The 72,089-nt window shown below is 32.6% G+C and overlaps 1 long non-coding RNA gene and 1 pseudogene across 2 annotated transcripts; both read right to left on the bottom strand.

Annotated features, from left to right (window-relative positions):
- Window positions 1-11,562: 11,562 nt before the first annotated feature.
- LOC139901907 (disease resistance protein RPV1-like) lies at window positions 11,563-40,264 on the bottom strand (annotated as a pseudogene).
- A 1,438-nt stretch (window positions 40,265-41,702) lies between these two features.
- Window positions 41,703-45,264, bottom strand: LOC139898355 (uncharacterized). Of its 2 annotated transcripts, none has more exons than XR_011776984.1 (4): window positions 45,014-45,264; window positions 43,930-44,291; window positions 43,370-43,462; window positions 41,703-43,284 (listed from the first exon to the last, which is right to left on the bottom strand). It is a non-coding gene; the product is annotated as an uncharacterized lncRNA (long non-coding RNA). The 2 variants fall into 2 exon arrangements; XR_011776985.1 differs by having other exon boundaries at window positions 43,930-44,298.
- Window positions 45,265-72,089: the final 26,825 nt, after the last annotated feature.

Consider the following 72,089-nt stretch of genomic DNA (forward strand, 5'->3'; position numbering starts at 1 on the left):
TATTTTGATGTTTTAAGTTTATTAAGTCAGCTGTCCTCGTTAGTAACCTACAACTAGTTGTCCACAGTTAGATATACAGAAATAAATCGATAAATATTATCTTGAATCAATCCACGACCCAGTGTATACGTATCTCAGTATTGATCACAACTCAAACTATACATATTTTGGAATCAACCTCAACCCTGTATAGCTAACTCCAACATTCACATATAGAGTGTCTATGGTTGTTCCGAAATATATATAGATGTGTCGACATGATAGGTCGAATTTGGAAGTGAAATGGAGTGAATGATGAGTGGTAATTGGTGAGTGGTGAGTGGGGTTAAAAGGAGTTCTAGTTAGTTGACTAGCTCATGGTAGAAGTTAAATTTGATTAGTCATACATGACATAATCAAGAGTGGAATCCCATGCTAGTTCCTATTGGTATATACCCATAGTAAGTACGTTTTGAAGGTGTGTATAATACGGGTAAGAATACGACTAGAATTCTTGATGAAAGAAAAGAATGGGAAAGTAACTGTAACCATTTTCGTTAAGTATGAGTGTTTTGATATATGTCTTGAAGTCTTCCAAAAGTATTTTAATACATCTAAATACACTACATGTATATACATTTTAACTGAGTCGTTAAGTCATCGTTAGTCGTTACATGTAAGTGTTGTTTCGAAACCTTTAAGTTAACGATCTCAATTAATGTTGTTAACCCATTGTTTATTATATCTAATGAGATGTTAAATTATTATATTATCATGATATTATGATATATTAATATATCTTAATATGATATATATACATTTAAATGTCGTTACAACGATAATCGTTACATATATGTCTCGTTTCAAAATCCTTAAGTTAGTAGTCTTGTTTATATGTATATAACTTATTGTTAATATACTTATGGAGATACTTACTTATCATAATCTCATGTTAACCATATGTATATCCATATATATATCGTCATGTCGTTTTTACAAGTTTTAACGTTCGTGAATCGCCGGTCAACTTGGGTGGTCAATTGTCTATATGAAACATATTTCAATTAATCAAGTCTTAACAAGTTTGATTGCTTAACATGTTGGAAACATTTAATCATGTAAATATCAATCTCAATTAATATATATAAACATGGAAAAGTTCGGGTCACTACAGTACCTACCCGTTAAATAAATTTCGTCCCGAAATTTTAAGCTGTTGAAGGTGTTGACGAATCTTCTGGAAATAGATGCGGGTATTTCTTCTTCATCTGATCTTCACGCTCCCAGGTGAACTCGGGTCCTCTACGAGCATTCCATCGAACCTTAACAATTGGTATCTTGTTTTGCTTAAGTCTTTTAACCTCACGATCCATTATTTCGACGGGTTCTTCGATGAATTGAATTTTTTCGTTGATTTGGATTTCATCTAAAGGAATAGTGAGATCTTCTTTAGCAAAACATTTCTTCAAATTCGAGACGTGGAAAGTGTTATGTACAGCTGCAAGTTGTTGAGGTAACTCAAGTCGGTAAGCTACTGATCCGACACGATCAATAATCTTGAATGGTCCAATATACCTTGGATTTAATTTCCCTCGTTTGCCAAATCGAACAACGCCTTTCCAAGGTGCAACTTTAAGCATGACCATCTCTCCAATTTCAAATTCTATATCTTTTCTTTTAATGTCAGCGTAGCTCTTTTGTCGACTTTGGGCGGTTTTCAACCGTTGTTGAATTTGGATGATCTTCTCGGTAGTTTCTTGTATAATCTCCGGACCCGTAATCTGTCTATCCCCCACTTCACTCCAACAAATCGGAGACCTGCACTTTCTACCATAAAGTGCTTCAAACGGCGCCATCTCAATGCTTGAATGGTAGCTGTTGCTGTAGGAAAATTCTGCTAAATGTAGATGTCGATCCCAACTGTTTCCGAAATCAATAACACATGCTCGTAGCATGTCTTCAAGCGTTTGTATCGTACTTTCGCTCTGCCCATCAGTTTGTGGATGATAGGCAGTACTCATGTCTAGACGAGTTCCTAATGCTTGCTGTAATGTCTGCCAGAATCTTGAAATAAATCTGCCATCCCTATCAGAGATAATAGAGATTGGTATTCCATGTCTGGAGATGACTTCCTTCAAATACAGTCGTGCTAACTTCTCCATCTTGTCATCTTCTCTTATTGGCAGGAAGTGTGCTGATTTGGTGAGAAGATCAACTATTACCCAAATAGTATCAAAACCACTTGCAGTCCTTGGCAATTTAGTGATGAAATCTATGGTAATGTTTTCCCATTTCCATTCCGGGATTTCGGGTTGTTGAAGTAGACCTGATGGTTTCTGATGCTCAGCTTTGACCTTAGAACATGTCAAACATTCTCCTACGTATTTAGCAACATCGGCTTTCATACCCGGCCACCAAAAATGTTTCTTGAGATCCTTGTACATCTTCCCCGTTCCAGGATGTATTGAGTATCTGGTTTTATGAGCTTCTCTAAGTACCATTTCTCTCATATCTCTAAATTTTGGTACCCAAATCCTTTCAGCCCTATACCGGGTTCCGTCTTCCCGAATATTAAGATGCTTTTCCGATCCTTTGGGTATTTCATCCTTTAAATTTCCCTTTTTTAAAACTCCTTGTTGCGCCTCCTTTATTTGAGTAGTAAGGTTATTATGAATCATTATATTCATAGATTTTACTCAAATGGGTTCTCTGTCCTTCCTGCTCAAGGCATCGGCTACCACATTTGCCTTTCCCGGGTGGTAACGAATCTCAAGGTCGTAATCATTCAATAATTCAATCCACCTACGCTGCCTCATATTCAGTTGTTTCTGATTAAATATGTGTTGAAGACTTTTGTGGTCGGTATATATAATACTGTTGACCCCATATAAGTAGTGCCTCCAAGTCTTTAATGCAAAAACAACCGTGCCTAATTCCAAATCATGCGTCGTATAATTTTGTTCGTGAATCTTCAATTGTCTAGACGCATAAGCAATCACCTTCGTTCGTTGCATTAATACACAACCGAGACCTTGCTTTGATGCGTCACAATAAATCACAAAATCATCATTCCCTTCAGGCAATGACAATATAGGTGCCGTAGTTAGCTTTTTCTTCAATAACTGAAACGCTTTCTCTTGTTCATCATTCCATTCAAATTTCTTCCCTTTATGCATTAATGCAGTCAAGGGTTTTGCTATTCTGGAAAAGTCTTGGATGAACCTTCTGTAGTAACCAGCTAGTCCTAAAAACTGGCGTATGTGTTTCGGAGTTTTCGGGGTTTCCCACTTTTCAACAGTTTCTATCTTTGCCGGATCCACCTTAATACCTTCTTTGTTCACTATGTGACCGAGGAATTGAACTTCTTCCAACCAAAATGCACACTTTGAAAACTTAGCGTACAATTCTTCCTTCCTCAATACTTCTAACACCTTTCTCAAATGTTCACCATGTTCTTGGTCATTCTTTGAGTAAATAAGTATGTCATCAATGAAAACAATGACAAACTTGTCAAGGTATGGTCCACACACTCGGTTCATAAGGTCCATGAACACAGCTGGTGCATTAGTTAAACCAAACGGCATGACCATAAACTCGTAATGACCGTAACGTGTTCTGAAAGCAGTCTTTGGAATATCATCTTCTTTCACCCGCATTTGATGATACCCGGAACGTAAGTCAATCTTTGAATAAACAAACGAGCCTTGTAGTTGATCAAATAAGTCGTCGATTCTCAGTAGTGGGTAGCGGTTCTTGATGGTAAGTTTGTTCAACTCTCGGTAGTCGATACACAACCTGAATGTACCATCTTTCTTCTTGACAAACAAAACAGGAGCTCCCCACGGTGATGTGCTTGGTCGAATGAAACCACGCTCTAAAAGTTCTTGTAATTAGCTTTGCAGTTCTTTCATCTCGCTGGGTGCGAGTCTGTAAGGAGCACGAGCTATTGGTGCAGCTTATGGTACAAGATCTATTTGAAATTCAACGGATCGATGTGGGGGTAATCCCGGTAATTCTTTCGGAAATACATCGGAAAATTCTTTTGCGACGGGAACATCATTGATGCTCTTTTCTTCAGTTTGTACTTTCTCGACGTGTGCTAGAACAGCATAGCAACCTTTTCTTATTAGTTTTTGTGCCTTCAAATTACTAATAAGATGTAGCTTCGTGTTGCCCTTTTCTCCGTACACCATTAAGGGTTTTCCTTTTTCTCGTATAATGCGAATTGCATTTTTGTAACAAACGATCTCTGCTTTCACTTCTTTCAACCAGTCCATACTGATTATCACATCAAAACTCCCTAACTCTACTGGTATCAAGTCAATCTTAAATGTTTCGCTAACCAGTTTAATTTCTCGATTCCGACATATATTATCTGCTGAAATTAATTTACCATTTGCTAATTCGAGTACAAATTTACTATCCAAAGGCGTCAATGGACAACTTAATTTATCACAAAAATCTCTACTCATATAGCTTCTATCCGCACCCGAATCAAATAAAACGTAAGCAGATTTATTGTCAATAAGAAACGTACCAGTAACAAGCTCCGGGTCTTCCTGTGCCTCTGCCGCATTAATATTGAAAACTCTTCCGCGGCCTTGTCCATTCGTGTTCTCCTGGTTCGGGCAATTTCTAATAATGTGGCCCGGTTTTCCACATTTATAACAAACTACATTGGCATAACTTGCTCCGACACTACTTGCTCCGCCATTACTCGTTCCGACACCATTTGTTCCTTTCGTTCTATTAACCCCTGGTCCATAGACCTCACACTTCGCCGCGCTATGACCATTTCTTTTACACTTGTTGCAAAATTTGGTGCAGAACCCCGAGTGATACTTTTCACACCTTTGGCATAGCTGCTTCTGATTGTTGTTGTTGTTGCGGTTATTATTGTTGTTGGGATGATTGTTGTAGTTGCTGTTGTTGTTGTTGTTGTTGTTGGGCCGTTTGTTGTAGTTGCGATTGATGTTGCGATTGTTGGGATAATTGTTGCGATTATTGTTGTAATTGCTGTTGTTGTTGTATTGGTGATTCTTATCACCGTTTTTCTCCCATTTTCTTTTGACTTGCTTCACATTGGCCTCTTCAGCAGTCTGTTCTTTAATTCTTTCTTCAATCTGGTTCACTAGTTTGTGAGCCATTCTACATGCCTGTTGTATGGAGGCGGGCTCGTGTGAACTTATATCTTCTTGGATTCTTTCCGGTAATCCTTTCACAAACGCGTCGATCTTCTCTTCCTCATCTTCGAATGCTCCCGGACACAATAGGCACAATTCTGTGAATCGTCTTTCGTACGTGGTAATATCAAATCCTTGGGTTCGTAACCCTCTAAGTTCTGTCTTGAGCTTATTGACCTCGGTTCTGGGACGGTACTTATCGTTCATCAAGTGCTTGAATGCTGACCACGGTAGTGCGTACGCATCGTCTTGTCCCACTTGCTCTAGATAGGTATTCCACCATGTTAACGCAGAACCTGTGAAGGTATGCGTAGCGTACTTTACTTTGTCCTCTTCAGTACACTTACTTATGGCAAACACCGATTCGACCTTCTCGGTCCACCGTTTCAATCCGATCGGTCCTTCGGTTCCATCAAATTCCAAAGGTTTGCAGGCAGTGAATTCTTTGTAGGTGCATCCTACACGATTTCCTGTACTGCTAGATCCAAGGTTATTGTTGGTATGTAGCGCAGCCTGTACTGCGGCTATGTTTGAAGCTAGAAAAGTACGAAATTTCTCTTCATTCATATTCACGGTGTGTCGAGTAGTCGGTGCCATTTCCTTCAAAATAGTCAAATGGAACAAGTTAATCATACAGAATATTAAGAGTAGTTAATAGTATTTCGTAGCATAATATGAACTCATTTATAAAAGCTTTTTCTTCATATTAGCGTTTTATAAGTTTAAATTCGGGTAGTACCTACCCGTTAAGTTCATACTTAGTAGCTAATATACAATTCAACTACTACAATTCTATATGAAAAACTGATTATAATAATATTTCGCGTTCAAACTTTTATACAATATTTTACAAACTTACAATACCGCTTATTTTACATAAAGCATGAAATATAGCACATAATAACTTTGATACAAGATAGTTGTGAAGATAATTCTAGCTAGTACACAAGTCGTTCAGCAAAGGCAATAAAGACACGTAATTCATACGTCCAGAAACAAGTCATGCATTCTGGTTTTACTAGGACTACTTCCCATCCTTGGTCTTGTGGAACATAACCGTTATGGCCGTTGATAAGATAGCGTGTTGTAACGTTGTCAAAGGGACGAGGGTTACGTAATGTCCAACAATCCCGTAACAATCTAAAAACCTCATTTCTTACCCCAATTACCGACTCCGTCACTTGTGGGAACGTTTTGTTTAATAGTTGTAGCCCGATGTTCTTGTTCTCACTTTGGTGAGAAGCGAACATTACTAATCCGTAAGCATAACATGCTTCTTTATGTTGCATGTTAGCCGCTTTTTCTAAATCACGAAGTCCAATATTCGGATATATTGAGTCAAAATAATTTCTTAACCCATTGCGTAAAATAGCATTTGGGTTCCCCGCAATATATGCGTCAAAGTAAACACATCGTAACTTATGGATTTCCCAATGTGATATCCCCCATCTTTCGAACGAAAGCCTTTTATAAACCAAGGCATTCTTGGAACGTTCTTCGAATGTCTTACAAACTGATCTCGCCTTAAATAGTTGTGCCGAAGAATTCTGACTGACTCTAGACAAGATTTCATCAATCAAGTCTCCGGGTAGGTCTCTTAAAATATTGGGTTGTCTATCCATTTTATGTTTTTATACTGTAAAATAGACAAGAGTTAGATTCATAAAAAATACTTATTAATACAAACAATTTTTACATATATCATAAAGCATAAGCACACTATATTACTTATATTACACCACACGAATACAACTATCTTATTCCGACTCGCTTGTTTCTTCTTCTTCGGTTTTGGTTCGTTTTGCCAAGTTTCTAGGGATATATGATGTTCCCCTAATACGAGCCGTCGTTTTCCACATTGGTATAGAAAAACCTGGTGGTTTAGAGGTTCCCGGGTCATTGTTACAACTTAAGGACTTCGGGGGTTGACGATACATATAAAGTTCATCGGGGTTGAAATTAGATTTCTCTATTTTTATGCCCTTTCCCTTATTATTTTCTTTTGCCTTTTTAAATTCAGTTGGGGTAATTTCTATAACATCATCGGAATTCTAGTCAGAATCCGATTCATCGGAGAATTGGTAATCCTCCAAATATTTTGCTTCCTTAGCGGAAACACCATTGACCATAATTAACCTTGGTCGGTTGGTTGAGGATTTTCTTTTACTCAACCGTTTTATTATTTCCCCCACCGGTTCTATTTCTTCATCCGGTTCCGATTCTTCTTCCGGTTCCGATTCTTCTTCCGGTTCCGATTCTTCTTCTGGTTCCGACTCTTCTTCCGGTTCCTCTTCGGGAACTTGTGAATCAGTCCACGTATCATTCCAATTTACATTTGACTCTTCATTATTATTAGGTGAGTCAATGGGACTTGTTCTAGAGGTAGACATCTATCACATAATATCAAACGCGTTAAGAGATTAATATATCACATAATATTAACATGTTAAAAATATATAGTTTCCAACAAAATTTGTTAAGCAATCATTTTTCAAGTAAACACGGTCGAAGTCCAGACTCACTAATGCATCCTAACAAACTCGATAAGACACAATAATGCAAAATTCTGGTTCTCTAAGACCAACGCTCTGATACCAACTGAAATGTCCCGTTCTTATTGATTAAAAACGTTCCATATTAATTGATTTCGTTGCGAGGTTTTGACCTCTATAGGAGACGTTTTTCAAAGACTGCATTCATTTTAAAACTAACCATAACCTTTATTTCATCAATAAAGGTTTAAAAAGCTTTACGTAGATTATCAAATAATGATAATCTAAAATATCCTGTTTACACACGACCATTACATAATGGTTTACAATACAAATATGTTACAACAAAATAAGTTTCTTGAATGCAGTTTTTACACAATATCATACAAGCATGGACTCCAAATCTCGTCCTTATTTAAGTATGCGATAGCGGAAGCTCTTAATAATCACCTGAGAATAAACATGCTTAAAACGTCAACAAAAATGTTGGTGAGTTATAGGTTTAACCTATATATATCAAATCGTAACAATAGACCACAAGATTTCATATTTCAATACACATCCCATACATAGAGATAAAAATCATTCATATGGTGAATACCTGGTAACTGACATTAACAAGATGCATATATAAGAATATCCCCATCATTCCGGGACACCCTTCGGATATGATATAAATTTCGAAGTACTAAAGCATACGGTACTTTGGATGGGGCTTGTTGGGCCCGATAGATCTATCTTTAGGATTCGCGTCAATTAGGGTGTCTGTTCCCTAATTCTTAGATTACCAGACTTAATAAAAAGGGGCATATTCGATTTCGATAATTCAACCATAGAATGTAGTTTCACGTACTTGTGTCTATTTTGTAAATCATTTATAAAACCTGCATGTATTCTCATCCCAAAAATATTAGATTTTAAAAGTGGGACTATAACTCACTTTCACAGATTTTTACTTCGTTGGGAAGTAAGACTTGGCCACTGGTTGATTCACGAACCTATAACAATATATACATATATATCAAAGTATGTTCAAAATATATTTACAACACTTTTAATATATTTTGATGTTTTAAGTTTATTAAGTCAGCTGTCCTCGTTAGTAACCTACAACTAGTTGTCCACAGTTAGATATACAGAAATAAATCGATAAATATTATCTTGAATCAATCCACGACCCAGTGTATACGTATCTCAGTATTGATCACAACTCAAACTATACATATTTTGGAATCAACCTCAACCCTGTATAGCTAACTCCAACATTCACATATAGAGTGTCTATGGTTGTTCCGAAATATATATAGATGTGTCGACATGATAGGTCGAAATATTGTATACGTGTCTATGGTATCTCAAGATTACATAATATACAATACAAGTTGATTAAGTTATGGTTGGAATATATTTGTTACCAATTTTCACGTAGCTAAAATGAGAAAAATTATCCAATCTTGTTTTACCCATAACTTCTTCATTTTAAATCCGTTTTGAGTGAATCAAATTGCTATGGTTTCATATTGAACTCTATTTTATGAATCTAAACAGAAAAAGTATAGGTTTATAGTCGGAAAAATAAGTTACAAGTCGTTTTTGTAAAGGTAGTCATTTCAGTCGAAAGAACGACGTCTAGATGACCATTTTAGAAAACATACTTCCACTTTGAGTTTAACCATAATTTTTGGATATAGTTTCATGTTCATAATAAAAATCATTTTCTCAGAATAACAACTTTTAAATCAAAGTTTATCATAGTTTTTAATTAACTAACCCAAAACAGCCCGCGGTGTTACTACGACGGCGTAAATCCAGTTTTACGGTGTTTTTCGTGTTTCCAGGTTTTAAATCATTAAGTTAGCATATCATATAGATATAGAACATGTGTTTAGTTAATTTTAAAAGTCAAGTTAGAAGGATTAACTTTTGTTTGCGAACAAGTTTAGAATTAACTAAACTATGTTCTAGTGATTACGAGTTTAAACCTTCGAATAAGATAGTTTTATATATATGAATCGAATGATGTTATGAACATCATTACTACCTCAAGTTTAGTAGGTAAACCTACTGGAAGTGACAAGAAATGATCTAGCTTCAAAGGATCTTGGATGGCTTGAAAGTTCTTGAAGTAGGATCATGACACAAAAACAAGTTCAAGTAAGATTTTTACTCGAATTAAGATAGTTTATAGTTATAGAAATTGAATCAAAGTTTGAATATGAATATTACCTTGAATAAGAAAGATAACCTACTGTATATAACAAAGGTTTCTTGATCTTTGATGATTACTTGGAATGGATTAGAAAGCTTGGAAGTAAATTAGTAAACTTGAAGGGATTTTTGAAGTGTTCTTGAAGTGTTCTTCCTATGATGATTATAGCTTGATTCTTGAAGTGATTTTTGATGAAGATGATGATTAACTACTGGAAAAATACGTTCATAATAGTGTGTGTGTGTTGAGAGAGAATTAGAAAGAGAATTTGGAAGTGAAATGGAGTGAATGATGAGTGGTAATTGGTGAGTGGTGAGTGGGGTTAAAAGGAGTTCTAGTTAGTTGACTAGCTCATGGTAGAAGTTAAAATTGATTAGTCATACATGACATAATCAAGAGTGGAATCCCATGCTAGTTCCTATTGGTATATACCCATAGTAAGTACGTTTTGAAGCTGTGTATAATACGGGTAAGAATACGACTAGAATTCTTGATGAAAGAAAAGAATGGGAAAGTAACTGTAACCATTTTCGTTAAGTATGAGTGTTTTGATATATGTCTTGAAGTCTTCCAAAAGTATTTTAATACATCTAAATACACTACATGTATATACATTTTAACTGAGTCGTTAAGTCATCGTTAGTCGTTACATGTAAGTGTTGTTTCGAAACCTTTAAGTTAACGATCTCAATTAATGTTGTTAACCCATTGTTTATTATATCTAATGAGATGTTAAATTATTATATTATCATGATATTATGATATATTAATATATCTTAATATGATATATATACATTTAAATGTCGTTACAACGATAATCGTTACATATATGTCTCGTTTCGAAATCCTTAAGTTAGTAGTCTTGTTTATATGTATATAACTTAAAGTTAATATACTTATGGAGATACTTACTTATCATAATCTCATGTTAACCATATGTATATCCATATATATATCGTCATGTCATTTTTACAAGTTTTAACGTTCGTGAATCGCCGGTCAACTTGGGTGGTCAATTGTCTATATGAAACATATTTCAATTAATCAAGTCTTAACAAGTTTGATTGCTTAACATGTTGGAAACATTTAATCATGTAAATATCAATCTCAATTAATATATATAAACATGGAAAAGTTCGGGTCACTACAATCTCTCTCCTTACCTCGAAGATAGACCACTGGAAGAATTGAGGGCAATTTCTTCTCAACCCGGAGAAGTTGATGCGGGTGCATCTGAGTTTTCTTTTAATCTAAAGCAGGCTCAGTTAATGACGCATACTTACTACGGGTCAAACTTTGACAATGATGCAATATTTAGGTTTAAAACTGATGGGGGAAGGAATCTGATCTCATGGCAACCTAACAGGCTCCAAAGGCTGGCCACATCCTATCTAAGTCAACAGTCTGAGCTACAATAATGAGTCTTTATTATCTATTAATGTATTTTCTTTAATTTCATAAGCAAGTTTTAAATATTTGCTTTTGGAATTCTTCTACTTTCCAGCCTTATATAAGGACTCTCAAGTTGTAATCCATCATCAGATTTTGAATATACAACTTGTGCACTTTATTTTGAATCTATAAAGGAGTCAATTGCTCATTGTTTTTAGTGTGGTGCTAGTGCTTTATCACTAATAAACGTCATCAAGGCCAATCTAATTGACCTTGGTGGTGTTTAATTACTTTATCCTTGGTTCAATCAGGTTGTCAGGCTGTCAGGCTTGGTGGTGGCAACCTCATTCAAGTCATTTTCATTGTTCTTTATTCTACGTTCCTATTAACCAACCCTACCACGTATCATTGATGTTGTCGTATTCATCGCATTTATATATAGTGTTACATATTACCTAACTGCATATATATATATATATATATATATATATATATATATATATATATATATATATATATATATATATATATATATATATATATATATATATATATATATATATATATATATATATTAACCAACCCTACCACGTATCATTGATGTTGTCGTATTCATCGCATTTATATATAGTGTTACATATTACCTAACTGCATATATATATATATATATATATATATATATATATATATATATAATCCTTACATGAAACATACTAAAGAATATTGTCCAGTTATACAATCAGCCATTATATCCCGAAATACATCCTAACGACTATCATAAACCCTAGTCTCTTTGTAAATAAGAATTCTCTCTACTTAGCCGTGGACTAACCCAATCGAGAAAATTGGATATAACCACATTATACTCCTGTGTCGTTTACGTTTTCTTGCATTTATTATCTTCTTTTTGTGTGTTTTCTTTTGTTAAACCATTTTTTGTTAGTGGGTGATTATTAAAGTTATCAAGTCTTGTTCTTGGGCTCACTAATCCCTAACATATATGATCCAACGGCTTAAATCATGTTCTCACTAGATTAATGTAATAAATTCATTCCATAAAGAAGTGTTGCAAAATACAGCATATTTACCGGTTCAGGATGATGGATGATGCATCTGACGGTTTTCAGTTCCATAAATAATTGATATGATTGTCGTGGTCTACCAGTCATTCTCCATCCTCTTACCTCTGTAACAGTGTGTGGCATTAGGAAATTTTTTTTTTTTTTTTTTTTTGGCAGCTTAAATTTCATTTCCAACAACCAAAATTTAAAATTTTGAAAGAGGTGGTATACCTGTATCGTCAATAGTATCACCAACTACTTTGCCTAACTGTTAAAATATTATAATGTTTTTCTAGATTAATATAGATTAGTCTAGAATTAGTAAGTTTTATTAGATATTTAATAGTAGATATTTAAGTAGAAGTGACTAAAAATTGTTAGAGATTTAGTTAGTCAAAAAAATCAAGATTTGCTAGAATGATCTAGTAGACTTATTGAGCCTATAAATAGGCTAGTGGTCTTGCAAAATGTAACACAACAAAACACAAACAAATTGAAGTAATAAAACAACTTTTTAAAAACTCTCTTCCATTCTAATTTCTAAAACACCCCCTCAACATTATAAACACTATAATACTTCATACTAATCTATCACTTCTAAAAAATCTAAACCTACACTAAATCTAACAAGTGGTATCAAGAGCCGTGTTGGGCGTTGTTCGAATACACCATGACTACCGTCGGTGCGTACAATATTCCCGTCCCCATCTTTGATGGTGATAACTATGATTTTTGGAGTATCCGAATGAAGACATATTTCCAAGCACAAAGCTTGTGGGATATTGTCGAAGTCGGGTTTACAACTCCAAAAGACGTCGAAACTCTGTCCGCAGAAGAACAAGAAAAATACAACAAAAATGTTGTAAGAAATGCTGCTGCTCTAGGCTACATTCAACAAGCCTTGACACCGTCTATCTTTCCACGAATCATGGGAGCTACGACAGCCAAAGAGGCGTGGAAGATCCTTCAAGAAGAATTTCAAGGAAATGCCAAGGTGAGATCTGTAAAACTACTAACTCTAAGACGAGATTTTGAAAATTTAAATATGAAAGAGACTGAGACCGTTAAAGACTACTATTCTAGAATTAAAGAAATAGTAAACCAAATGAGAGCCTATGGAGATAATATAACTGATAAAAGGATCGTAGAAAAAATACTTATCAGTATGACTGAAAAATACGATCATGTCATTACTGCTATTGAAGAGTCAAAAGACATTGAGACTCTGTCAGTAACAGAATTAGTTGGCTCTCTCGAAGCATATGAGGCTAGACTGAGTCGGCGTACTGAAAACTCACTCGAAAGTGCCTTTCAGTCTAAACTCAAATTAAGGTCTCAAAAATCTAATAATGGGGGGAAAAGAAATCTTGAAGAAAATTCGAGAGGAGGAGCAAAACCCAGAACCGGGTTCGATCAAAAAAGAAAAAGCTACCCTCCATGTGGTATTTGCAAAAGGACAAACCACTTGGAGAAAGATTGTTTCCATAAAGGGAAGCCACAATGCAATAACTGCAAAAGATTTGGGCATCTAGAAAAAGATTGCCGTTTAAAACAAAATCATCAAGATAACTTCACGGAAGAAAGTGAAGATATACCGGAGAACAAAAATCAGCTATTCTATGCCTGTCATGTCGCAAATAAACAGAGGGACGATACTTGGTTGATCGACAGTGGGTGCAGCAACCACATGACAGGAGATGAAAAATTATTTGATAGTATCAACACGTCCGTAAAGTCTCGCGTCAAACTAGGGAATGGAGCGCTTGTTGACACTAAAGGCAAAGGTACGATAACTGTTCAAACTAATAATGTCACTCGATCTATCAATGACATTCTTCTAGTGCCAAGCCTAGCAAGTAACTTGTTAAGTGTTGGTCAAATGATGGAGCACGGATACTCTTTACTCTTCGAAAACAAATCATGCGTTATTCATGATAAGAAAAATAACTATAAATTAATAGCCGAAGTGCCAATGGAGAACCGCAACTTTTCGCTTCGTTGGCAGTATATCCAAGACACAGCCATGAAAGTTCAAGTTGAAGAATCATGGCTATGGCATCGAAGATTTGGCCACTTTAACTTTCACACACTAAAAATCCTCCAACAGAAGAATATGATGAGAGACTTGCCTAACATAGAAGAGATCACCGACACGTGTGAAAGCTGTGTGATGGGCAAGCAACATCGAAAACCTTTCCCTCGTGACAAAGCTTGGAGAGCAAAAGGTATACTGGAGCTGGTGCACACCGACGTTTGTGGACCAATGAGAACCCCGTCACTTAACCAAAACAGGTACTTTATTCTCTTCATCGATGATTATTCTAGAATGACGTGGGTTTATTTCATGCGTGAAAAATCAGAAGTATTTACAATATTCAAGAAGTTCAAGAACTTCGTCGAAAAGAGTAGTGGCCATTATATAAAAATGCTAAGGAGTGATAGAGGAAAAGAATACACCTCTACACAGTTTAACAAATTCTGTGAAGACGAAGGAGTTAAACGCCAACTTACTGTTGGTTACGCCCCTGAGCAAAATGGCGTCTCTGAACGCAAAAATAGAACTGTAATGGAAATGGCCAAAACAATGATACATGAAAAAGGCCTTCCAAACAGTTTCTGGGTGGAAGCTGTATACACGGCTGTATATATATTAAATCGATGTCCCACGAAAGCCGTAGAAAACAAGACTCCGATAGAGGCATGGAGTGGAAGGAAACCGTCGGCGAAACATCTGCGAGTATTTGGGAGTATTTGCTACATCCATGTTCCTAAGGAGAAACGTCACAAACTCCAAGAAAAATTAGAAAAAGGAATATTCTTGGGCTATAGCACACAATCAAAAGGTTACCGAGTCTACAACTTGAAGACCAATAACATCGTGATCAGCCGAGACGTGGAGTTTGATGAAGAAGCTTCTTGGAACTGGGAGAAAGACAAAGTTGAAAAGCAAACATATCTGCCGCGGATATCTATAGAAACTCCAGCTCAACATCCACTACAAACAGAGCATTCTGGTCATGAAAGCACAGGAGAAACGAGCTCTGCTACACCAAGTTCTCCTTCGGCAACATTACCTTCAGCGCAAGAAGATTCAAGTCCGGAGTCAACACCGGGAAGAGTTAAAAAGTTAGCAGAGGTGTACGAGACTTGCAACTTCACAACTATAGAACCTGAAAGCTATGAAGTTGCATCGAAAGATGAAAAGTGGGTGGCTGCTATGAATGAAGAAATAAGAATGATTGAGAAAAACAACACATGGGAGTTAGTTGATCCTCCAGAAAATAAAGAAATCATTGGAGTTAAATGGGTTTACAAAACAAAGCTCAACCCTGACGGTTCTATACAAAAACACAAAGCAAGGCTAGTAGCTAAAGGCTATTCACAACAACCTGGAGTCGACTACAATGAAACTTTCGCACCTGTAGCTCGACTGGATACTATAAGAGCTCTTGTGGCATTAGCAGCTCAACGAAGGTGGAAGATTCATCAACTAGATGTGAAATCTGCCTTTCTAAATGGGTTTCTCGAAGAAGAAATATATGTAGAGCAACCACAAGGGTTCATCCAGGAAGGAAAAGAAGATAAAGTCCTGAAGCTAAAGAAAGCCTTATATGGACTTAAACAAGCGCCACGCGCATGGTACAGTCGCATAGACAACTACTTCACAAGTTCAGGATTCAGGAGGAGTCAAAGTGAGCCTACACTCTACATTAAAACCCAAGGTAACTCTGACACTCTCATTATTTCCTTGTATGTCGATGATCTAATATATACTGGAAACAATGAGAGAATGATACAAGAATTTAAAGAAGACATGATGAAAACGTTCGAGATGAGCGACCTTGGATTGATGCGCTATTTTCTTGGCATCGAAATCAGTCAAGAAAAGGAAGGCATCTTCATATGCCAAAGGAAATACACAGAAAATCTCCTGAAAAAGTTTAAACTATACGGTTGTAAAACCGTCGCGACGCCACTAGTTGCCAATGAGAAGATGAGACAAGAAGATGGATCGGAGAAAGCAGACGCTTCAACATTCAGAAGTCTCATTGGAAGTCTACTTTATCTGACAGCAACAAGACCAGATATTATGTACGCAACGAGTCTATTATCCAGGTACATGAAAAACCCTACTCAAATACATTACGGAGCTTCTAAAAGAATTTTAAGATACTTGCAAGGTACCATGGACTATGGAATATGGTACAATCCCACTATAGACTCGAAGCTTCATGGATACACTGATAGTGATTGGGCCGGATCGGTAGATGACATGAGAAGTACTTCATGAAATGTCCCGTTCTTATTGATTAAAAACGTTCCATATTAATTGATTTCGTTGCGAGGTTTTGACCTCTATATGAGACATTTTTCAAAGACTGCATTCATTTTTAAAACAAACCATAACCTTTATTTCATAAATAAAGGTTTAAAAAGCTTTACGTAGATTATCAAATAATGATAATCTAAAATATCCTGTTTACACACGACCATTACATAATGGTTTACAATACAAATATGTTACATCGAAATCAGTTTCTTGAATGCAGTTTTTACACAATATCATACAAACATGGACTCCAAATCTTGTCCTTATTTTAGTATGCAATAGCGGAAGCTCTTAGTATTCACCTGAGAATAAACATGCTTTAAACGTCAACAAAAATGTTGGTGAGTTATAGGTTTAACCTATATATAACAAATCGTAACAATAGACCACAAGATTTCATATTTCAATACACATCCCATATATAGAGATAAAAATCATTCATATGGTGAACACCTGGTAACCGACATTAACAAGATGCATATATATAAGAATATCCCCATCATTCCGGGACACCCTTCGGATATGATATAAATTTCGAAGTACTAAAGCATCCGGTACTTTGGATGGGGTTTGTTAGGCCCAATAGATCTATCTTTAGGATTCGCGTCAATTAGGGTGTCTGTTCCCTAATTCTTAGATTACCAGACTTAATAAAAAGGGGCATATTCGATTTCGATAATTCAACCATAGAATGTAGTTTCACGTACTTGTGTCTATTTTGTAAATCATTTATAAAACCTGCATGTATTCTCATCCCAAAAATATTAGATTTTAAAAGTGGGACTATAACTCACTTTCACAGATTTTTACTTCGTCGGGAAGTAAGACTTGGCCAATGGTTGATTCACGAACCTATAACAATATATACATATATATCAAAGTATGTTCAAAATATATTTACAACACTTTTAATATATTTTGATGTTTTAAGTTTATTAAGTCAGCTGTCCTCGTTAGTAACCTACAACTAGTTGTCCACAGTTAGATGTACAGAAATAAATCGATAAATATTATCTTGAATCAATCCACGACCCAGTGTATACATATCTCAGTATTGATCACAACTCAAACTATATATATTTTGGAATCAACCTCAACCCTGTATAGCTAACTCCAACATTCACATATAGAGTGTCTATGGTTGTTCCGAAATACATATAGATGTGTCGACATGATAGGTCGAAACATTGTATACGTGTCTATGGTATCTCAAGATTACATAATATACAATACAAGTTGATTAAGTTATGGTTGGAATAGATTTGTTACCAATTTTCACGTAGCTAAAATGAGAAAAATTATCCAATCTTGTTTTACCTATAACTTCTTCATTTTAAATCCGTTTTGAGTGAATCAAATTGCTATGGTTTCATATTGAACTCTATTTTATGAATCTAAACAGAAAAAGTATAAGTTTATAGTCGGAAAAATAAGTTACAAGTCGTTTTTGTAAAGGTAGTCATTTCAGTCGAAAGAACGACGTCTAGATGACCATTTTAGAAAACATACTTCCACTTTGAGTTTAACCATAATTTTTGGATATAGTTTCATGTTCATAATAAAAATCATTTTCTCAGAATAACAACTTTTAAATCAAAGTTTATCATAGTTTTTAATTAACTAACCCAAAACAGCCCGCGGTGTTACTACGACGGCGTAAATCCGGTTTTACGGTGTTTTTCGTGTTTCCAGGTTTTAAATCATTAAGTTAGCATATAATATAGATATAGAACATGTGTTTAGTTGATTTTAAAAGTCAAGTTAGAAGGATTAACTTTTGTTTGCGAACAAGTTTAGAATTAACTAAACTATGTTCTAGTGATTACAAGTTTAAACCTTCGAATAAGATAGCTTTATATGTATGAATCGAATGATGTTATGAACATCATTACTACCTTAAGTTCCTTGGATAAACCTACTGGAAAAGAGAAAAATGGATCTAGCTTCAACGGATCCTTGGATGGCTCGAAGTTCTTGAAGCAGAATCATGACACGAAAACAAGTTCAAGTAAGATCATCACTTGAAATAAGATTGTTATAGTTATAGAAATTGAACCAAAGTTTGAATATGATTATTACCTTGTATTAGAATGATAACCTACTGTAAGAAACAAAGATTTCTTGAGGTTGGATGATCACCTTACAAGATTGGAAGTGAGCTAGCAAACTTGAAAGTATTCTTGATTTTATGTAACTAGAACTTGTAGAATTTATGAAGAACACTTAGAACTTGAAGATAGAACTTGAGAGAGATTAATTAGATGAAGAAAATTGAAGAATTAAAGTGTTTGTAGGTGTTTTTGGTCGTTGGTGTATGGATTAGATATAAAGGATATGTAATTTTGTTTTCATGTAAATAAGTCATGAATGATTACTCATATTTTTGTAATTTTATGAGATATTTCATGCTAGTTGCCAAATGATGGTTCCCACATGTGTTAGGTGACTCACATGGGCTGCTAAGAGCTGATCATTGGAGTGTATATACCAATAGTACATATATCTAAAAGCTATGTATTGTACGAGTACGAATACGGGTGCATACGAGTAGAATTGTTGATGAAACTGAACGAGGATGTAATTGTAAGCATTTTTGTTAAGTAGAAGTATTTTGATAAGTGTATTAAAGTCTTTAAAAAGTGTATAAATACATATTAAAACACTACATGTATATACATTTTAACTGAGTCGTTAAGTCATCGTTAGTCGTTACATGTAAGTGTTGTTTTGAAACCTTTAGGTTAACGATCTTGTTAAATGTTGTTAACCCAATGTTTATAATATCAAATGAGATTTTAAATTATTATATTATCATGATATTATCATGTATGAATATCTCTTAATATGATATATATACATTAAATCTCTTTACAACGATAATCGTTACATATATGTCTCGTTTAAAAATCCTTAAGTTAGTAGTCTTGTTTTTACATATGTAGTTCATTGTTAATATACTTAATGATATGTTTACTTATCATAGTATCATGTTAACTATATATATATCCATATATATGTCATCATATAGTTTTTACAAGTTTTAACGTTCGTGAATCACCGGTCAACTTGGGTGGTCAATTGTCTATATGAAACCTATTTCAATTAATCAAGTCTTAACAAGTTTGATTGCTTAACATGTTGGAAACATTTAATCATGTAAATATCAATCTCAATTAATATATATAAACATGGATTTCATCTAACGGAATAGTGAGATCTTCTTTAGCAAAACATTTCTTCAAATTTGAGACGTGGAAAGTGTTATGTACAGCCACGAGTTGTTGAGGTAACTCAAGTCGGTAAGCTACTAGTCCGACACGATCAATAATCTTGAATGGTCCAATATACCTTGGATTTAATTTCCCTCGTTTTCCAAATCGAACAACGCCTTTCCAAGGTGCAACTTTAAGCATGACCATCTCTCCAATTTCAAATTCTATATCTTTTCTTTTAATGTCAGCGTAGCTCTTTTGTCGACTTTGGGCGGTTTTCAACCGTTGTTGAATTTGGATGATCTTCTCGGTAGTTTCTTGTATAATCTCCGGACCCGTAATCTGTCTATCCCCCACTTCACTCCAACAAATCGGAGACCTGCACTTTCTACCATAAAGTGCTTCAAACGGCGCCATCTCAATGCTTGAATGGTAGCTGTTGCTGTAGGAAAATTCTGCTAAAGGTAGATGTCGATCCCAACTGTTTCCGAAATCAATAACACATGCTCGCAGCATGTCTTCAAGCGTTTGTATCGTCCTTTCGCTCTGCCCATCAGTTTGTGGATGATAGGCAGTACTCATGTCTAGACGAGTTCCTAATACTTGCTGTAATGTCTGCCAGAATCTTGAAATAAATCTGCCATCCCTATCAGAGATAATAGAGATTGGTATTCCATGTCTGGAGATGACTTCCTTCAAATACAGTCGTGCTAACTTCTCCATCTTGTCATCTTCTCTTATTGGCAGGAAGTGTGCTGATTTGGTGAGACGATCAACTATTACCCAAATAGTATCAAAACCACTTGCAGTCCTTGGCAATTTAGTGATGAAATCCATGGTAATGTTTTCCCATTTCCATTCCGGGATTTCAGGTTGTTGAAGTAGACCTGATGGTTTCTGATGCTCAGCTTTGACCTTAGAACACGTCAAACATTCTCCTACGTATTTAGCAACATCGGCTTTCATACCCGGCCACCAAAAATGTTTCTTGAGATCCTTGTACATCTTCCCCGTTCCAGGATGTATTGAGTATCTGGTTTTATGAGCTTCTCTAAGTACCATTTCTCTCATATCTCCAAATTTTGGTACCCAAATCCTTTCAGCCCTATACCGGGTTCCGTCTTCCTGAATATTAAGATGCTTCTCCGATCCTTTAGGTATTTCATCCTTTAAATTTCCCTCTTTTAAAACTCCTTGTTGCGCCTCCTTTATTTGAGTAGTAAGGTTATTATGAATCATTATATTCATAGATTTTACTCGAATGGGTTCTCTGTCCTTCCTGCTCAAGGCATCGGCTACCACATTTGCCTTCCCCGGGTGGTAACGAATCTCAAAGTCGTAATCATTCAACAATTCAATCCACCTACGCTGCCTCATATTCAGTTGTTTCTGATTAAATATGTGTTGAAGACTTTTGTGGTCGGTATATATAATACTTTTGACCCCATATAAGTAGTGCCTCCAAGTCTTTAATTCAAAAACAACCGCGCCTAATTCCAAATCATGCGTCGTATAATTTTGTTCGTGAATCTTCAATTGTCTAGACGCATAAGCAATCACCTTCGTTCGTTGCATTAATACACAACCGAGACCTTGCTTTGATGCATCACAATAAATCACAAAATCATCATTCCCTTCAGGCAATGACAATATAGGTGCCGTAGTTAGCTTTTTCTTCAATAACTGAAACGCTTTCTCTTGTCCATCATTCCATTCAAATTTCTTCCCTTTATGCGTTAATGCAGTTAAGGGTTTTGCTATTCTGGAAAAGTCTTGGATGAACCTTCTGTAGTAACCAGCTAGTCCTAAAAACTGGCGTATGTGTTTTGGAGTTTTTGGGGTTTCCCACTTTTCAACAGTTTCTATCTTTGCCGGATCCACCTTAATACCTTCTTTGTTCACTATGTGACCGAGGAATTGAACTTCTTCCAACCAAAATGCACACTTTGAAAACTTAGCGTACAATTCTTCCTTCCTCAATACTTCTAACACCTTTCTCAAATGTCCACCGTGTTCTTGGTCATTCTTTGAGTAAATAAGTATGTCATCAATGAAAACAATGACAAACTTGTCAAGGTATGGTCCACACACTCGGTTTATAAGGTCCATGAACACAGCTGGTGCATTAGTTAAACCAAACATCATGACCATAAACTCGTAATGACCATAACGTGTTCTGAAAGCAGTCTTTGGAATATCATCTTCTTTCACCCGCATTTGATGATACCCGGAACGTAAGTCAATCTTTGAATAAACAGACGAGCCTTGTAGTTGATCAAATAAATCGTCGATTCTCGGTAGTGGGTAGCGGTTCTTGATGGTAAGTTTGTTCAACTCTCGGTAGTCGATACACAACCTGAATGTACCATCTTTCTTCTTGACAAACAAAACAGGAGCTCCCCACGGTGATGTGCTTGGTCGAATGAAACCACGCTCTAAAAGTTCTTGTAATTGGCTTTGCAGTTCTTTCATCTCGCTGGGTGCGAGTCTGTAAGGAGCACGAGCTATTGGTGCAGCTCCTGGTACAAGATCTATTTGAAATTCAACGGATCGATGTGGGAGTAATCCCGGTAATTCTTTCAGAAATACATCGGGAAATTCTTTTGCAATGGGAACATCATTGATGCTCTTTTCTTCAGTTTGTACTTTCTCGACGTGTGCTAGAACAGCATAGCAACCTTTTCTTATTAGTTTTTATGCCTTCAAATTACTAATAAGATGTAGCTTCGTGTTGCCCTTTTCTCCGTACACCATTAAGGGTTTTCCTTTTTCTCGTATAATGCAAATTGCATTTTTGTAACAAACGATCTCTGCTTTCACTTCTTTCAACCAGTCCATACCGATTATCACATCAAAACTCCCTAACTCTACTGGTATCAAGTCAATCTTAAATGTTTCGCTAACCAGTTTAATTTCTCGATTCCGACATATATTATCTGCTGAAATTAATTTACCATTTGCTAATTCGAGTAAAAATTTACTATCCAAAGGCGTCAATGGACAACTTAATTTAGCACAAAAATCTCTACTCATATAGCTTCTATCCGCACCCGAATCAAATAAAACGTAAGCAGATTTATTGTCAATAAGAAACGTACCCGTAACAAGCTCCGGGTCTTCCTGTGCCTCTGCCGCATTAATATTGAAAACTCTTCCGCGGCCTTGTCCATTCGTGTTCTCCTGGTTCGGACAATTTCTAATAATGTGGCCCGGTTTTCCACATTTATAACAAACTACATTGGCATAACTTGCTCCGACACTACTTGCTCCGCCATTACTCATTCCGACACCATTTATTCCTTTCGTTCTATTAACCCCTGGTCCATAGACCTCACACTTCGCTGCGCTATGACCATTTCTTTTACACTTGTTGCAAAATTTGGTGCAGAACCCCGAGTGATACTTTTCACACCTTTGGCATAGCTGCTTCTGATTGTTGTTGTTGTTGTGGTTATTATTGTTGTTGGGATGATTGTTGTAGTTGCTGTTGTTGTTGTTGTTGTTGTTGTTGTTGTTGGGCCGTTTGTTGTAGTTGCGATTAATGTTGCGATTGTTGGGATAATTGTTGCGATTATTGTTGTAATTGTTGTTGTTGTTGTTGTTGTTGTATTGGTGATTCTTATCACCGTTTTCCTTCCACTTTCTTTTGACTTGCTTCACATTGGCCTCTTCAGCAGTCTGTTCTTTAATTCTTTCTTCAATCTGGTTCACTAGTTTGTGAGCCATTCTGCATGCCTGTTGTATGGAGGCGGGCTCGTGTGAACTTATATCTTCTTGGATTCTTTCCGGTAATCCTTTCACAAATGCGTCGATCTTCTCTTCCTCATCTTCGAATGCTCCTGGACACAATAGGCACAATTCTGTAAATCGTCTTTCGTACGTGGTAATATCAAATCCTTGAGTTCGTAACCCTCTAAGTTCTGTCTTGAGCTTATTGACCTCGGTTCTGGGACGGTACTTCTCGTTCATCAAGTGCTTGAATGCTGACCACGGTAGTGCGTACGCATCGTCTTGTCCCACTTGCTCTAGATAGGTATTCCACCATGTTAATGCAGAACCTGTGAAGGTATGCGTAGCGTACTTCACTTTGTCCTCTTCAGTATACTTACTTATGGCAAACACCGATTCGACCTTCTCGGTCCACCATTTCAATCCGATCGGTCCTTCGGTTCCATCAAATTCCAAAGGTTTGCAGGCAGTAAATTCTTTGTAGGTGCATCCTACACGATTTCCTGTACTGCTAGATCCAAGGTTATTGTTGGTATGTAGCGCAGCCTGTACTGCGGCTATGTTTGAAGCTAGAAAAGTACGGAATTCCTCTTCATTCATATTCACGGTGTGTCGAGTAGTCGGTGCCATTTCCTTCAAAATAGTCAAATGGAACAAGTTAATCATACAGAATATTAAGAGTAGTTAATAGTATTTCGTAGCATAATATGAACTCATTTATAAAAGCTTTTTCTTCATATTAGCGTTTTATAAGTTTAAATTCGGGTAGTACCTACCCGTTAAGTTCATACTTAGTAGCTAATATACAATTCAACTACTACAATTCTATATGAAAAACTGATTATAATAATATTTCGCGTTCAAACTTTTACACAATATTTTACAAACTTACAATACCGCTTATTTTACATATAGCATAAAATATAGCACACAATAAATTTGATACAAGATGGTTGTGAAGATAATTCTAGCTAGTACACAAGTCGTTCAGCAAAGGCAATAAAGACACGTAATTCATACGTCCAAAAACAAGTCATGCATTCTGGTTTTACTAGGATTACTTCCCATCCTTGGTCTTGTGGAACATAACCGTTATGGCCGTTGATAAGACAGCGTGTTTTTACGTCGTCAAAGGGGCGAGGGTTACGTAATGTCCAACAGTCCCGTAACAATCTAAAAACCTCATTTCTTACCCCAATTACCGACTCCGTCACTTGTGCGTTTTGTTTAATAGTTATAGCCCGATGTTCTTGTTCTCACTTTGGTGAGAAGCGAACATTACTAATCCGTAAGCATAACATGCTTCTTTATGTTGCATGTTAGCCGCTTTTTCTAAATCACGAAGTCCAATATTCGGATATATTGAGTCAAAATAATTTCTTAACCCATTGCGTAAAATAGCATTTGGGTTCCCCGCAATATATGCGTCAAAGTAAACACATCGTAACTTATGGATTTCCCAATGTGATATCCCCCATCTTTCGAACGAAAGCCTTTTATAAACCAAGGCATTCTTGGAACGTTCTTCGAATGTCTTACAAACTGATCTCGCCTTAAATAGTTGTGCCGAAGAATTCTGACCGACTCTAGACAAGATTTCATCAATCATGTCTCCGGGTAGGTCTCTTAAAATATTGGGTTGTCTATCCATTTTGTGTTTTTATACTATAAAATAGACAAGAGTTAGATTCATAAATAAAAAAAAAATACTTATTAATACAAGCAATTTTTACATATATCATAAAGCATAAGCACACTATATTACTTATATTACACCACACGAATACAACTATCTTATTCCGACTCGCTTGTTTCTTCTTCTTCGGTTTTGGTTCGTTTTGCCAAGTTTCTAGGGATATATGATGTTCCCCTAATACGAGCCGTCGTAATCCACATTGGTTTAGAAAAACCTGGTGGTTTAGAGGTTCCCGGGTCATTGTTACAACTTAAGGACTTCGGGGGTTGACGATACATATAAAGTTCATCGGGGTTGGAATTAGATTTCTCTATTTTTATGCCCTTTCCCTTATTATTTTCTTTTGCCCTTTTAAATTCAGTTGGGGTAATTTCTATAACATCATCGGAATTCTCGTCGGAATCCGATTCATCGGAGAATTGGTAATCCTCCCAATATTTTGCTTCCTTGGCGGAAACACCATTGACCATAATTAACCTTGGTCGGTTGGTTGAGGATTTTCTTTTACTTAACCGTTTTATTATTTCCCCCACCGGTTCTATTTCTTCACCCGGTTCCGATTCTTCTTCCGGTTCCGATTCTTCTTCCGGTTCCGACTCTTCTTCCGGTTCCTCTTCGGGAACTTGTGAATCATTCCAATTTACATTTGACTCTTCATTATTATTAGGTGAGTCCATGGGACTTGTTCTAGAGGTAGACATCTATCACATAATATCAAACGCGTTAAGAGATTAATATATCACATAATATTCACATGTTAAAAATATATAGTTTCCAACAAAATTTGTTAAGCAATCATTTTTCAAGTAAACACGGTCGAAGTCCAGACTCACTAATGCATCCTAACAAACTCGATAAGACACACTAATGCAAAATTCTGGTTCTCTAAGACCAACGCTCGGATACCAACTGAAATGTCCCGTTCTTATTGATTAAAAACGTTCCATATTAATTGATTTCGTTGCGAGGTTTTGACCTCTATATGAGACATTTTTCAAAGACTGCATTCATTTTTAAAACAAACCATAACCTTTATTTCATAAATAAAGGTTTAAAAAGCTTTACGTAGATTATCAAATAATGATAATCTAAAATATCCTGTTTACACACGACCATTACATAATGGTTTACAATACAAATATGTTACATCGAAATCAGTTTCTTGAATGCAGTTTTTACACAATATCATACAAACATGGACTCCAAATCTTGTCCTTATTTTAGTATGCAATAGCGGAAGCTCTTAGTATTCACCAGAGAATAAACATGCTTTAAACGTCAACAAAAATGTTGGTGAGTTATAGGTTTAACCTATATATAACAAATCGTAACAATAGACCACAAGATTTCATATTTCAATACACATCCCATACATAGAGATAAAAATCATTCATATGGTGAACACCTGGTAACCGACATTAACAAGATGCATATATATAAGAATATCCCCATCATTCCGGGACACCCTTCGGATATGATATAAATTTCGAAGTACTAAAGCATCCGGTACTTTGGATGGGGTTTGTTAGGCCCAATAGATCTATCTTTAGGATTCGCGTCAATTAGGGTGTCTGTTCCCTAATTCTTAGATTACCAGACTTAATAAAAAGGGGCATATTCGATTTCGATAATTCAACCATAGAATGTAGTTTCACGTACTTGTGTCTATTTTGTAAATCATTTATAAAACCTGCATGTATTCTCATCCCAAAAATATTAGATTTTAAAAGTGGGACTATAACTCATTTTCACAGATTTTTACTTCGTCGGGAAGTAAGACTTGGCCACTGGTTGATTCACGAACCTATAACAATATATACATATATATCAAAGTATGTTCAAAATATATTTACAACACTTTTAATATATTTTGATTTTTTAAGTTTATTAAGTCAGCTGTCCTCGTTAGTAACCTACAACTAGTTGTCCACAGTTAGATGTACAGAAATAAATCGATAAATATTATCTTGAATCAATCCACGACCCAGTGTATACGTATCTCAGTATTGATCACAACTCAAACTATATATATTTTGGAATCAACCTCAACCCTGTATAGCTAACTCCAACATTCACATATAGAGTGTCTATGGTTGTTCCGAAATACATATAGATGTGTCGACATGATAGGTCGAAACATTGTATACGTGTCTATGGTATCTCAAGATTACATAATATACAATACAAGTTGATTAAGTTATGGTTGGAATAGATTTGTTACCAATTTTCACGTAGCTAAAATGAGAAAAATTATCCAATCTTGTTTTACCCATAACTTCTTCATTTTAAATCCGTTTTGAGTGAATCAAATTGCTATGGTTTAATATTGAACTCTATTTTATGAATCTAAACAGAAAAAGTATAAGTTTATAGTCAGAAAAATAAGTTACAAGTCGTTTTTGTAAAGGTAGTCATTTCAGTCGAAAGAACGACGTCTAGATGACCATTTTAGAAAACATACTTCCACTTTGAGTTTAACCATAATTTTTGGATATAGTTTCATGTTCATAATAAAAATCATTTTCTCAGAATAACAACTTTTAAATCAAAGTTTATCATAGTTTTTAATTAACTAACCCAAAACAGCCCGCGGTGTTACTACGACGGCGTAAATCCGGTTTTACGGTGTTTTTCGTGTTTCCAGGTTTTAAATCATTAAGTTAGCATATCATATAGATATAGAACATGTGTTTAGTTGATTTTAAAAGTCAAGTTAGAAGGATTAACTTTTGTTTGCGAACAAGTTTAGAATTAACTAAACTATGTTCTAGTGATTACAAGTTTAAACCTTCGAATAAGATAGCTTTATATGTATGAATCGAATGATGTTATGAACATCATTACTACCTTAAGTTCCTTGGATAAACCTACTGGAAAAGAGAAAAATGGATCTAGCTTCAACGGATCCTTGGATGGCTCGAAGTTCTTGAAGCAGAATCATGACACGAAAACAAGTTCAAGTAAGATCATCACTTGAAATAAGATTGTTATAGTTATAGAAATTGAACCAAAGTTTGAATATGATTATTACCTTGTATTAGAATGATAACCTACTGTAAGAAACAAAGATTTCTTGAGGTTGGATGATCACCTTACAAGATTGGAAGTGAGCTAGCAAACTTGAAAGTATTCTTGATTTTATGTAACTAGAACTTGTAGAATTTATGAAGAACACTTAGAACTTGAAGATAGAACTTGAGAGAGATTAATTAGATGAAGAAAACTGAAGAATGAAAGTGTTTGTAGGTGTTTTTGGTCTTTGGTGTATGGATTAGATATAAAGGATATGTAATTTTGTTTTCATGTAAATAAGTCATGAATGATTACTCATATTTTTGTAATTTTATGAGATATTTCATGCTAGTTGCCAAATGATGGTTCCCACATGTGTTAGGTGACTCACATGGGCTGCTAAGAGCTGATCATTGGAGTGTATATACCAATAGTACATACATCTAAAAGCTATGTATTGTACGAGTACGAATACGGGTGCATACGAGTAGAATTGTTGATGAAACTGAACGAGGATGTAATTGTAAGCATTTTTGTTAAGTAGAAGTATTTTGATAAGTGTATTAAAGTCTTTAAAAAGTGTATAAATACATATTAAAACACTACATGTATATACATTTTAACTGAGTCGTTAAGTCATCGTTAGTCGTTACATGTAAGTGTTGTTTTGAAACCTTTAGGTTAACGATCTTGTTAAATGTTGTTAACCCAATGTTTATAATATCAAATGAGATTTTAAATTATTATATTATCATGATATTATCATGTATGAATATCTCTTAATATGATATATATACATTAAATCTCTTTACAACGATAATCGTTACATATATGTCTCGTTTAAAAATCCTTAAGTTAGTAGTCTTGTTTTTACATATGTAGTTCATTGTTAATATACTTAATGATATGTTTACTTATCATAGTATCATGTTAACTATATATATATCCATATATATGTCATCATATAGTTTTTACAAGTTTTAACGTTCGTGAATCACCGGTCAACTTGGGTGGTCAATTGTCTATATGAAACCTATTTCAATTAATCAAGTCTTAACAAGTTTGATTGCTTAACATGTTGGAAACATTTAATCATGTAAATATCAATCTCAATTAATATATATAAACATGGAAAAGTTCGGGTCACTACACTTCAGGATACACATTCACACTTGGATCTGGTGTATTCTCATGGACATCAAAGAAACAAGAAACGGTGGCACAATCGTCAGCTGAAGCTGAGTACGTCGCAGCCGCAAACTCAGCTAATCAAGCTATATGGCTAAGAAGAATACTAGAAGACATGGGCGAGAAACAAGATGAAGCTACAAAAATATTCTGCGACAACAAGTCCGCGATCGCGATGGCAAAGAATCCAGTGTTCCATGGCAGAACAAAACATATTGACATCAAGTATCACTTTCTGCGAGAAAGCTCAGCCAAGAAATATATTGAATTAAAATACTGCAAGACCGAAGAGCAGATTGCAGATATTTTCACTAAAGCACTACCAAGACCCAAGTTCGAGTTCCTAAGCAACATGCTCGGAGTAACACCGAAAAACATTAAGGAGGAGTGTTAAAATATTATAATGTTTTTCTAGATTAATATAGATTAGTCTAGAATTAGTAAGTTTTATTAGATATTTAATAGTAGATATTTAAGTAGAAGTGACTAGAAATTGTTAGAGATTTAGTTAGTCAAAAAAATCAAGATTTGCTAGAATGATCTAGTAGACTTATTGAGCCTATAAATAGGCTAGTGGTCTTGCAAAATGTAACACAACAAAACACAAACAAATTGAAGTAATAAAACAACTTTCTAAAAACTCTCTTCCATTCTAATTTCTAAAACACCCCCTCAACATTATAAACACTATAATACTTCATACTAATCTATCACTTCTAAAAAATCTAAACCTACACTAAATCTAACACTAACCACTCAGGAGTCAGTCTCCCAACCTCCATTAACTTATAGAAATCACGCCGACAAAGATAGTACGATCCATTGCTTAGTTTAAATCCAGACAAGTCTCCTCCAACAGTTTCAATCCATTTCAGTTTATTTTCATTCTTTTTACGTTCTTCATCATCATCAGTGTACACTAGCTGTACACCACATTCAAGCACCTCCAACCCACTTATCACTACAATTGACACAGTAACTTCATCACCAACGTCCAATAAGCTTCCAATTGGCCAATAGCTTAACCATACAGAAACTTCACCCGAATCAGGTCTGCCAAATAATCTTGGGTTGTAAATCAAATTATTTCCATTGCTCATAGTGATTTTAGCAAACCAAGCCCAATCTTCACCAAATACTTCAAAAAAAAATCTATATATATATATATATATAGAGCCGGACCTGAGGGTAGGCAGGCCGTGCGCCCGCACTGGGCATCAACCGATAGGGGGCATCAATAGTTCAAAATATATAGGTGTTGTGAATCGAGATTTGAAATATTTACGGTCACTTAATGATGTTTTATGGTTATAAGACGTACGATTAACAGTAATTGAATTAAAAAAGGAAGTTGAAAATCTATTTTTATGGTGGGATATGGGTTTTTCTTTTGTGTACTGAATAAGACAATGCGATAACACGAGTATTAGTTTTCTATTTCCAAAACTAACCCCTTATTCTAGTTGAATATACACATTTAACTTTTTATTTTTTTAAAATTGACCTTTTATTTTATTTTAAGTTACACTTTAAAATCTCTCTTTCATTTATATATTTCTTTCAGAATGATTTATTTGTAAACGATTTATTTGTAAACGGTAACAATTTCTCATATCTTTTTATACCAAGAACAATTATATAATAATATGTACATTTATATTCTTATAATTGCATTTAAAATATATTTATGATAATATTTTCTTTAGCTTGATGAGCCTGAATAGTTTGGGTAGTCTTCAATATCCGACTATATGTATTTGATTATAACTTCTTAATTTCTATGCCTTTTCATATAATTTGTCTAGTGCAAATGACGCATACTCGCACCTAAATGCAGTTTTATAACTACTGTTTAGTTCTAGCATGAAATCCGACGACGAAAAATATCAATTTTGATAATTTTATGTCTTTATGAGCCTATACATCAGTATTAATATGTATATGTCGGTAATAATAAGGTTCAAATTTCACATGACAACTAAACTATAAAGCAGATATTTAGAAAAAAAAAACTATTATATATCATATATATACACATATATAGATCATGTTCGATCAAGTACCGTTATTCGGGAAACTTAGTAGGGCATTTTTTAGTTGACCCGCACAGGGCATCAAAATGTACAAGACCGACAATATATATATATATATATATATATATATATATATATATATATATATATATATATATATATATATATATATATATATATATATATATATATATATATATATGGCAGGATCAATGGGGAAGTAACCAATCAGGGGAAGTGGGGGAAGCAAATATTTTTTATTTTTTTATTTTTTTTGGAATTTTTTTTTTCCGGCATCAAGATCACACGAAAATATGAACATTTCGAAGAGACACTTCGTGATGAATGTTATTATTTAGGTGGGAAAACTATCGACAAAAATAACATTCAAGATAATATTGTTCGTAAAGAATGTGAACGTTTTTTTTCATGTTTTGTGAAGTAAAATTTAGCCCGATTTAGAGTTTAGGGTTTAGGGTCTGGTGTTTTGTATTTATTCCATAAACCCAAAACACCAAACCCTAAACCCTAAATCCTAAACTCTAAACCGTTCGTGTTAAAAACACAATCTAAATCCTAAATCTAAACCCTAAATTTCTAAACCCTAATATCTAAATCCTATAAACCCTAATATCTAAACTCTAACATCTAAAACCTCAACAGACGCTCGAAAAAAACGATAATTGTTATATATTACTTCTTCTAGCGTTTTCCCGCCAAAATAAAAACATTTATCACAAAGTGTCTTTATTAAATGTTCATATTTTCATCCAATCTATAATGTTCGTGAACAAAGTTTTTTCAAAAAATGAAAAAAAAAATTTGCTTCCCCCCGATTGGTTACTTCCCCTTGATCCTACCACTATATATATATATATATATATATATATATATATATATATATATATATATATATATATATATATATATATATATATATTGTTTTTATCTGGAGGGAAAATTTTTTTGGGGAAAATAAACCTGGAGAAAGCAACTTCTGCCTTTGGTGAGCTCATCATCACCAACCAGACACACTTGATGATTTTCATATTCTTTTAACCAATTCATGTGTCCCAAATCAGCTTCATCAAGTTTAGCTACCGGCAACAATTTCAACAGGCCCTCAATTTCACACAAATTAGAGCAGCCTTCATAACCAAACTTTTGCAATGTAAATCGACCTGATTCGAAAGTAATTTTCTCTAATGACATACAGTTATATATATCCAATTCTGCAAGCGTACTTGGAAGACATACAAGTCTTTTAAGTCTTGCACAATTTCTTAAGTCAAGAACCCGGAGATTTTCAAGACCGTTGTATCTAGGCAGCACTTCAAACAGACCATTCCCCAAGTTTACGTATTGCAGAGATTTTTGATCATCGAAACTCAGAGGAAAATAATCGGTGCTATCTAGATTACAATCGTCGAGAAAAAGTTGTTGTAGCAGATGTGGCAAGGGAAAGGATGACTCTAGTGTACTTCCTCCACGGGATGTTGAAGCATTGAGCTCTACTGATGTATCTATGTGTTCCCTATTACACAGGTTTTTACACCCTTTCATGTGTAGTAAAAAAAGCCTTTCTAGGTTTCCAATGTTCCTACACACACGAACTAGACTGTGACAGTTCCACAGAATTAAAGTCTCAAGATTAGGTATCCGGTCAATGCTGCTTATTTCTAGAAGATCGCGTGAGTCTTTAAGATTTAATATCTTCAATGATTCAAGAACCTGTTTCAAAAGTAATACAGTAAGATATATTTAGCTTACTACGTCCGCATGAAGAAAATTAAAGATACACCATTAAAGGGAACAGTGAATTTTGCTACCGTGGGTGGTTCGAACTCTTTCAACCGGCTATAGCTCATATCTAAAGCAACCAATTTTGATTTGTCCATTAATAAGTCAGTGGCTACGGTGCTTTTGCTGAATCCAACCCAGCAGAGCCATATTAAATGTTCAGATAAATCCCGGTATGATCCAGTGAGTTCAACATAATTGAGCTTGAGCAATTTCAGTTGATCCATCTGCTGAAGTGAATCGCTTGAAAGCTGTTCAGTACGAGAAACAAAACAGAATCAGGACGTCCAAAGTATTAGAAAATATGTTGTAGTGATTATTTAGTAATTATATTTAGATTAATATTTTTCTATATTAATTTGAGTTTAATTTTGTGTCCAATTAGAATTAGGTTACTTGTTCATCTAATAATCACGATTAAAGATAATAAACTACATGGTTTTCATCATTCAACAGAGACGCAAAACATGATAATTGTATATGTAACTCTATGTGATTTGGGACAAGAGTATGCACGTGAAGAACAACAAGAAGAAAGGAAAGGAATGCTTTTGCTTTCTTAATGGTACAATACATCAGAATCTTTAATTTAATTTCTGCAACAGACTCAATGCCACTGTATGCACATACACCTTTATATATACATATATATTTACAACACTAATGTCTTTTAGACCACAGATATTGGTGATTGTGACGTGGAGTGGGTGAGGTGCACTTTTTGGGAAAAAACTGTGGCTGGACCATGACATTTTGGGGGGAGTTGTAATGGGGGGCTTTTGTAAGGGCGTTTGTGGGTGATGTGTCAAAATATGATTGGAGGTTGGGTTAAAAAGTGGTGAAAAAGGTAGAAAAGAATTAAAAAAAAAAAAAATCACAAACGCACATTTTCATGCCCGTGCTTTCTTGACAAACGCCCAAACACAAACGCCCCATTCCGGGCGTTTGTGGGGCGTTTGTGGGCGGATTCAGGCAACAAACGTCTGCGTTATCTGTGGTCTTATAAAGCATTGTGACTTTTCAAGATGGGTGTGACTTTTTCCACACATCGTGACTTTTCCCAATAACTGTCAATATAGGAAATAACTACCAGTTCACTTCTTTCATCTGAGTTTATTATTAACAAAACACACTAGAAAGATTAGTAAAATGAAAATCAGTATTCAACTTTAAGGTGCGAATATTTCTAACAGATTTAAAATACCAAATTCTACTCCTTCGATGCTAATTTATATAAACGATTTGGTAGAGATCTCACAGATAGGAAAAGAATATTAGACTAGCAAAATCAATAAATTTAATTTTGCAAAAAGGACCCTTTTATATTCGAAAAAAGTAACGCTCAAAGATAGATGTTTTGTGCCACCAATAATCTAAGATCTTAGTTCCGCCACTCATCACCCACCTATTAGCCTTTACGCATTGTAGAATCACTAAATCGGATATTTCGAGGGTGTATAGCCAGTTCTTTCATAAGATACATGTATTAGTTTACGTTTATACAATATTGAAAACTGAAAATTCAATAATTTCACATATTTCAAGTTTAGAGATCAACACTATATTCATACCTGGTAAACGGGTCACGTTGGGTCGGTTTGGATAATGGGTCAAAATGGTTTTCGGTTGAAATGGTTCACGGTTCAAATTTTTAAACATGTCCAAATGGGTCAGGTTGGGTCGATTTGGGTAACGGGTCGAAACGGATCACGAGTCAACTGGGTTAAACGGGTTATATACTTTTTCCATTGATTTTTTTACATTTATTATATTATTTTAGTTATTATTATTTATTACTCCGTAGTATATTAGTATTTATTATTTATATAAGAAAGTATTAATATACATAATAAATGATATAATCAAAAATGCTTTCAAAAATGTTTGGCGGAAGAAACATGTTATGCTCGACCCACTTGACTCATTCACAAGACCTATTAGACCAATTTCTATTTATTGAGTTTCGGGAATTGATACCCATTAGTCTTGTTCTTTTATATTTTGTATAGGACTTAATAGGTAAAAACGTAAAAGGTATTCCCTGTTCGGGCTACCCAAGAGGGCGAGTAATCCGACCTCATACTCTGATGTATGCAGTCCAGCATAATTACTCCATAGTTGTTTCCAACCCATCCTTGGCCATCGCTAAATATTCGTTCTTGACAAAATTCGAACCTGGGAACTCTTGCAATGAACACAGGGCCCCAACTACTAGGCTATCTAGTGATGGAATCCTATTGGATCCAATAGATTGGAGGGAAATCCATTGGACATTTTCTAAAGTTTTGTTTACACTACTAGGCCTACTTTTTCTCAAGACCCAGTTGACTCGAAAGCTTCGAAAGCTTGATCAATTGACTCAAATTTTAGAGTATGAGTCTCAATTGCCAGGTATAACTATAATATAAAGTACACCGTACCTCCTGTAATTCTTCTTTTCTACGGCCCTCTTTCAAAAGCATTTCAATGTCAAGAGCTAGACCTTCTATTGTTGTTGAACTCTAAACACACCATGGGAAAAACAACCTCTTAGATCAAATTGGAGCGGCTGAAATAGAAAGTAAGGGTAAACATACACATACAAATTAAGCATCTTACCTTTTTTCTTTTCAGAATGTCGTAAGAGTCCTTATTACGCCAAACTCTGCTGCGCTCGACAAGTATACGTGATTCCCGATCCACTATGTTTGTCCCCATTTCTCGAAGTAATCCGTGCATCATCAGTTTTTTTTCTGGAGTCACATACAGAAAGCATCTCTCAGTGAGGTTTTGGATCTTTGATTTGGCATTGTAATCATGCTCAAATATGTTAACCACGTAATCCATATGTTCACCAACAAAAAAACATGCAATATGCAAAAATAACTCTTTCTCTAAGGAAGATAACGAATCATAGCTCCTTTTGAGTACCACATAAATATCCCGATGAATTTCTTTTCCAAGTGATCTCACTTCACTTTCCCAAACACCAATAGTGTTTTTTTTGTGAAAAAGAGGAACCCAATACTTCAAGAGCCAGTGGATTTCCTTTACAATAATCTACTACTTGTTGTGCAAGCACCTCATAACCATCTTTAGGAGTTTTTGAATGAAAGGCATGAAGACTAAAAAGCTCTAATTCTTCATTACCAACCAGTGACGGCATTTTGTGCATTTTGTAGCTCTTGGAATTGGATATTAACCAATTACATATAGAAATATTAGTTGTCGTTATTATAATCTTGCTTTCTTTGTTCATATTCCCCAATCCGAGTAACTTGTCCAACTGACCAACGTTAACAATATCGTCAAGAAGAATAAGTGCTTTTGTCGTTTTCAAGAGCACTTCAATCTGAACTGTACCCTGGAAAACATTCGGTACTATTATGTCCTTTCGCTGTGAAATATCACTGAAAAGTTGTTTTTGTAGTTTAACCATTTCATATGGTTCATGTTGCTTTTTACATCTAGCTCCAATATTTTCGACAATACTATAACTATCAAAATTTTGACGATACAGATCAACAATATACCGCGCCAACGTTGACTTGCCACTGCCGGGCATGCCATAAATCACAAAAAAATCTTCTTTGGATTCTTTTAACCCCGGATTGAAGATCTTTTTATGCCAAGAATCTATCCCTACTACATTTTGTGGAATACGAATTTGTTCCCGATTAAGTCTCTTATAAACAGCGTCGACAACGTCTGGTATAAATTCAGTCTCTGGCCTGTAAGAGCAAACTAACGAGTTCAGCTGGTAAAGTTCTGGAGTTGTTTGAACCAGTAACTAATAAATGCTTAAAGTTAATTACGGTAATACACACACACCCATAACAAGTTATAATTTGAACCAAAAATTATTTTACGTATATACCAAAACATCATATTAATGTCCACTCTAAAAACTTGGTATAAACCTCTCGTTAAAAAAGATGAACCCAAAAATCGACCTAATTACAACTTTATATCAGCAAAACGCAATTGGCCCAAAAGACAGAATTTCAAGTTGACACGTAGGATTATTCAAGCGCTTTATTATATAATTTATAGATAGATATATAGATATTATGCTATATTAAGTTTATTTTATTATATATGCTCTGTTTTTCTTGAAAAAAAAAAGTTTATTTTATTATATAATAATTTGATATTGTATAGAAATATTATCATTATCATTATCCGTATTAAATAAATGTATTGTTTAAAACAACATTATTCATGATCATTTAAAATAATTTTAATAATAATATAATATATAATATTATTAATTAATATAATTATAACATCTATTGTTGTTAATATTAATCTATCTATCTATAGTTTCTATTATATTGCTAAAATGATGATGTCATTATTAAGCTAATTCCTTTGTTAAGAAAAAATTGTTGGTGATTTTAGTGTCATCCAACTAACATTTTAGCTGATTGTGATTTACTAGAAAGCAGGAGTTGACTAGTGATACTTAACATGGGTTCGGTGAGTGCGGAGTGCACGCCTATAAGAGTGAACTAGACACTGGCTCACGGTAATAGCGGGGGTCAAGGGGGCTGCGCCCCCTTGCGGGGTCCAAGGGGCAGCGCCCCTGGCGGGGTCCAAGGGGCAGAGCCCCTGGCTAGGGCCCCGCTCCCAGGTGAGCGGGCAGGGGTCGAGGGGGCAGCGCCCCTCGCAGGGCTCGGGGCAGCGCCCCGAAACAAAAACGTTTTGAGTGATACGTTTTAATGAAACGTTTAAATAAAACGTTTTTCCCGCTCCTTTTTCAACCGTCATAACCATTCATTTGTTAACCGCCTAAACTGTTTTATATAATCAGTTTTGGAAAAACTGCTTTCATTCTTATTCAATTTCATACAGAACGAACACACAAATCTATACACATAAATCGCATTCTTCTTGTCTGGAAACGATTTGCATTTCTAGTCTTATCCCAATTGAAATTTCGTGTAACCCGAGACAAGGAGGGTCGGAATATTCAATTAATAAAGTGTTTCACGATTCTAGAAATATCCGGATTATCTGTTTACATACCCTGTTTCTAACAAAAATCAAAAAGAAAAAGAAAAAAATCTAAGGATGGTGGGTGATGTCATTAATCTAAATAATTTTGAATTAAAATTAAATCTTATTAATTGATTATTATTATTAAATCTTATTAATAATTATTTTAATTATTAAAATTAAATAATTTTAATTAATTATTTTGAATTGAGTACGAGAAGATATAAAAGTTACGCAGAAGGAAACCAATTCTACATTTATATTTTAATTTATACTTTTAAAATAAAATGACAACCAATATTATCTCTTATGATTGGATGTGGATTGTTTAATATGCATTTTAGGTGTTTGATGAAATGTTCAGCTGACGAGTTTCTTAGTCGGACTATGTGGTTTCACGGGTCATTAAACTAAATAACTTTAGCATTTGCGTTCACTTAATACCTAAAACATATCATTAAACTGATAATATTTTAGTTAATGAAATTTGTATATTAAATTAAATTAGGAAATCTAATAATAATTTAATTTATATATATATAAATAAATTATAGACTGACATGTGGCACGAATAAAGGAGGAGTTGAGACGTGACAAGAATTAATCACGCACTTTATATAATAATAAGAAAAAATTCTAAGTAATTTAATTCTAAGTAATTTAACTAAATCCATTTCAAGTAATTTAATTCTAAGTAGAAATTGCATTAATCAATTTTACATTCATGAATCACATGAGTTATTTTTTAATCTTGAGTATTAGGGTTTAATTTGGGTTTAAAAGTTTGTTGAATATATTGTTGAAGATGATGTAAAAAGGAAAATGTAAGGAGTTAACCCTAAATTTTTACTGAATTACACTAATAGTCCTTGTACTTTTATGATTGTATAATGTGAGAAGTTAACCATTAAACTTTGACGGCAGTTAGGTTGGGGTACCAACCACGACAGTTAAGCAAAATTGAGGTACCAAGTATGCAAAAAAGAAAGTTTAGGTGTTTTGATGCAAGTGTGAATAAACCACAGGTACTAATGGCGTAATTTTTTCTAATAATAATGTATAATAGTCAAAAGTTTAAACGAGAACCAAAAAAGGACGATAACTGCGAGAACCATTAAATTACAAGGATTTTCATATTTGAGTAGGTTGAATCACATATAAATGTTGATGGAAAGTAATATTGAACAAAAAATAGTTTGAAAAAACCTAAAATTTAACTATATAATTAAATATATAATTTTTCGTTCACATGTGCATGTGTTTGTGTAATATGCGAACATTTCATATAATTCACAATTGAATATGTAATTTGTGATTGTGAACATTTCTTTGCCAATGATATGAACACTAGATAACACTTATATGCAATTTGTTGAATATAAATGCATATAAACCATGTAATTAAGGAGTTCTCATAGTTCTCGTTGAGATGCAGTTTCTAGTATGAAAATATTGATTCACAAGGTTATGTGCCAACCTGTTTGAAGCAACCATGCCAATGACATTGCTAACCTCCGTAAGGGCTGCCTTCCACCCGTCAACGTTCTCATTTGTCCACCGGCTGTCAGGTTTGGCAGCAATCTTGAAAGTTCCCCGGTGTTTACGAACATCCGAAGGATCAACATGATAAAAAAGCAGTAAGACAAAATGATTGCAATCTATCCTTCTCCTTTGGTCAAGGATCAACGAGAGCTCGTCAAGGCACCACGTGGAAGTTGCATAGTTTTTAGACAACACGGTTATTGAGGCTTTAGAAGCTTTAATTGCGCTCTTAATTTCTGGCTTCAAGTTTTCGCCTCTTTCGGCATCGTCACTGTCTCTAAAAGTCAGAATTCCTGCTTGCTTCATCGCATGATTGAGATGATCAGTAAAAGAATGACGAGTATCTTCGCCCCTAAAGCTCATAAATACATCGTAGCTGCTACCTTTGGCCCTAGGAAGAGCCATGTTACTAGAGGATGAACAAGCCATTTCAAATTTTATCCAAATATGAAATGTCTGTGAAGAGATGCAATATTAGCCACTCAAAAGTCAACTACTATATCTTCAATACTTCACAAGTCTTCGATAACCAGCCCCAACCCAATGATCACCAATCAAATATTTTGGATAAGGTTTCCAATTTCCTTTCATCTAATCTAAATTATTATGTGAACTAATATATAATTTGATTCACTAAATAATCTTTAACGAAAAAAAGTTGAATTACTCCAGAAGAAAAATAAACTGATGTGAAAAAGACTATTGAAACCTTATAGAGTATAAAATATCATACATCATATGTAAATATATAATGAATTTTATTTTAAGTTTAGAAATAAAATAAAAAGAAAAAAGAAATTCTGCTATCTTCACAATAAAAAGTTCACATCAAATCTACCAATCTAATAGAAACTTTTAATTCCAAAGAAAACAAAATAACTAACCCGATTCCCACATAAAGTTTTATTTCGAAATGTTATGGATTAGTTATGACGCATGTGCGAGGCACATGCCAAGCTTAACCCCTTTTCTCGCCCAAGTATAAATAGGAAGTTAGTATTCATTTTGTCATTAGCTTGAGATTTGTGTTAGTGTGTGTTTACACATTTCCCTCTCATTTCCTATCCTATTGTAATTGTGACAATCTTAGTTCTTAATATAATTTCGATTTGCGATTTCAATTTCATTTCTTGTTTGTGAAATTCATTCGCATTTCTAATATTTTTACGATTCTTCCCAGAGATACATGACACATGCACATGAATTTAGTGATTTGACAGTATTTCCCCTGTGCACAACTGCACATGAATGAAAATCAACAAAAAAGTTATGGCTTTAATTTTTTCCCAATTCTTTTCTTATAAAATTGATTGCATAGTGTTTTGTTTATGATGATTAATACCTATTTTCATAGTCGATTTTTATACTCATGAAGAAAATCATGATAGAAAGTCCACTTACTGTTGAAAAGGCTAACGAATTTGTATACGATGGATTTTACCTTTTGCTATCCAATTTGATTGAATACGTTATATGATGAAATTGCTTCAACTTTTTTTCTTCTTCTTGTTCTTGACATTTGAATGCTTTAGAGATGATTTTTAGAGGATAAAATAAGTTTATGGGTTGACAAACTTTTTAGGTTTTCCGGTTGGTTTGAGATGACTGTGTAAAGGGTTACGTTGAGGAATCAATTTATTTTGATGGTTGAGGTGTATGGGTTTTCGAGGGTGAAAAGTAAAATTGGGTGAGAATCTTAGGATCGGAAATCTAGCTCACTAGAAGAAATAGGCCAACTCGACCGATAACTCCCCGAGTTCTTGTTTTCGAATTTTTACCGAGAACTTGAGCCCCGAATCGATCACAAACTTTCTCAACGGCCAAAAAAAGGGAAAATCGGAAAATCTGAATAAAATCGTAACTTCACCTTGTTTATAGAAAAAAAAAAGCATGTATATAACAACAAAATTGTAATTTCACCTTATTTATAAATAAGTAAAAAAAAAAAAAAAAAAACTACTTACACATGATAAAACAATTATGAATTCTCTTAAAAAAGATGACAGAATATACATATTGTGGCATATACAAATTTGAATATTGACCATATCTTCATCAATAGCTTGACAACAGAACCTTCGAATTAGATCTCTTCATGATGACTTAGCAATCGTTCATGTTCTTCTTGAAGAACCATAAAATCACCAAGCGACTGCACAACCTGGCTCATGGTAGGCCGTTCGATTGAATCACTACATTCACAACGCTCCGCAAGTTGAGCAAACTGTGTTAAACATTGGAGAGCAATTGTTCCACTGATACAAGAATCAACCAACAGATCCAGTTTTTGTGCTTCTACGTACACTCTTTACCCCACCTTACCAAACTAAATTGTCCCTCGCTTGCAAGCCTCCCAGATAGCAATTCAAATAGTACGACCCTGAAAGCATACACATCCGTTTTCAGTGTCGGATCTCCGGTAATGAAATACTCTGGATCTATATACCCCCTAATGCCATTTATACTATCGTTAACATATGAGGATTAATCAGTAGTTGAGTGTCAGGTTGAAGGTGAGCTTAGCTTAACGTTTGGAACTATTATGTACGACCAATGTACCGAAAGCGTAGTTTCCCAACCCTTATCCAAAAGAATGTTCGAACTCTTCACATTACGATGTATGATCCCCAGTGGAGTGCCGTTATGAAGGTATTCCAATCCACACCCAGCTCCTATGGCGACCCTCATTCGTTGCATCCAAGTTAGTGGAGCCTTGGCTATATATATTGATGATAATACAAAGATTCACCGGGCATATCATCAACGTTAGTTGGTATCGTCTAATTTGACCTTTATATATCTTTCCTGATACTCCGTGTCCAATGACCCGTATATCATTAAAAATTAATTTGTTGCATAAAGTATATCTTTCAGAGAATAACGAGTTGCTGAAAATAGTGACGTGGACACATGAATTTCTGAAACATTCTGATAAGAAGGAACAGGCCACCACTTACAATATTAAGCCCATGAATGATCAAGCCCAATACACCTTCAGTCAGCCCATGAATGAGCAAGTGGAATGCAAGGTGGTTGGCTATTTACACGTGTGAGGTGTCTATATATTAGGGAAGTCATGGTGAGAACTGAGAAGATATTATAGAGAATTTAGGTATGAGAATAGTATTGGCTCTTGAGAGAGATTGGGCAGGCAGATACCATTGATTTGGGTCTTCTCTGATTTTGGCAAAGTGAATTCAATTTGTGATTTCCTATGATTTATCTTATTATTCATCTTTAAAACACCAAGAGTTTAGTAATTAAAGTTTCAAGACACAATAGATTGGCTAAAAACTATATTAAAATAATGAAAAGTGATGGTGTCTAGCTTTAACACACTTCATTTTATCTATTAGGTAAAATGGTGTATTACCTTCGTTTTCAATTTGCTAAATAATGATGTGGCAGCTGCTTTCCCTTTTCTCTTCAGCCATTCTTTTCTTATATGCCTGCAGTTGCATGAAAATCTTTACGTTTCTCCATTACATAACATTGAATATTAGTGTAAATCTGCCAAACTTAAATTTTATATACCTCCTTTTCGGTATTACTAAACCCTGATCTGGCTGTCATCCCATGTGTGCTTGAAAAGTACTCGTCGAAAGATAGACGAGAAGTCTCTGCAATCTTTTTTGACAAAGAACATAACAAGATCCCAAAAAACAAGATTATAATTTAATTGATATTATGCACTCCAATAAGTTATTATTATTTTTTTGAAAAGAGGGAATCCCACCCAGTTATAACAGTTTAGTAAGTCTTCTTAATTTGCAAACTCCTGTAATATTAATATAAAAAAAAAGACATAACAGACGGATTTACTATGGAACATATAGATGCTTATAAGGGATACATCATCGCAGGTCGAAAACGCGTGTCAGAATAGCCCGTCGATAACGTGCGTCGAAATCACGAGTTGAAAACGTTGATCGATAAAGGGCTTGACATGTTATGCAAAGTTGACATTTAGCTGAGAAGGTTAACAAAAGTTAACGACCACCCTCTTTTTGATTAACTTTTGATAACGTACTCCTTTAAATGATGCAAAGTGAAATAGATTACCTATAATATGAAAAACAGTGTAAAATAGTTACCTTTAAATGGAATTTGCCTTGATAAAAAGGCACTTGACCCATATGACCCAATCTAAAAGCTTGTTATGCACACCGCCCCTCCTTTTCTCAGATGATGGATCCAAAGTGTACAACATATAAAGACATCTTGAGTTTACCCAAGCACACATATATTAAGGTCACCCACATATTAATTTGTTTCTGGCCACTCAAGTTTATATCTGATTTTATTTTTGCCAAATCCACCCAACACCTTGTTGAAGTTGCGTAGTTTTCAGACAAAACAATTATTGAAGTATCAGATGCTATAATTGCCCTCTGAATTTCAAGTTTCATGTCTTCGCCACTTTCAGCATCATCACTGTCTCTAAAAGTTAGAATTCCTGCATGCTTCAAAGCATTATAGAGATGATCAGTAAAAGCATGACGGGTATCAAAGCTCAGAAATACATCATAGCTTAGCTGCTACCATTAGCCCTAGGATAAGCCATGTTACTAGAGGAAGAAGAAGCCATTTCAAATTAGATGAAATGATCTATAAAGATGAAATATTATGAACTCAAAAGTCAACTATATGTTCAATTACTCTAAAGTCTTCTGATAACCTCCCCCCATTATCACCAATCAAATAATATAATAGAGTTTCTAATCTACTTTAATCTAATCGGAATTCTTCAAACTAACAAGATTTAATAAATATACCATCTTCAACGAAAACAAGGTTCAAACAATAATTAGTGGTACAAAACAACCATTTATAAATATTATACATAATTTAATAATGAATTCAAACATTTTAGCAAATTAATAAACCTGATTCATTCACAGAAAGTTTTATTATAAGCACGTGAATTTAGTGAATTGACAGTATAACCTGTCACAAATCACAACTCATTGACCTAATTTTACACCTTTCCTCCTTGACAACTACTGTGCACATGAAAGAAAAGCAGCAAAAAATAGGGCTTTTATTTTCCCGCAATTCTTATAAATTATGATTGATACCTATTTCATAATTCAATTTATTATACTTATGTGAAGAAAATAAACAAAGAAACTACACTTACAGTTGAAAGCCTAATGATCTGATTAAGATGGATTGTACCTTTTGCTATCAAACTTGATTTACTTTAATATGTTGTCTGATCTGATGAAATTGCTTGAACCTTTCTTCTGTTCTTGTTCTTGTTCTTGACATTTGAATGCTTTAGGGGTGATTTTGAACATATATATGTTAACATACTTATTAGGTTTTTCGGTTGGTTTAAGATGACGGTTTAAGGGTTGAGTTGAGGAATCAATGGGTTTAGATGGTTATGGTGTGTGAATTTAGCGTGAAAAGTACTCCGTAATTAATTTGAGGGAGATACGCTCAGTTCCAGGACTTTTTTTTATGAAGAAAAAAAAAAAATGAACGCAACAGAGATGAGAAAGGGAAGAAAGTGGCATCATTTTGATTTTGAAGGACTGCTGAACAAAAAATTATGCAAAATTTTTCTTTCACTTTTTCCTTTTTCTCTTTTTAAAAATTCTAAATTATTAAACCAAAATGTTTGTATTACTTGTATTTTATTTTTTTATTTTTTTTTAAAAAGCAACAAATTTATTTATTAGCTCAAATCACAACACAGAATAAGAGGGATCCATGAAGGAGAGCCCAGAATCATCGCACCACTTTACAAGATTAATTCAAAAAAAAAAAAAAAATACACACATTTAAGATCTAAACAATAAGATGCTAAGGTAGTAACTTATACGAATAAACACTAAAGATATTTATAAGATGAAAGCTTGCGGATTATATAGCCACATATGTGAAAGGACCAGTCCTAATCCATCTGGACGAAGTCACCAACAATTGGTTCCATTACGATGATCGACTCCAAATAATGTCTTTAGAATGAGCTAATGCACAGCGGAAGGTTTCTTTCATACCTGAGAATAAACATGCTTTCAAGTGTCAACCAAAAGGTTGGTGAGTTCATTAGTTTAACATAAATAATCATTTCATAATTTTAATAGACCACAAGATTTCATATTTCCATTTCTCATAAACATACGTCCCATGCATAGATACAAAATATCATTCATATGGATTGAACACCTGGTAACCGACATTCACAATATACATATAAGAATATCCCCATCATTCCGGGATCCTCCTTCGGACATGATATAAATTTCGAAGTACTAAAGCATCCGGTACTTTGGATGGGGCTTGTTGGGCCCGATAGATCTATCTTTAGGATTCGCGTCAATTAGGGTGTCTGTTCCCTAATTCTTAGATTACCAGACTATATAAAAAGGGGCATATTCGATTTCGATAATTCAACCATATAATGTAGTTTCAATTACTTGTGTTCATTTCGTAAAATAGTTATAAAAGCAGCGCATGTATTCTCAGTCTCAAAAATATATATAAAAAGGGAATAATGAAACTCACGCATATAAATATTGTAAAACAGTTAATAAAGCATTTGCATGTATTCTCAGCCCAAAAACGTAAAGAGTAAAAAGGGCAAATGAACTCACCTAATGTATTTTGTAGTAAAAATACATATGACGATATTAAACAACTGAACAACGCAGGGTTGACCTCGGATTCACGAACCTATATCATTTGTATATAAATTAAAATGTATAATCGTAATCGAACAAGTTTATATATATATCTTAAATTATATCTTATACTTATTTAGTTTGTGTATATCTTTAAAATGTTTAATATTAATATATCTATATCTATATATATATATATATATATATATATATATATATATATATATATATATATATATATATATATATATATATATATATATATATATATATATATGGTTAGTATTATATTTAAAATCATTAGTTGATTATATGTAAGTATTTATATAAATTCTATTAATATGTTTGATATATTGTATATAAAATATTAATGTATTTTTAGTATATATAAAGAGTATATTTTATGTACAAAATATTTATATGTTAAAATGATAGTTTTGATAACAATGATTTACTTATAATAATATTAATAATCTTATTGATAATAATAATACTAATAATAGTAATGTTTTGGTTTAGAATGATACTTAGGTTAATAATAACAACAATACTAATAATTTACAAAAATGATTAGTCAGTAATTCTGATAATAATAATATTATTCATATTGGTGACTATAATCATAATTCGTAATACTAATAGTAAAGATAACTAATACTTTTATTAGTAATATTAATAATAATAACTATCATGTTAGTCCAAATAACAATTTCTAATAATAACATTGATAATTCTATAATTTTAATCATAATACTTTTAAATGGTATTGCTAAGGATGATAATAATAATCATGACAATGATAATTATAATACATTAATAATACAATAAAATTAATCATAATAATAATAGTAATACTTATAATACTAATTATAATGCCAATTCTAATAATTATAATGATAATGATAATAACAATAGTACTAGTAATACTTTTAATTCTTGCAACTATGATATTAGTAATAAATACTATATCACTAATAATAACAAACATAATAGAAATCATAATAATACTTTTATCCCTATTATTAATGCTAATATTAGTAATACGTATAATATTTAATGATGTTACTTAAATATAAATCATATTATTAATGTTAATCTAATAATGCTAATAACTAACAAATATAACAATAACAATAACAATATCAATAATAATTTCAATAATAATAATAATAATAATAATAATAATGAAATTACAAATAATAATAATAATTTTTGATATTAAAAACTACCTTAGGAACCATCTTTAAAAAGAATTGCACAAAGACGCACCAAGCGGGATTTGAACCCGTGACCTTCCGTTCCCCGACAACACTCCTAACCACTCAGCTGTGCTTGATTATCTGAGTTTGTACTATCTTAAAATTTATATAAAACGTTTCTGATAACTTCCATTTTCTCCATCAAGATCACAACAAACGACCATGGCTCCCAAAACAATTAATCAACGAATTGCAAAATAAGTTTAGGATTTTTCCAACAACATATAACGATCTATACATGTTCCTGAGTGATTTGAAACCGAAAATTAAATAAAAAAAATTAAAAACGCTGCATAGCAGCTCACGGTCCTAAATAAAAAAAATCAATTTTTGAATTAGAGTACGTAATAGATTATGGTTATAACATAAAGTAGTTTGTGAATCATGTATGGAAACTTTTGGAATCAATAATTTAACTTAAAACCTCAAAACAAACTTGGATTTCACCAAGAACAATTTCGTTGACTTTTACAATTTAAAACTTTGACCTTGAAATTCAACCTTGTTTTATCGAATTGAAATTTGAAATTGTGTGTACACATTCACGACATGAATAAGAACATATCTGCATTCTTACATTTTCTTAATTTGATCCGAATTAGATTAAGGTTAAATGGGTTTTGTATTAATGACCGAGAGAAAAAAAAATAAATAAATAAAATGATGAACCTGTTTATTTCTTTTATCAGTCAGCAGAAGTGGAAAAAAAAAATGATGAGGTTTGAATGATTGATCAAAAAAAATGATCAAAGTCAATTTTGTAGGGTTGTTGATGCTCGACTGGTTTCACGAGAGTAATAGGGAGAACAGAACAAAATAAAAAAAAAACTGAAATGGGTGTATATATTTTTATAAGCATAATTATAATTATATATATAAGTGTTCTTATCTACATTTATTTAAATTTTCATTAATTATGTATCTTATTTATATATTTTGAATTAATCTTATTAATTAACAATAATAATAATACTCTTAATATTATAAATAAATAAATAAAAAAAAATTATAATAGTAGTAATAATAATATTATTGTTAATGATAATGATAATAATAATTTTAAAATTTATAACAATACTATTAATAATAACTATAATAATACTTATCATAATGATAATGATATTAGTTATAACAATATCAATATTATTAATGAGAATAATAATAATAATATCAACAATATAACAACTTATGCATAACAAATTATATATATATATATATATATATATATATATATATATATATATATATATATATATCACATATTATAATTTATAATAAAAATATTAATATTAATATTAACTTTAATAATAATGTTTGTGATGATTATAATATTAATGTAACATTATAACTTGTACTTGCATATAATATATTAACTTTTCACTATATTATATAGTAACGTTTATTGTGTATTTGATATTATAATATATTAATAACTATAAATAGAAATTACTTATATAGATTCATAATAATATATATATATATAGTTATATATATATATATATATATATATATATATATATATATATATATATATATATATATATATATATATATATATATATATATATATATATATATATATATATATATATATATATATATATATATATATGTATATATATTCGTTTTGATATTAACTTATTTGTTCTAACTATTATTTTACATTATGGATCCACTTAATTATATTATAAAATTTTAGTTTATTATATATATATATTATATTATATGTATATACATATTTACTTATCAACCCATGTTCGTGAATCGTCGGAATCGGTCAAAGGTCAATTGAATATATGAACCTAGTTTCAAAGTTTTCGAGATTCAACATTACAAACTTTACTTATCGTGTCGGAAACATATAAAGATTAGAGTTTAAATTTGGTCGAAAATTCCCGGGTCATCACAGTACCTACCCGTTAAAGAAATTTCGTCCCGAAATTTGAGTGAGGTTGTCATGGCTAACTATAAAAATGTTTTCATGACGAATATGAGTTGATAAATAGAGTTTTATCATCATCGAGTAATATGGATAAAACAATTTGATTATTCGAAGAGCACGAGTGAAGCTATTCACAAAAGAATGAAATGAGAAACAAAGATTTATTTTTATTTTTTTTTTAACTTTTGACGTAGTCAGGTTTGAATTTAGAAAATAAGGCGCGTCTTAACTTTTGACATTGCCTTGGTTGAATTCTGAAATTCAAGGGATTTAAAGAAAATCTTGAAGATCTATAAGATCTGATTCTTCGGGATTTATGGAAATTAAGATCTCTTTAATTAAATACGGTGGTCTGCCCCGATTACTATGTCTGATATTTCCTTTATAAATTTACCTTTTCCGTTCCATTTATTTTCACCACTTCTATACTCAATTTCTAAATTCAAAAGATTTATAAAATGCTTAACCCTGTCCTGATCCTTGTTCTTATTCTAACTATCGCAATGATCGTTCTTCTTTTCCAACTCCCACCTGAAGAATCTATTTATTTTTATTATGCTCTAGGGATTATTGTATTTATAATCCTCCCGTGTCTTTATATTGCTATACGTACTGATATCCACGGTTTGTAATTTCGGTGTTGTCATTGGGCTTTATATTTTCTCTTATATTTTGGATCTCTTTGCCTTTTTATTATCCTCCCGACCTCTAGTAAAGCGAGTAATGGTCCAGAATTCGTAAGTATGGAATTTCGGATAAACATCATGTTCTAAATAAGAAAGAAGGTATTAGCACGATTTGATTTGTCAAATTATCAGAATCACTGAGTATAGAACTATCAAGAATATATATTTTTGATATGTTCAGAAGTTACGCAGGATGAAAAAGTTATGTAACATGACACGTGATGACGTTATGATCTGTGAATCATCACGTCTCATTAGAAACTCAGCATGGCTTACTGTGATATAATCACATTGATCAAGTGTCATTATATTATACTAACTCATGCATCAGTTCCCAACATTACTTCAATAACATTCATATTTTAAGCTTGAAAGTTTACAGAATATAGAAACTAATAGTTTCTATATGATATAACACTGATAGCACGAAGAGATTATTGATTTCAGATAAGAATAGATATGAAAATATCTTCAGAAATATGGAGGATATTTATAATGAAAGATACGATGATATCTTGAAATTTCTAATATCGATGGGTGATGAAGAAGATTTATCCGTAAGGGTTTAGATTCGGAAGCAAGGTATTCACTAGAGGTTTCATCAGAAACGGAATCATTTGGATTCTTTGAAGTCAAACTTATTCTTTGTGATTTGTCCACGGTTTTCTTCATAGCTTCGCATAATCTGCTTTTCGATACTAAATTTTCTATTGAATGTTTCCAATATAATGATATACAGGAAGCACGAAGAGGTATATAATTTCGAACGAGAATATTTATGAAAATATCCTCAGAAATATCGAAGATATTGATGATGATATTTTGGAATTTCTAAGTTCGATGGTCGATGGAGAAAGATTTTCCGCAAGATTTTAACATGACTTCAGAGCAAGATATTCTCTAAAGATTTCAACGGATCCAGAATTATCTGGATTCTTTGAATATAGGGTATAGTCCTGGTTTTTGGCCTTGGTTTCTTTCATGGTTTGCTCAATCTGTTTTTCAGTACCAAATTTTCTATCGAGCGTTCCCAACACTCTCTTCTTTATCATCAAACTTTTGACCGTTTAGACCATCTACAATTTTTATGTTTCCTCTGCATTTAATGCTACGATATCTGAATCATCGGTTATTAATCCGAGGTAGTTTCAGGAAAATTGTGTTTTTAGATGATTAAACGCTGATGGTAATATGGCGGAATATGAAACGTTACCTGGTAACAATAAAAGAGCACGCGTATAAATCAAGGTGATAATAAGGTTGTTTCGAACGAAAAGTCGAAGTTGATTTGTTGAAGCTGTGACAAAATTTGCTACCTTGAAAGAAATCACCAAGTTATTTTGGGTAATAATAACACTAAAGGAATTAGCACAGATATGTGTTAAATGTTTACTCAGATTCTGAGTGTTTTCAGGTGCATAACTATATGTATCAATCTTTTCTTCTATAGATGAAGTGCGGTTGGTTCATCCTCTTGATTGAGGTGTTTTCAAGAATCATGAAAGGTTTGAACGCAGAATGTAGTCGTGAAGATACAAATGATGTTTAAGACGAAATCAAGTGGCAACTTGAAGAATTGTTTAGTTTCATATATTATAATCAATATTTTAATTCATTTTAATTGTCCAATGTTATTAGTCCACAGTCGATAGTCCACAGTAACAGTCCAATAATTCATATATAGTTTAATATACAATGTTCGAATTAATTAATACGTGTCGTGACCCATATACGTCTCAGACTCGATCACAACTCAAAGTATATATATTATTATAGAATCAACCTCAACCCTGTATAGAGAACTCGATCATTACTGCATATAGAGTGTCTATGGTGATTCCAAATAATATATATAGATGTGTCGATATGATATGTCAAAACTTTGTATACGTGTCCCGATATTTAAAGTGCGAAAAATAAATAAAAAAATTAAATGACGATAAATAAAATGCGTAAAGTAAATAACAGAAATTAAATAACGATAAATAAAATTGCGAGAATTAAAATTGCGATAAAATAAATTGCGATAAATAAAATGTAATATGGAATTAACAGTTAGCTAGGAACAGTTAGCTAGGATTTTGTTAGCGTGGTTTCTTAACAAAATTTCATATTGTCAATTAGTCTGTTTCTAATCAATTTTTATTGTGTCCATTATTTCTTCATTATGCCACTTGTTGGATTCTGATAAATCAAAATCCAAATATGAAATTGGATGAATATGGTTATTCTGTGGTGAACGGATACGTATATCTGTGGATGTAAGTAGGATAGTAAATGACCATTGAATCAGGTTCGAAGAGTGTACAGTGTTACTTATAAATGTGAAATCTTAAATATTCTTCGGGTATTACCTACCCGTTAAAATATTTTCATCATTAACAGTTTGTACAAAAGAATTTTTAATTACAATCTTTATGAAAGCATATATACATATATATTTTCTTCAGATGTATTCATGGATTTAATGAGTTAATATGATATTAAACTCATTTGCTTTTCGGTTGGAACTAGAATAAATAATCTCTAAAACTTTAGAGATTACATATTCGTCATGTCGAACGAAGATAAATGAGGTAGAACGATACGTAGAACGAAGATCATACTCAAAGTACAGATGATGATATTGAAGCATGGATTGTTGATGGTACTGGTGCTGTTATTGATGGTACTGTTGGTGCCGGTGATGTTGCTGAAGCTGGTACATTTTGCACCATAATCTCCGAATTGATTATTCGAGCGCGAAGTTCGTTGACTTATTACTTCAGGATGATTGTCGGTCGGAACGAGCGGATGAATAAGGTTCAGAATTGTGGATAGAATATAATCTTGTCGAGTTACCCTGGAAATGAGACTGAAAATGGTGTCTCGAACAGGTTCGCCGGTAAACGCTTCAGGTTCATTGTCAAGAGGTGAATTCGGTTGGTGGAAGGGATTGCCTTCTGCGCGTTTCCATTAATTAAGTATACTACGAACCCATCAGATGAATTGATAATGGCTGATTGGTTGATTCATGCCGATGACGCTGTTTTCGGAGCTTAGGTGAACATCTATGTCGGAATAGCTGTCGGAATAACTATCGGAATAGCTATCGGAATCTGAGGGACTCGAACTGGTTGAGGGATTCATCCCGTACGATCAGATGAAGGATTTTCGATAAGAAATAGATTATAGGATATAGATTAGTACCCTACAATACATAATTTTTTTTCATATGCATATATAATACTAAAATCCCATAAGTTACGGAGGAATCTACGGAAGCTGTCAGGCATCGGTAACAATAACAGGTACGCTAAGATATGAATTAGCAGGTATGCTAAGATATAGATTTGTGTCTATACACTAATCATGCAATTAATGCAATAAGATGTGTCTAGACTAAAGGTGATAAGCAAGTAATTCTCTAAGAATGATAAGCAGGAAATTTACGACACGAAATGATAAGCAAAACTTTTGACATGCAGACACGGTCGAAGTCCAGACTCACTAATGCATCCTAACGACTTATCAGTTAGACACACTAATGCAGACTTGGTTTGCTAAGACCACCGCTCTGATACCAACTGAAAGGACCAGTCCTAATCCATCTGGACGAAGTCACCAACAATTGGTTCCATTACGATGATCGACTCCAAATAATGTCTTTAGAATGAGCTAATGCACAGCGGAAGGTTTCTTTCATACCTGAGAATAAACATGCTTTCAAGTGTCAACCAAAAGGTTGGTGAGTTCATTAGTTTAACATAAATAATCATTTCATAATTTTAATAGACCACAAGATTTCATATTTCCATTTCTCATAAACATACGTCCCATGCATAGATACAAAATATCATTCATATGGATTGAACACCTGGTAACCGACATTCACAATATACATATAAGAATATCCCCATCATTCCGGGATCCTCCTTCGGACATGATATAAATTTCGAAGTACTAAAGCATCCGGTACTTTGGATGGGGCTTGTTGGGCCCGATAGATCTATCTTTAGGATTCGCGTCAATTAGGGTGTCTGTTCCCTAATTCTTAGATTACCAGACTATATAAAAAGGGGCATATTCGATTTCGATAATTCAACCATATAATGTAGTTTCAATTACTTGTGTTCATTTCGTAAAATAGTTATAAAAGCAGCGCATGTATTCTCAGTCCCAAAAATATATATAAAAAGGGAATAATGAAACTCACGCATATAAATATTGTAAAACAGTTAATAAAGCATTTGCATGTATTCTCAGCCCAAAAACGTAAAGAGTAAAAAGGGCAAATGAACTCACCTAATGTATTTTGTAGTAAAAATACATATGACGATATTAAACAACTGAACAACGCAGGGTTGACCTCGGATTCACGAACCTATATCATTTGTATATAAATTAAAATGTATAATCGTAATCGAACAAGTTTATATATATATCTTAAATTATATCTTATACTTATTTAGTTTGTGTATATCTTTAAAATGTTTAATATTAATATATCTATATATATATATATATATATATATATATATATATATATATATATATATATATATATATATATATATATATATATATATATATATATATAGATATATATATATATATATATATATATGGTTAGTATTATATTTAAAATCATTAGTTGATTATATGTAAGTATTTATATAAATTCTATTAATATGTTTGATATATTGTATATAAAATATTAATGTATTTTTAGTATATATAAAGAGTATATTTTATGTACAAAATATTTATATGTTAAAATGATAGTTTTGATAACAATGATTTACTTATAATAATATTAATAATCTTATTGATAATAATAATACTAATAATAGTAATGTTTTGGTTTAGAATGATACTTAGGTTAATAATAACAACAATACTAATAATTTACAAAAATGATTAGTCAGTAATTCTGATAATAATAATATTATTCATATTGGTGACTATAATCATAATTCGTAATACTAATAGTAAAGATAACTAATACTTTTATTAGTAATATTAATAATAATAACTATCATGTTAGTCCAAATAACAATTTCTAATAATAACATTGATAATTCTATAATTTTAATCATAATACTTTTAAATAGTATTGCTAAGGATGATAATAATAATCATGACAATGATAATTATAATACATTAATAATACAATAAAATTAATCATAATAATAATAGTAATACTTATAATACTAATTATAATGCCAATTCTAATAATTATAATGATAATGATAATAACAATAGTACTAGTAATACTTTTAATTCTTGCAACTATGATATTAGTAATAAATACTATATCACTAATAATAACAAACATAATAGAAATCATAATAATACTTTTATCCCTATTATTAATGCTAATATTAGTAATACGTATAATATTTAATGATGTTACTTAAATATAAATCATATTATTAATGTTAATCTAATAATGCTAATAACTAACAAATATAACAATAACAATAACAATATCAATAATAATTTCAATAATAATAATAATAATAATAATAATAATGAAATTACAAATAATAATAATAATTTTTGATATTAAAAACTACCTTAGGAACCATCTTTAAAAAGAATTGCACAAAGACGCACCAAGCGGGATTTGAACCCGTGACCTTCCGTTCCCCGACAACACTCCTAACCACTCAGCTGTGCTTGATTATCTGAGTTTGTACTATCTTAAAATTTATATAAAACGTTTCTGATAACTTCCATTTTCTCCATCAAGATCACAACAAACGACCATGGCTCCCAAAACAATTAATCAACGAATTGCAAAATAAGTTTAGGATTTTTCCAACAACATATAACGATCTATACATGTTCCTGAGTGATTTGAAACCGAAAATTAAATAAAAAAAATTAAAAACGCTGCATAGCAGCTCACGGTCCTAAATAAAAAAAAATCAATTTTTGAATTAGAGTACGTAATAGATTATGGTTATAACATAAAGTAGTTTGTGAATCATGTATGGAAACTTTTGGAATCAATAATTTAACTTAAAACCTCAAAACAAACTTGGATTTCACCAAGAACAATTTCGTTGACTTTTACAATTTAAAACTTTGACCTTGAAATTCAACCTTGTTTTATCGAATTGAAATTTGAAATTGTGTGTACACATTCACGACATGAATAAGAACATATCTGCATTCTTACATTTTCTTAATTTGATCCGAATTAGATTAAGGTTAAATGGGTTTTGTATTAATGACCGAGAGAAAAAAAAATAAATAAATAAAATGATGAACCTGTTTATTTCTTTTATCAGTCAGCAGAAGTGGAAAAAAAAAATGATGAGGTTTGAATGATTGATCAAAAAAAATGATCAAAGTCAATTTTGTAGGGTTGTTGATGCTCGACTGGTTTCACGAGAGTAATAGGGAGAACAGAACAAAATAAAAAAAAAACTGAAATGGGTGTATATATTTTTATAAGCATAATTATAATTATATATATAAGTGTTCTTATCTACATTTATTTAAATTTTCATTAATTATGTATCTTATTTATATATTTTGAATTAATCTTATTAATTAACAATAATAATAATACTCTTAATATTATAAATAAATAAATAAAAAAAAATTATAATAGTAGTAATAATAATATTATTGTTAATGATAATGATAATAATAATTTTAAAATTTATAACAATACTATTAATAATAACTATAATAATACTTATCATAATGATAATGATATTAGTTATAACAATATCAATATTATTAATGAGAATAATAATAATAATATCAACAATATAACAACTTATGCATAACAAATTATATATATATATATATATATATATATATATATATATATATATATATATATATATATATATATATATATATATATATATCACATATTATAATTTATAATAAAAATATTAATATTAATATTAACTTTAATAATAATGTTTGTGATGATTATAATATTAATGTAACATTATAACTTGTACTTGCATATAATATATTAACTTTTCACTATATTATATAGTAACGTTTATTGTGTATTTGATATTATAATATATTAATAACTATAAATAGAAATTACTTATATAGATTCATAATAATATATATATATATAGTTATATATATATATATATATATATATATATATATATATATATATATATATATATATATATATATATATATATATATATATATATATATATATATGTATATATATTCGTTTTGATATTAACTTATTTGTTCTAACTATTATTTTACATTATGGATCCACTTAATTATATTATAAAATTTTAGTTTATTATATATATATATTATATTATATGTATATACATATTTACTTATCAACCCATGTTCGTGAATCGTCGGAATCGGTCAAAGGTCAATTGAATATATGAACCTAGTTTCAAAGTTTTCGAGATTCAACATTACAAACTTTACTTATCGTGTCGGAAACATATAAAGATTAGAGTTTAAATTTGGTCGAAAATTCCCGGGTCATCACAATATGCCAATCGATATTTTTGTTTTTACAACGCTTCGTGATCCATACATAAGTTTTGACTTGAATTTCATTCAACGCAACCAGAGGATTCCATCCCACTTTTTTAAAGACCTAATGATTTCGATTTTTTCAAATAAGGTAACCGCACACCCATATGACCGCTTGCCAAATCTTCGCACCCGTTTCTGATGTTTGCATATGAATGCTCTCACCAAAGATGTCTTGAAAAGAAAGGTGCGTTGTCCCGTTTAGACCCCACCATTGAATCACCTTGTCCCATATTACCGACACTTTTGAACAATTTACTAACGAATGTTCTACCATCTCGGTGTCATCATGTAACGACATCAAATCCGTTTACCAAAAACGAAGCACTTTTTTTTATAAGTAGGTCCCATTAAAACGTTCATAATACATAATATTTTCAACTCTGTATTAACCAAAACATAATATCATAACGATATGTTTAACAATTTATAATGACCCTTGGTACACAAATGACACATTACAAAAGCATTTATAATAATGACCCAATTACACAAAACACGGGTTAATACTTAATAACCCAACCCGATACCAAGAGCATAATCTCGGGGATTACCAAATCCTCAGTCTGCGTCTAAATATCCAAAAGCTACCCCATCGAGCTCGAGCGCTCCTACGCATCTAGTCTAACAACTAGCTAGCTTCACAATCACAATACCTGTAAAAAGGTAAACAACGAGAGGGGTAAGCATAAAGCTTAGTGAATGCAATAATTATACATATACATATATAATCTACTTACTTGCAAACACTTACACAAATACCGCATACATGCTAGCAATCTAATTAGCATACCATCGCAAAGTATAAAGCTAATAATCTCCAATACCGCAAGCTAGCATAACCAATAGCATATATTCATCACAATATTAAATGCTAAATAAACAACACACCCACAATATGGTTTACCATACTCGCTTCATGGTGCTACCGGCTCCGTGGTTCACACCATACGCATTTGTCATGATGCTACCGGCTCCGTGGTTCACATTACAACTCGAGTCATACTCACGCTAAGGCGCTACCGGCTCCGTGGTTCACACCTTAACAACTCGTACTATAGTGCTACCGGCTCCGTGGTTCACACTATAACACACGTACCATGATGCTACCGACTCCGTGGTCCACATCACAACTCGAGTCATACTCACGCTAAGGCGCTACCAGCTTCGTGGTTCACACCTTAACAACTCGTACTATAGTGCTACCGGCTCCGTGGTTCACACTACAACACACGTACCATGATACTACCAGCTCCGTGGTTCACATCGTAGCACACTCGCACATGCTATGGCACTACCGGCTCCGTGGTTCATACCATAGCACACAAATAAATACACTATATACATACACGTATAATTATTTCACTCACCTTGGAATGCCCGCACAAGTCATGTGTAACATGATCTCCGTCCTCAAATCCGAGCAAGTAACCACCTATATCACACATAGGTACAATATACACATAAATAGCCATTCTCTAAAATAGAACCCGACACAAACATCCGTTAGCCGAGAGATCACACCTTGCTCGCCAAAACTCGCCCATTTAACACCTAATAGACACGAACCAATTACCACTTAGGGTGGTAATTTAAACCCACTCTACAATGCACAATTTAACCCAAAATTATACTTGAAACCAATTAGACCATCCTAGGTCTTAGCACTAGATTACCACTTAGGTAGTGATCATTTCAAACCGCCATTTACACAAAAATCACACACACGTGCAATATTGACCCATATTGCTTTTGACGCATTTGACTTATGTTAAAACATCACTTTGACCCGAAATCACTTCTCATGCGTGATTACTTCCAAAAACTCCATTTAACACTTAAACACAAATGTTTAAACATCCATTTGTGTGACGACCCGAAAATTTTCAACTAAATTTAAACTTAATCTTTATATATTTCCGACACGATAAGCAAAGTCTGTAATATTAAAACCTCAAAAACTTTGAACTGTGTTCATGTATTCATTTACCCTTAGACTGCTCTCGACGATTCACGAACAATTAATTGTAAATAGATATGTGTGTATGTATATATAAATAATAATTCGAAATATAATTTAAAATATTGTATGTTGTTGTTACTAAAATTTATTTACGTAAAGTAAAATAAAAATAGGATATTATAAAAAAATTATTATTTAAAATATATCTCTATATATAAATAAAGTATATTAAAATAAATATTAAATTATTGTAATACTCGTATGATGTTTCGATTGTTATTAAGCAAGTTAAATTCAAACTTATGTAATTTTTAAAAATAAACGGTGATACGAAAATGAGTTCTATAAATTTTAGGCTTACTAAAAATGTATTTAGGAACTATTTGTTAAGTTTTAACACTTTTTATATTTCACCCATAATTGAGAGGGACAGTTGATGTAATTTTTATTTATTAAATTAATGATTGAATTTTATACCATAATGACCAAAATAAATAAATATAGTTAATTTAAAATTTTGGGATTTTTCTGAAGACCTTTATCCGCCACTGATTTTACAACGGAGTACGATATAGCCATCCGGGTAAAACTGTCGGTAGAAAAGAACGAAATTGAGGCTGCTGTTAAGTAAACGTGTTTGATTCTTTATTTATTATATTATTATATAATATAGATAAAGGGTACTGCATTTGCACTAAATTCTTATTTCTCTTACCCCATTACCATCTATATATAATATGCATATGCAGATGCATATGAAGGCACTAACACACATACACAAACAACCAATCACCACCTTATTTCCTTTCATCAACCATCGACTACTTCACCAAGACAACCACCTCGCCACCATAACCAACCCCAAAGACACCAACCTCGACCACCCTTGATCTCATCTTACCACATTCACCACTACAACACTACAACCCATCACTGTTTATGTTCGATCTTCAACCCAAAAACCGTTCATCCTTGAGTTTTATTGAACCCATTTGTTTTGTTGTCCGTCTGTTTGGTTACTACTACCCTTACCACCTGCGTACACTGTATAATCATCAACCACCCTAACCCTCACCATAACACCAAACCATCACGATCACCGGCTAATTATTCAAAACCTACCATTGCGTTTCTGTTTCTAATCACGTAAGTGTAATATCATTATCCCCATAATCAAGCTCTAACTATCGTTTCTACTTTTGTATTCAAACACTCATCATCTATCGCTTTCTTCTTGTTGTTATTTTTCGAAGATTAAAAAAACAAAAACGACCATTATATTGCTTATTGCACCTGCTCGACATCATCTTTTGTATTCTTTCTACCCGGTTTAGCTACACAAACATCAACCCACTTTAACCCACCACCTTTATCACCTTCATCTCGTTGTTTGATCACCACGAACAACCATCACAACACCACCATCGACACCCATCACATTCACCAATAAAACACCTTCAAAAACTACTAATATCTTTGTGTTCCTGTTTACTATTCGAATTTATCATAACCCACCACCATTTGAAACCTCACCACCTTCTTCATTTACACCTAAACCCGCCACATTAAACTGCTATACCGTTGTGTTTTTTTTACTACCACCGTGATTCTGTTTTTACTTCTACTTTGGTTTCTATTTTGATTCTGTTAATACATTAAGAAGATGAAGAAAAGGATAGAATATGTCTAAAGTTTTGAAAACTTGGTTATATAATATTAAGATATGGAGCTTTATCAAATAAACTTGTGGGACGAATTAGCACATCATGGCAGACCAAAATGGGTTTCATAAAGTGACATGTAATTATATTTTAAAGTATGATGATACAAATACAGTCACACGCCTTTTTGGTTTGTTGTTTATGTCCTCGACCGACCACAGTATCCAACACAACTCATCATTCAATTTAAATTAAAACCTGTTAAGAGGGCTGTTATAAATTTAGTTGTTAGTTAAGCTGAAACTTCAATCTTGGGCCAAAAATTTGGATTAGATGTTAATGGACTCGGGAAACAATCGTCCTTATTCTTGTTCGAAAATTAAAGAGTATTGCTATATGGGCTTGTGTAGTGGGCCGTATATCCTCTTATATTACTGTCTGGGTCGAATGATGATAGATGATGTGCAGTTGAGGATGATGGTATAAGATGATGATAATGGTAAAGGTGAATGACGTAATGATGATACGTATAGATTATAGATTAAGATGTTGGTAATGACTGATGATGTTGAGTAAGATGTTAGTAATTGATGATGATGATGTTGAACTATGATAATCGTATGATGAGGGATGTCACGATTAAGTGATGAAGAAGATGAAACAGTTAGATATAAGTTATAAATTTAATTCAGAGTATTATAACAGATACATAAGTAACAGAGCAAAGGTTTGGGTATGTTTGGTTTAACCGAGAGGTCTCGAGTTCGAGCCTGATTCATAACATTTTTTTTATGAAAAAGAAGAAGAAGAAGGAATAGTTAACAAGTTAAACAAATTTAAGTATGGTTATTATTAGAAAATACGAAATAGAGGAGTGGTTTGTGGTATTATCGGGTTAGCAGGAGGTCGCGGGTTTAAACCCGGACTTGGGCATTTTACTTATTACTCATTATTATTATTATTATTATTATTATTATTATTATTATTATTATTATTATTATTATTATTATTATTATTATTATTATTATTATTATTATTATTATTATTATTATTATTATTATCATTATCATTTTTAATGTAAGTAGTATTATTACTAAAACTAATTTTTATTTTTATTTTATAAAAATGATCATTTTTATTATTAGAACTATCATTATTATTATTATTATTATTAGAATTAGAATTATCATTATTATTTTTATTATTTCTAACACTAATATTATTATTTTTATCATTATTATTATTAGTATTATTAATATATCAAATAAAGATTTTCTATAAAAAATATATTATTTACAAAAAACATAACTATATTAATATGTTTGTAATAAATATTAATTATCTATTTAATGTATATAAAAATAAATATAGTTAATTTAGTTATTAATGAAACGTACAAGTTACTAAAATAACAATTAATAATAATACCTAAATTTGTTCGATTACCATTATATGTGTTAATATACATATAAATGATATAGGTTCGTGAATCTGAGGCCAACCTTGCATTGTTCAGTTCCGTCGTATGCATATTTTTACTACAAAATATCGTATTGTGAGTTCATTTGCTCCCTTTTACTCTTTACATTTTTGGGACTGAGAATACATGCGCTGTTTTTACAACTGCTTTATTAAATGCTTTTGAAATATATTTTGAACTGCAAATATATGAAATGCTTTTATAAATGTTTGACGAGATAGACACAAGCAAAACACTCGAATGAAATATTATGCAGACAGAAGTTCTGCGGATTATTATTGAATTATGTGGACATGATAATTGCCACCATTGAATTATGTGGACATGATAATTGCCACCATTGAATTATGTGGACATGATAATTGCCACCATTGAATTATGTGGACATGATAATTGCCACCATTGAATTATGTGGACATGATAATTGCCACCAATTGATGTGAATGTTATGTATCGAGAGAATGATTTTTATACACAGGTTATGTGTATTAGTTTTTGTGCACGAGATATGTGTACGGTTACTAAGATTTATGAAAAATGGATTGCGTACACAAGAAAGGTGTACTGTATTTAAAAGATATCGCATGTACATTACATGTGGGTGTAGGATTCGGGCCCATTTGTACCATGCAGCATTTAAATCTTGTGGTCTATGAAAATGATGAATTTTATTGTTTACGATAAACTTATGAACTCACCAACCTTTTGGTTGACACTTTAAAGCATGTTTATTCTCAGGTATGAAAGAAATCTTCCGCTGTGCATTTGCTCATTTTAGAGATATTACTTGGAGTCATTCATGACATATTTCAAAAGACGTTGCATTCGAGTCATTTAGTTCATCAAGATTATTATTAAGTCAATTATAGTTGGATATATTATGAAATGGTATGCATGCCGTCAACTTTCGATGTAATGAAAGTTTGTCTTTTAAAAACGAATGCAATGTTTGTAAAATGTATCATATAGAGGTCAAGTACCTCGCGATGTAATCATATGTTATTGTATTCGTCCTTATGGATTAGGACGGGTCACTTCATGTGGTATCATAACGGTGGTTTTTAGCGAACCAGGTCTTGCATTAGTGTGTCTAACTGATAGTCGTTAGGATGCATTAGTGAGTCTGGAATTCGACCGTGTCTGCATGTCAAAAGTTTTGTTTATCATTTCTAGTCGGAAATCATCTGCTTATCATCCTTAGGAAATTACCTGCTTATTATTCTTAGTCTAGACACGTTTTACTGCATTGATTGCATGAATAGTGTATAGACAAAATTCATATCTTAGCACATCTGTTACTATAGACTTGCCTGACATATGCCGTAAATTCCTCCGTAATCTACGAAACCTTTTACTCTACATATATGAATATTCTATGTAATTAGAATACCATCCGATAGCCGGAAAATCATTTCATATCGAAAAACCCTTTACTCAATAGTACGAAATGGAACTCGTCACTAGTTCAAGTTCCTTAGATTCCGACAGCTATTCCGATATGGAGTTTCACTCGAGCTCTGAAAGCAGCGTCACCGAAATGGATCAATCAATCAGCCATCCCCAATTCATCTGATGGGTTCGTAGTCTACTTAGTCATTGGAGAAAAGAAGAAGGTGATCCCGTCCACCACATTTTCTTCTTGGCGATGAACCTAAAGCACTTACCGGCGAACCTGTTCGTAATACCATTTTCTCTCTCATTTCCAAAGTATCTCTTCACGATTATATACTATCTCAAATTCTAGATCTTATTTATCCGCTCGTTCCGACCGACAATCATCCCTGAATAATGGAAGAAGTCAACGAGCTTCGCGCCCGAGTTGTCACCTTGGAAAATATGGTGCAAAACTTACCAGCTTCAGCAACATCATCGGCACTAACAGTACCACCAACATCAACACCAGTACCACTAACAACCCAAGCTTCAACATCACATGCCTCAACATCTCATTTTGTACCTCGAGTATAATCATCGTTCTACATGACGTTCTACATCATTTATCTTCGTTCGACATGATGATTATGTAATCTCTAATGTTTTAGAGATTATGTACTCTAATTCTAACCGTAAATCAAATGAGTTTAATATTATATTGACTCATTAAATTCATGATTATATCTGAAGAAAATATATATGTATATATGTTTTCATAAAGATTGTAATTAAAAATTCCTTTGTACAAACTGTTAATGGTGAAAATATTTTAACGGGTAGGTAATACCCGAGGAATATTTAGATTTCACATTAATAAGTTACATTGTATATTCTTTGAATCTGATTCAACAGTCATTTACTATTCTACTTACATCCACAGATATACGAATCCGCTCACCACAGAATAACCATTTTCATTCAATTTCATATTTAGATTTTGACTTATCAGAATACAGCAAGTGGCATAATGAAGAAAACATTGGACAAAATAAAATTTGTTAGAAACAAACAAATTAATTATAAGAAATTTTGTTAAGAATCCACGCTAACTATTCCTAGCTAACTGTTTCTAGCTAACTGTTCCTAGCTAACTGTTAATTCCGTATTATATTTTAATTATCGTAATTTATTTTAAAGCAATTTAATTCTCGCAATTTTATTAATCGTCATTTAATTTCTGTTATTTATTTTACGCACTTTAAATATCGGGACACGTATACAAGGTTTTGACATATCATATCGACGCATCTATATATATTATTTGGAATAACCATAGACACTCTATATGCAGTAATGCTTGAGTTAGCTATACAGGGTTGAGGTTGATTCTACAATAATATATATACTTTGAGTTGTGATCGAGTCTGAGACATATATACAATGGGTCACGATACGTATTAATTAATTCGAATATTATATATGAATTATTGAATTACTAACTGTGGACTACCAACATTGGACAATTAAAATGAATTAAAATATTGATTATAACATATGAAACTAAATAATTCTTCAAGTTTGCCACTTGATTTCATCTTAAACCTCATTTGTATCTTGACGATTACAATCTGCGTTCAAACCTTTCATGATTTTTGAAAACACCTCAATCGAGAGGATGAACCAACCGCACTTCATCTACGGAAGGAAGGATTTATACATATAGTTATACACCTGAAAAACTCTCAGAAACTGAGTAAACGTTTAACACGTATCTGTGCTAGCTCCTTTAACATTGTTATTACCGAAAATAACATTGCAATTCCTTTTCAAAGTAGCGAATTTTGTCACAGCTCCAACAAGACAACTTCGACTTTTCATCTGAAGTAGCCTTATTATAACCCTGATATATACGATTACCATTTTCGTCATTGTTACCGGGAAACCTTTTATGTTCCACCATATTAGCAGTAAACGTACCAGCAACCTCAGTATTCTCTGGCGTAAGTCTCTTCAACAATTCACTATATATTCATTGAAAACTCTATCTTGTACTTATCTACATCTTGTAACAATAATTACCATACCAAATGCCGGGAATCATCAATCATTAACTTCGAACTTCGCAGCGTCTCTACGTCAACAGTTATACATAAACATATAACGTCTATCTCCTAGAATTATGTACTTCAATTCTAAAGAAGCACCCAGTCTGTGAAACAATTCTATGAATTATGAAAAAGCTGAATGAAGCAGCAAAAACTGCAGATGACTTTAACAGTCAAAAGTTTGATGATAAATAAAGATACGTTGGAAAAGCTCAAAAGAAAATTTGAAACTGGAAAACGGATTGAGCAAATCATGATGGAAGCAGTGGACAAACCAAAAAGACTAAATCTGCCTTCAAAGAATCCAAATGCTTCAGTATCTGCTGAAGTCATTAGCGAATACCTTACTCCTGACTCTAAACCCTTACGAACAATATTCTTCATCATATTTTAATTATAGATATTCTAAGATATCATCATATCTTTCATTATAAATATCCTCGATATTTTAAAGATATTTTCATAACTATTCTTAGCTGAAATCATTTACCTTTTCGCGACATCAGTGTTACATTATAAAGGAAACTGTTTTAGTTTCTATTTCTGAAAGATTCAAATTTTAAAATTTGAATGTTTTTGAAGTAGTGTTGGGAATTGAAGCATGAGTTAGTATAATATAATGACACTTGATCAACGTGATTATATTACAATAAGTCATGCTGAGTTTCTAATGGAACATGATGATTCACAGATCATAACATCATCATGTGCCATGTTTTACGACTCTTACATTCTATCTAACCTCTAAACATATCAAGAACATATTATCTTGATAGTTCTATCTTTTTCCTTGAATTCAGGAAATCAACCGTGACTACGTCACCGGTTAAGACGAACCTGCATTTAATCATTTCACTCTTTTATAATAGCTTCACTCATACTCTTCATATAAATGAATCATTTTATCCATATTACTCACTAATGATTAAAAAAAAACTCAAATTTCTAGCTCGTATGCGTCACGAAAACATACTTATTGTCAGTCATGACCATCTTAATCAAATTTCGGGATGAAATTTCTTTAACGGGTAGGTACTGTGACGACCCGAAAATTTTCGACTAAATTTAAATTTAATCTTTATATATTTCCGACACGATAAGCAAAGTCTGTAATATTGAAACCTCAAAAACTTTGAGCTGTGTTCATGTATTCATTTACCCTTAGACTGCTCTCGACTATTCACGAACAATTAATTGTAAATAGATATGTATGTATATATAAATAATAATTCGAAATATAATTTGAAATATTGTATGTTGTTGTTACTAAAATTTATTTACGTAAAGTAAAATAAAAATAGGATATTATAAAAAAATTATTATTAAAAATATATCTCTATATATAAATAAAGTATATTAAAATAAATATTAAATGATTGTAATACTCGATTGATGTTTCGATTGTTATTAAGCAAGGTAAATTCAAACTTATGTAATTTTTAAAAATAAACGGTGATACGAAAATGAGTTCTATAAATTTTAGGCTTACTAAAAATGTATTTAGGAACTATTTGTTAAGTTTTAACACTTTTTATATTTCACCCATAAATGAGAGGGACAGTTGATGTAATTTTTATTTATTAAATTAATGATTGAATTTTATACCATAATGACCAAAATAAATAAATATAGTTAATTTAAAATTTTGGGTTTTTTCTGAAGACCTTTATCCGCCACTGATTTTACAACGGAGTACGATATAGCCATCCGGGTAAAACTGTCGGTAGAAAAGAACGAAATTGAGGCTGCTATTAAGTAAACGTGTTTGATTCTTTATTAATTATATTATTATAATTATTATATAATATAGATAAAGGGTACTGCATTTGCACTAAATTCTTATTTCTTTTACCCCATTACCATCTATATATAATATGCAGATGCAGATGCAGATGCATATGAAGGCACTAACACACATACACAAACAACCAATCACCACCTTATTTCCTTTCATCAACCATCGACTACTTCACCAAGACAACCACCTCGCCACCATAACCAACCCCAAAGACACTAACATCGACCACCCTTGATCTCATCTTACCACCTTCACCACTACAACACTACAACCCATCACTGTTTATGTTCGATCTTCAACCCAAAAACCGTTCATCCTTGAGTTTTATTGAACCCATTTGTTTTGTTGTCCATCTGTTTGGTTACTCTACCCTTACCACCTGCGTACACTGTATAATCATCAACCACCCTAACCCTCACTATAACACCAAACCATGACGATCATTGGCTAATTATTCAAAACCTACCATTGAGTTTCTGTTTCTAATCACGTAAGTGTAATATCATCATCCCCATAATCAAGCTCTAACTATCGTTTCTACTTTTGTATTCAAACACTCATCATCTATCGCTTTCCTCTTGTTGTTATTTTTCAAAGATAAAAAAAAAACAAAAACGACGATTATATTGCTTATTGCACCTGCTCGACATCATCTTTTGTATTCTTTCTACCCGGTTTAGCTACACAAACATCAACCCACTTCAACCCACCACCTTTATCACCTTCATCTCGTTGTTTGATCACCACGAACAACCATCAAAACACCACCATCGACACCCATCACATTCACCATTAAAACACCTTCGAAAACTACTAATATCTTTGTGTTCCTGTTTACTATTCGAATTTATCATAACCCACCACCATTTGAAACCCATCACCACCTTCTTCATTTACACCTAAACCCGCCACATTAAACTGCTATACCGTTGTGTTTTTTTTACTACCACCGTGATTCTGTTTTTACTTCTACTTTGGTTTCTATTTTGATTCTGTTTATACATTAAGAAGATGAGGAAAAGGATAGAATATGTCTAAAGTTTTGACAACTTGGTTATATAATATTAAGATATGGAGCTTTATCAAATAAACTTGTGGAACGAATTAGCACATCATGGCAGACCAAAATGGGTTTCATAAAGTGACATGTAATTATATTTTAAAGTATGATGATACAAATACAGTCACACGCCTTTTTGGTTTGTTGGTTATGTCCTCGACCGACCACAGTATCCAACACAACTCATCATTCAATTTAAATTAAAACCTGTTAAGAGGGCTGTTATAAATTTAGTTGTTAGTTGAGCTGAAACTTCAATCTTGGGCCAAAAATTTGGATTAGATGTTATTGGACTCGGGAAATAATCATCCTTATTCTTGTTCGAAAATTAAAGAGTATTGCTATATGGGCTTGTGTAGTGGGCTGTATATCCTCTTATATTATTGGCCGGGTCGAATGATGATAGATGATGTGCAGTTGAGGATGATGGTATAAGATGATGATAATGGTAAAGGTGAATGACGTAATGATGATACGTATAGATTATAGATTAAGATGTTGGTAATGACTGATGATGTTGAGTAAGATGTTAGTAATTGATGATGATGATGTTGAACTATGATAATCGTATGATGAGGGATGTCGGATGTCACGATTAAGTTATGAAGAAGATGAAACAGTTAGATATAAGTTATAATTTTAATTCAGAGTATTATAATAGATATATAAGCAACATAGCAAAGGTTTGGGTATGTTTGGTTTAACCGAGAGGTCTCGAGTTCGAGCCTGATTCATAACATTTTTTTTTTATGAAAAAGAAGAAGAAGAAGGAATAGTTAACAGGTTAAACAAATTTAAGTATGGTTATTATTAGAAAATACGAAATAGAGGAGTGGTTTGTAATATCATCGGGTTAGCAGGAGGTCGCGGGTTCAAACCCGGACTTGGGCATTTTTTTTAGGACTACTACTTTGAGGTAGTTTACTTATTACTCATTATTATTATTATTATTATTATTATTATTATTATTATTATTATTATTATTATTATTATTATTATTATTATTATCATTTTTAATGTAAGTAGTATTATTACTGAAACTAATTTTTATTTTTTTAAAAAATTATCATTTTTATTATTAGAACTATCATTATTATTATTATTATTATTAGAATTATCATTATTTTTATCATTATTATTTTTATTATTTCTAACACTAATATTATTATTTTTATCATTATTATTATTAGTATTATTAATATATCAAATAAAGATTTTCTATAAAAAAATATATTATTTACATAAAACATAACTATATTAATATGTTTGTAATAAATATTAATTATCTATTTAATGTATATAAAAATAAAGATAGTTAATTTAGTTATTAATGAAACGTACAAGTTACTAAAATAACAATTAATAATAATACCTAAATTTGTTCGATTACCATTATATGTGTTAATATACATATAAATGATATAGGTTCGTGAATCCGAGGCCAACCTTGCATTGTTCAATTCCGTTGTATGCATATTTTTACTACAAAATATCGTATTGTGAGTTCATTTGCTCCCTTTTACTCTTTACAATTTTGGGACTGAGAATACATGCGCTGCTTTTACAACTGCTTTATTAAATACTTTTGAAATATATTTTGAACTGCGAATACATGAAATGCTTTTATAAATGTTTGACGAGATATACACAAGCAAAACATTCCTCGAATGAATTATTATGCAGACAGAAGTTCTGTGGATTATTATTGAATTATGTGGACATGATAATTGCCACCATTGAATTATGTGGACATGATAATTGCCACCATTGAATTATGTGGACATGATAATTGCCACCAATTGATGTGAATATTATGTATCGAGAGAATGATTTTTATACACAGGTTATGTGTATTAATTTTTGTGCACTAGATATGTGTACGGTTACTAAGATTTATGAAAAATGGATTGCATACACGAGAAAGGTGTACTGTATTTAAAAGATATCGCATGTACATTACATGTGGGTGTAGGATTCGGGCCCATTTGTACCATGCAGCATTTAAATCTTGTGGTCTATCAAAATGATGAATTTTATTGTTTACGATAAACTTATGAACTCACCAACCTTTTGGTTGATACTTTAAAGCATGTTTATTCTCAGGTATGAAAGAAATCTTCCGCTGTGCATTTTCTCATTTTAGAGATATTACTTGGAGTCATTCATGACATATTTCAAAAGACGTTGCATTCGAGTCATTGAGTTCATCAAGATTATTATTAAGTCAATTATAGTTGGATATATTATGAAATGGTATGCATGCCGTCAACTTTCGATGTAATGAAAGTTTGTCTTTTAAAAACGAATGCAATGTTTGTAAAATGTATCATATAGAGGTCAAGTACCTCGCAATGTAATCATATGTTATTGTATTCATCCTTATATATTAGGACGGGTCGCTTCAATTTGACCAAAACTAGTGTCATTATCAACTTTGACCCAATCAACTTACCCATTTTGACATAAGTCCCAAAAACACTCAAAATTACTAAAGGCTAGTGATTATATTTCTAAAACATCAATTAACACCTAAATCAAGTATTTACATACTTGATTCACCAAAACTTGACTTAAAACTCATTTTGACACCAAACCAAGTCAACACCCATTTTGACTAGTAAACTTATTCTTAAGAACATCAAAATCACTAACAAACTTACAACCTGGTGATTTAACACCCAAACCCTGAACCCACAATAATCGCGTTCACCTACACTAACAATACGACAAACCTCCAATTTCATGAGAAATGGGGTTTATA

The sequence above is a fragment of the Rutidosis leptorrhynchoides genome, chromosome 3, assembly GCF_046630445.1.
Source record: "Rutidosis leptorrhynchoides isolate AG116_Rl617_1_P2 chromosome 3, CSIRO_AGI_Rlap_v1, whole genome shotgun sequence".
Classification (NCBI taxonomy): Eukaryota; Viridiplantae; Streptophyta; class Magnoliopsida; order Asterales; family Asteraceae; genus Rutidosis; species Rutidosis leptorrhynchoides.